At 47.3% G+C, this 54,237-nt stretch overlaps 1 protein-coding gene across 1 annotated transcript; it reads right to left on the bottom strand.

Annotated features, from left to right (window-relative positions):
- Window positions 1–20,553: 20,553 nt before the first annotated feature.
- Window positions 20,554–38,933, bottom strand: IFITM10 (interferon induced transmembrane protein 10). The gene is made up of 3 exons (XM_006134929.4): window positions 38,553–38,933; window positions 37,718–38,141; window positions 20,554–21,591 (listed from the first exon to the last, which is right to left on the bottom strand). The coding sequence occupies exons 1-3, from the start codon at window positions 38,573–38,575 to the stop codon at window positions 21,442–21,444; spliced, it is 597 nt and encodes a 198-aa protein (XP_006134991.1). The 5' UTR covers window positions 38,576–38,933; the 3' UTR covers window positions 20,554–21,441.
- Window positions 38,934–54,237: the final 15,304 nt, after the last annotated feature.

Here is a 54,237-nt window from a genome sequence, read left to right as displayed (position 1 = left end):
TGATGATGGGCATCTCCAGCTGAGAGTCCACAACAATAGGGGACTAATAGGGGACGTAGAGGTGGGTGACAACCTGGGAAGCAGTGATCATGAGATGGTAGATTTCAGGATCCTGACCAAAGGAAGGAAAGAGAGTAGTAAAATACACACCTTGGACTTCAAAAAAGCAGATTTTGACTCCCTCAGAGATCTGATGGAGAGAATCCCCTGGGATGTTAACATGAAGGGGAAAGGAGTCCAGGACAGCTGGCAGTATTTTAAAGAAGCCTTACTGAAGGCACAGAAAGAAACCATCCCGACGCGTAGCAAGAGAGGCAAACCTGGTAGAAGACCGGATTGGCTTACAGGGGAAATCCTTGGTGTACTTAAGCACAAAAAGGAAGCTTACAGAAAGTGGAAACTTGGACAAATGACTAGGGAGGAGTTTAAATGTATAGTTCGAGAATGCCGGGGGGTTATCAGGAAGGCGAAAGGGCAAATGGAGTTGCGACTGGCTAAGGATGTGAAGGATAACAAGAAAGGTTTCTACAGGCATGTCAACAAGAGGAAGGTGATCAGAGAGGGTGTGCAGTCCCTAATGGATGAAGGAGGTAACTTAGTGACAGAGGATGTGGGGAAAGCTGAAGTACTCAATGCTTTCTTTGCCTCTGTATTCACGGACAAGGTCGGCTCCTGGACTTCTGTGCTAAGCGACGCAAGACGGGAAGAAGATGGACAGCCCTTGGTGGGTAAAGAACAGGTTAGGAACTATTTAGAAAAACTAAACGTACACAAATCCATGGGTCCAGACTTAATGCACCCAAGGGTACTGAAGGAGTTGGCAAATGTCATTGAGGAGCCTTTGGCCATTATCTTTGAAAAGTCGTGGAGATCGGGAGAAATCCCGGATGATTGGAAAAAGGCAAATGTAGTGCCCATCTTCAAAAAAGGGAAGAAGGACGATCCAGGGAACTATAGGCCGGTCAGTCTTACCTCGGTTCCTGGAAAAATCATGGAAGGGATCCTAAAGGAATCCATTATGAGACACTTGAATGAGAGGAAAGTGATCAGGAATAGTCAGCATGGATTCACAAAGGCAAGTCGTGCTTGACCAATCTGATTAGCTTCTATGATGAGGTAACTGGCTCAGTGGACATGGGAAAGTCAGTGGATGTTATATACCTTGACTTTAGCAATGCTTTTGATACGGTCTCCCACAATATTCTTGCCTGCAAGTTAAGGGAATGCGGATTGGATAAATGGACGGTAAGATGGATAGAAAGATGGCTAGAAGGCCGGGCCCAGCGGGTAGTGATCAACGGTTCGATGTCAGGATGGCGGTCGGTTTCTAGTGGAGTGCCCCAAGGTTCGGTTCTAGGACCGGTTTTGTTCAATATCTTTATTAATGACCTGGATGAGGGGATAGATTGCACCCTCAGCAAGTTTGCAGATGACACTAAGCTAGGGGGAGAGGTAGATACGCTTAAGGGCAGAGATAGGGTCCAGAGTGACTTAGACAAATTGGAGGATTGGGCCACTAGAAATGTCATGAGATTCAACAAAGACAAGTGTAGAGTCCTGCACTTGGGACGGAAGAATCCCAAGCATAGTTACAGGCTGGGGACCAACCAGTTAAGTAGTAGTTCTGCAGAAAAGGACCTGGGGGTTACAGTGGATGAGAAGCTAGATATGAGTCAACAGTGTGCCCTTGTAGCCAAGAAGGCTAATGGCATATTAGGATGCATTAAGAGGAGCATTGCCAGCAGATCCAGAGACGTCATTATTCCCCTTTATTTGGCTTTGGTGAGGCCACATCTGGAGTATTGTGTCCAGTTCTGGGCCCCCCACTACAAAAAGGATGCGGACGCATTGGAGAGGGTCCAGCAGAGGGCAACCAAAATGATTAGGGGTCTGGAGCATATGACCTACGAGGAGAGGCTGAGGGACTTGGGTCTGTTTAGTCTGCAGAAGCGAAGAGTGAGGGGGGACTTGATAGCAGCCTTCAACTTCCTGAAGGGAGGTTCCAAAGAGGATGGAGAGAGGCTGTTCTCAGTAGTGACAGATGGCAGAACAAGGAGCAATGGTCTCAAGTTGTGGTGGGAGAGGTCCAGATTGGATATTAGGAAAAACTATTTTACTAGGAGGGTAGTGAAGCATTGGAATGGGTTACCTAGGGAAGTAGTGGAGTCTCCATCCCTAGAGGTGTTTAAGTCTCGGCTTGACAAAGCCCTGGCCGGGTTGATTTAGATGGGATTGGTCCTGCCTAGAGCGGGGGGCTGGACTTGACGACCTTCTGAGGTCTCTTCCAGTTCTATGATTCTATGATAAGGGGATGGTTGGATGAAATAACATGATCTTGGTAACTAATTGACCATTCATTATCAGTTGGAAATAGGTCAATGGAGGGATGATCGGAGTTGCTATAGGGAACTTTCTGGGTGTCTGGCTGGTGAGTCTTGCCCACATGCTCAGGGTTTAGCTGATCGCCATATTTGGGGTCAGGAAGAAATTTTCCTCCAGGGTAGATTGGCAGAGGCCCTGGAGGTTTTTCGCCTTCCTCTGTGGCATTGGGCACAGATCACAGCTGAAGGACTCTGCATGTTGGGGCCTTCAAAGTATTTGAAGGCTTCAATATCTGAGACATAGGTGAGAGGATTATTCTAAGAGGGGTGGGCGAGATTCTGTGGCCTGCACTGTGCGGGGGATCAGACTAGATGATCATAATGGTCCCTTCTGATCTTAAAGTCTATGAGTCTATGAGTATGAGTCTATGAACAAGGGCAGGGGGGAGGGACTGACCCACTTCCCAGGATGTGGTGGAGCTGGTCAAAGTAGTGACAGGTCTAGGGTGCCACCCCTAAGCAGGAGCTGTGCTCCCTGACCTTGGAACAGGCCTGCCTCTCCTTGACTTTCATGTGCACCTGCTCCTGGGTGCACATGTGTCCCCTCTGGCCCAGGCTGTTGCCTTCCAGCCATAGATGTCGGTGTTTCTGCATCTGGTGCGGAGATCCTGGAGGTTTTCCTCATCTCCCCAGATCTCAATGAGATCTAGGATCTCTGCACCAGACCAGGATGGGACCCTCCTCTTCCCTGCCCTCCAGGCAGGGGCTTGGGAGCTGCCTGCAGCTGTGCTGGCAGCTGTGGGGGCCTCAGGTAGTGTGCTGGGTCTGCCATGACAGCAGGAAAGTCAGAGCTGGGTGCTGCTGTCTGGCACGGTGCTGGTAGGGCTCGCATCATGCCACAAACTTTTTCCCCTGAGGCTGCAGCTTTAAGGGCTGCAGGAGAAGGGGAACTATAGAGTTCTGATGAGTGTGGACAAAGCGGCCACCAAGGCAGCTGTGAGAATCCCTGGAGGCCACTTATTTCCAAATTACTCCAGCTGCCCCGTCTACACCCTATTTCGACATAGGCATTACTGTATTCCTCGTCAAATGAGGGTTATAGAATTGGGAATAAGACGCCCGTTATATTGAAATTATTTCAAAATAACACTGCTGTGTAGACGTGCCTGAAGGTGCCACAGGACTCTTCATTGTTTTTGCAGATACAGATTAACATGGCTACCTCCCTGGTGCGTATGCGTGTGATCCTTTTCTTCAAACGATTGCATAAATTGTATCAATTTCGTATCAATTCAAATGCATAATTTGAAATGTGGACCACCTGTTCTTTTTACATGTAATACAAATCTCAACCTGATCATTTGGCAAGTGAGGGGAAAAAAGCTGGTTTGCCAGCAATTCCTCATCCATGTAAAGGAATTACTCTCCACCAGATCGTGGTGACCCTGAACTATGGAGGATGGGCCCCCGTTGCAGCCAGCTGTATAGCTACATCAGAATCAGGGCTTAAAGTTGTCAGGCAGAGCTGCAGTCTACATCAGCTTGAAACCAGATCAATTTGGGGCTAATAGCACCTTGCTTGTGTCAGTGCAGCTATCTTAGGGGTGAAATCAGGGTAAACAAAGTGAAAGAAAGCACCATTGGTTCCACTGAAGTAGTTCTTTAGTCTTCTCTGTGCTCGGAGCCTACAAAATAAGGGCCAGTTCAGAAAAAAGACAAAGAGAAAGAAAAGGGGGAGGGGGGAGAAAAAAAAAGACAAAGAAAAAAAAACTAAAAGAAAAAAGAGAGAAAGAAAAGAAATGAAGGAAGATAAAAGGAACCAAAAAGAAATAAAGACAGAAAGAGAAAGAAAAACAAACAATACTGAAAAAACAGGCATAGAAACAAAGACCCTAACCCATTGGCCTGTATGGATATAATTCAGAACCCGAGAAGTCCAGGCCAGCATGAGGAGGCATCTTTGTAAGCTGTACTCTGGCTCTCTATTACTGTAGCCCAGTGAATGCTAGCTCATATGACAGATGAGCCAGGAACAGCCCCACAGGAGTGCAGTTCCCTTTAGGGCTGGCTGGCAAGCTTTAAGGGCCCAAATTAAAGCTCATCGAAGCCAGGGGAAAGACCTGCAAGCCCTAGAAAAGCCAGCTCTCCCCTGTTAACTGACCCTTTGTTGACCTGGAGAGTTCAGTGTACTTCCGTCTATAGAAACATGGGGCTAACTCTGTTCCAGCTTAGCAGCAGGCCTGGGAATGCAATCACATAAGAGCTTCACCATGTGGCAAGCCATCCATCCCCACTGCAAGTAGGGTTGCCAGATAGTTTCAGAAAAAATACTGAACCAAAAAAAAAAAAAAAAAAGCGTGGCCCCTTTAAGAAATGTGTGCTCAGGCTTTTTGGCCTTAATAGGCTGCTGGCGGCCACCCACCATCTTGCCTCCCTGAACGGGACTGGAAAGCTCCCCTGCGGAATCCAGTAAGCACTAGGGTTGCCAGGTTGCCTCTGTATTGAGCCAGACAGCCTGGGATTTTTGCCTCCTGTCTGGGAAAAAATCAGAAAGTACTGGATATTTTAGGTGTCCGGTATTTTCTGAATTATTTTACTGGACAGGAGGCGAAAATACCGAACTGTCTGGTTCAATACTGGACACCTGGCAACCCTAGCTGCAAGCCATCCATTCCCACTGTAGCCCCACTGCAAGCCATCCATGCCCATTGCAAAACAACTTTCACTTTGAAAGAGAATCTGCCACGCAGCTGATCTGTAGAACATCAGTCAGAAACCTTTGTATTCAACACAGAGGCATCACTCTAACCCAATGGCAGTAATTAGCTTGTTAGAGTGTCCATGCTCTCTTCATCTTTTAAAGGTATCTAGCCCTAGCTTACGGGCCAGTTGTCACTTCACTTGAGAAAGTTGGGGATCAGAGGAGTAATTTATTTTCCCTGTAAATAGAGATCATCTGGGAATATTTTATTTTTAATTTGGGGAAGGGTATGCGTCTTAATATATGATTCTCCATGCTGAGAGCAAAGTTAATCCTCTCCCCCTCCAATTCTCAAGGGGCCTGCTCATATACAAGTTGGGGTTAGGGAAGCTTGTTTCTCACCCTCAAAACTGAGCAATCGGACATGAACCGAGATCGCCTTTAGGGCTTCCGAACCCATTCTCCCGCTCTGACCAGCTCCAGGATTGTCAGTACTCTCTCCCCGCCCCTCCACCCAGGGACCTAGAGCTGGAGGGCCAGACTCATAGACTGTGTCAACTGACACCAGCCATGCTCCACCAGTTTGTAGGAACTGAGAGATATTGGCTCAGGGTCAGAAGCTGGCTTGACAGTGCTTGCAGCACTGAGCAGCTGGGGGAAGAGGAAGGCAGAGAGCCAGCCAAGAAGTGGCCAAGCCAAGCAATGCACAACATCAGTATGTGTCTTTGTGCACATGCCCCTTGCTCTAGTTGGCCTTGGAGATGGCAATCCCCACCTCAGCACAGAGGGGGTTACTATGTAACTCCACATACAGTGCTAGCGGGTGCATGAATCAGAGAATCATAGAATCTTAGGGCTGAAAGAGACCTCGGGAGTCGTTGTGTCCACCCCCTGCCCAAGGCAGGACCAATCCCAACTAAATCACCCCAGCCAGGGCTTTGTCAAGTCGAGACTTAAAAACCTCTAGGGATGGAGATTCTACCACCTCCCTAAGTAACCCATTCCAGTGCTTCACCACCCTCCTAGTGACATAGTTTTACCTAATATCCAACCTAGACCTCCCGCACTGTAACTTGAGATCATTGCTCCTTGTTCTGCCATCCATCACTACTGTGAACAGCCTTTCTCCATCCTGTTTGGAACCTCCCTTCAGGAAGTTGAAGGCTGCTGTCAAATCCCTCCTCACTCTTCTTTTCTGCAGACTAAATCCCTCAGCCTCTCCTCATAGGTCATGTGCTCCAGCCCCCTAATCATTTTGGTTGCCCTCCGCTGGACTCTCTCCAATGTGTCCACATCCTTTCTATAGTGGGGGGGGGGGGGGGGGGGGCCAGAACTAGACACAATACTCCAGATGTAGCTTCACCAGTGCCGAATAAAGGGGAATGATCACTTCTCTAGATCTGCTGGCAACGCTCCTCTGAATGCACCCTAATATGTCATTAGCCTTCTTGGCTACAAGGGCACACTGTTGACTCATATCCAGCTTCTCATCCACTGTAATCCCCAGGTCCTTTTCTGTCAAACTGCTACTTAGCCAGTCGGTCCCCAGCCTGTAACAATGCTTGGGATTCTTCCATCCCAAGTGCAGGACTCTACACTTCTCCTTGTTGAACCTCATCAAATTTCTTTTGTCCCAATCCTCTAATCTGTGTAGGTCACTCTGGACCTTAACCCTGCCCTCCTATGTATCTACCACTCCCCCTAACTTAGTGTCATCGCAAACTTGCTGAGGGTACAATCCATCCCCTCATCCAGGTCATTAATAAAGATGTTGAACAAAACCAGCCCTAGAACTGATCCTTGGGGCATTCCGCTAGAAACCGACCGTCAACCTGACATCAAGCCGTTGATCACTACCCATTGGGACGATCTAGCCAGCTTTCTATCCATCTTGCACTCCATTTATCCAATCAATACTTCCTTAACTTGCTGGCTTCCTTAACTTGATGTCATCAAGACATACATGTATGTGTTCAGTACAAACATGTGAAGTTAATGCCTTTGGAAGGGGCTATTAGCTAACTCCTGGAGGTTTGCACAACACGAGAACTGCTCCATTCCAATAGCTGCAGTTATACAAGCCTTTTGCTCAGCCAGCCTGCTTTCCCTGTTCTCTGGTTCAGGGCATGTGCTTTCCCTGCAGGGGTGCCAGCACTGGGGGAGGAATCACTTGTGAAGAGTGCAAAGGAGTAACGTAACCGTGATGTTAAATGCTGGCGACTGGGGCTGTACCTTGAGTCTGTGCCAGGTCAGCAAAAATATTTGTCTCACATTCTTCCCTGACCCCCCGCAAGACTGGCAGCCTTTTGAGGCGTGCGCAGAAGCTGGGAGCACGTTTTTCTTTCTTGTGCAGACATCGAATGGGCCGAGGGGGCCCTCTATCTGTTCGACAGAGAACTAGAGATGTAAAATCCCATTTAAAATGTTAATTGGTTCAACTATGTTTAACTGGCCTGCTGTCTTGCAGCACAGGCAGGGGCTGCTCCAGCCCAGCTGGGCAGGTTAACCGATTGCTGGTAAGCATTGCCCAGTAAGAGTGATGCTTACTGGGTAACTGGTTACATCCCCACAGGGAACAGCTGTCTCTTGGTGCTTTTCCCACACTGGAGTTCTAACCTCAACTCCCGCCCCAAGACAGTATCTGCAAGTCAGTCTGTGGCACCACACAACCTGTGAGAGTGGAGGCGGGAGAGAGAGCGGGAAGGTTCAAACAGGAATTCAGTGGAAGTTAGCTGACAGTAGAGCCCTGCCCTCACTCTCCACTGAAAGCAGGAACTGAACATCATTTTCACTGGTGGAATTTCTCAGCCAAAGGGCCTCTGCCTGCCTCAGCTTCCAGGTAATTTCAAAACAACATAAGAATATAGGACTGGCCATACTGGGTCAGACCAAAGGTCCATCCAGCCTAGTACCTTGTCTGCCGACAGTGGCCAATGCCAGGTGTCCCAGAGGGAGTGAATCGAACAGGTAATGATCAAGTGATCTCTCTCCTGCCATCCATCTCCACCCTCTGACAAACAGAGGCTAGGGGTGTCCTTTCTAGTGTACAGGAAACGGTGTACTGGTAATGGAAACTGGTCATGGTATGGTGTCCTTACCAGTGTACAGGAAAACCAAAAGGCTTTCAAAGTTTTGAAATCCTGGGTTACTCTCTTCCTAGTATTTGTGCCACTGAATGCAACAGAAGCCATGTATTCACTGCCAGATAAGGCAGGTTTTTACAGCAGGATCACAAACTTGAGTCAGCTCCTACCTTGATGCAGGTAGTCGATACAAACGCCAGGTGGAGGTAGTGTACTGTTGTTGACCTTGGGCAGCTGCCTCAAGGTAAGAGCTATTTGTGCCTTGTCTCATCTAAGATTTGAGAGCAAGATAGTTACCTTTCATTATCTAGCTTGCTGTCAAGACACACACCTTTTTGGTAGTGCAGATATAGCCAGAGTGGACTTGTCTTCACTAGGGGGAAAACCTGTGGCTGTGTCTACATTGGCAAGATTTTGCACAAAAGCAGATGCTTTTGTGCAAAATCTTGCCACCTGTCTACACTGGCCATGAGTACTTGCACAAGAACACTGATGTTCTAATGTAGGAAATCAGTGCGTCTTGTGCAAATACTCTGATGCTCCCACTCAGGGTTAAGCCCTCTTGCGCAACTGTTCTTGCGCAAGAGGCCAGTGTAGACAGGCAACGTTAATTTCTTGTGCAAGATAGCCCGATGGCTAAAATGGCCATTGGAGCTTTCTTGCGCAAGACACCGTCTACACTGGCACAGATGGTTTTGCGCAAAAGCACATATCTTGTGCAAAGGCACATGCCAGTGTAGACACTCTCTTGCGCAAATACTTTAATGCAAAAACTCTTGCGTTAAAAGTATTTGCGCAAAATCATGCCAGTGTAGATGTAGCCCGTATGTTTAACTCAAATTACAATCCTAGCAAGGACAAAGCATTTTGTAGCTTTTACAGATCTGTGTAGCTATTATAGCTTATAGCTGTAGTAATCTGTATTCTAGCCATATAGTTCATATGTAGTCAATATATTAGGGTAAAAAATGGGTGAGGGAAAATCTTTTATTGGACCACTTCTGCTAGTGAGAGAGAAGTTTTTGAGCCACACAGAGCTCTTCTTCAGTTCTGTGGTCTATGTAGCTCAAAGTTTGTCTCATCAACAGAAGCTGGTGCGATAAAATATTTTGCCTAAGCCACCTTGTTTTGGATGGATGTTTAATTCCAGTTAGCTAATTTGTGTTAAGACCGCACCTTTATTTCCTAGTGAAGACACAGCCAATGAATGAGTCCAGGGGCCCCACTTTTGGAGAAAGCATTGAAAAGTTTCCAGTGGCAAAAGGAAAAAGTGAAAAATAAAAACTCCACAGACCCAGTCCTTGGAATTATTCTCTTGCATTCGGGGAGGGAGGGGGAGGAAGGAAGGGGAGGGAAAAACAGTCCTAAAATTTTAAAACATATTGTGCAAACGGAAGTTGAGAAGAGATTTTTGTAGTGAAAAAAAAAAGGAATTTTCAATCTGCTCAATAACTGGGTAGCAATTTTCATCTGTACAAAACAAATTATCAGACCTATTTATATTATTTATAAGGGTAGCACCTTGAGGCTTAAGCAGACATCACACACCCCTGTGCTGGGCACTGTGTAAACACAGAGACAGTCCTTTCCCCCAAAGAAGTTACTAGTCAACCTGATAAAGGGGGAAAGCATCATAAAAAGGAGAAGTGACTTGCCCATTCACATAGTAGGTTAATGGCAGGACCAGGAATAGAACCCAGTACTCTTGGTCAGTGCTCCCTCTATTTCTATCCGGGTGCAGAATAAATTTTGTTATGTGCACCACACATGCTGCCGGCTGTGGGTGCTTTGCTAATCAGCTGGGTGGCACTTACATCTCTCCTGGGTCCCTGCTCTTGGTCCAAAGCCCTGTCTATGAGACCACACTGCCTTTTAAGCACGAGGGCTTGAACAGACTGACTTTCAGACACTGCCTCCCACTGCTGTGGTTCTTGGTACTTTGACACAATTTAAGATACAGTGGTCTCATAGTTCCACTTGTTGACACACCAGACATAATGGGACTTCCCTGCAGCTGGCCTGCTAGGAGAGGGAGCAAATCTGGGAAGGTTAGGATATCTAGGCTCCAGCAGACCCAGGGAGGAGGAGGTAGAAGCACAATCTAAAGGCAAATTGGCTTCACTGAGAATACCCTGCTAGCAGGCCTCATTTAAATGGAAGGGAACCAGCTAGAACACCTCCCCCCACCCCACACTTAGCACACTGATGAAGCCCCATAAACAGCTCAGGGGAGCAATCTCCCTTCTGTATGTCTCTTGACAGCCGGGAGTGCTGCCAGGTTAAGGAGTGTGGCCTTAATTTAGGGTCCCTTAAAACAGGGACATGGGGTTCATGCAAAACCCATGAACTCTGCAACGAGGAGTTCTTTGCATTTACAGCACACCGCTCTTCCCACTGAAGACATGGGACCAGTGAGCGGAGCTACCAGAATCTACAAGGGACACATGCATGTTCCAGACAGCTGGAGAGGGAGGAGGGAGACTTCTCATGCTGTTCTCACCCCTCAGCAAAATCTCTTAGCTCCTATTGGCCAGTCTCTCAGTTTCCAGGCAATAGGAGCTGAGAATTTTTGCTGGGAACAGGGGCAGTGTAGGAAGCCTTCTCCATTCCTCATCGACCCCCTCCCCCCTCCCTCACATGCCTGGAGCAGAGTTACATGGAGCAGCCTACTGCGGTCAGTCTGCCTCGGGTTTCTGCTGGTAAGCACCTCCCAGACAGAGCCTGCCTTTGGCATCCCAGCCCCTCCCTCCCCAACCCTTTGCCCCCCCCCCCACTTAACCAAACCCTCTGCCCCCTCTTGCAGCCATACCTACTCCCAGATCTGGCATCCCAGTCTCCTACCCCAGATCACACAATCCCCTCTTCCTCTAGGTCATATCCCAAAATCCTGCATCCCAGTCCCCTGCCCTAGGTCACAACTGGCTCTGTGTAGAACTGGAAGGTATTGGGTACAGCACCAGAGTGGTAGTTACCCTCCCACACCTTGTGATAGGTATTTCACAGCTTCTTCACTTGGACCCTGCACTGCATCCTGGTCATGTCCCCTATGAGAACTGCCCATGTGTATCATCATTCCTACAGTTGGGGCTTCACAGCTTCTTCTCCCCAAACACTGGTGAGGTCCAACACCTTCGAATGGCTCCAGGTAGGGGATTGCCTGGTACATGGAGCAGACATGGTCACCTGGAAAAATGCACTGAGATTACACCATGTGCCCCTGAGCCAACAGGAAGAGGACTTCCAACATTCCAAAGGAATGCAAATGCCGGGTGTGAGGGTTGGTCACCTGAGAGCGGGGCAGTAGAGTTCAAACTGATGACCAGAGAGGTGAGAACAGACATTGTGGGACAGCTACTGGAGGCCTGGCACAGGGCTGTAGTACACCATGGTGTCCAGACTGGGACCCCAGGGCCGGATCCAGAGCACCGCAAGTGCTATACTTCTCAGTGAGGAGGTTTTCCTAGAGCGCAGTCACTGAAGCACTAGTGTGCACTAAGGGCCTTGGCAGTGTGGACGCCTCAAGGATTACACTGCTGGGAGCTGATTGACTGCACTGTAACTTGTCAGTGCAGACCTGGCCTTCTGCGTGTGAGAGGGGCAAGCTTTGGAGTGACACGGAGCTCTTCCTCAGCTCTGGAGAGGGGGCACTTCCCTCAGGGCTCAGGTCATTAACTCAAACACAAAACTTCTGTCTTCCAGAGGATGCTGGCCTGGCTGGAGCCTGGACCTCAGGTCTGAGCAAGGCTGGCAAATCCTAGGGGAGGGTGGTGCTATGAACCAATAAATCTGATGACTACAGTTTTTGCATAGAGAAAAAAAAGACATGAAGCTGGTTCAATATTCCCAGCTCACGACATCCAGTGTCTTTCAGATGAGAATATCCTAGAAAGCTGAGGATAAGTCATTTGCTAAAGGTAAGGAAAAAGCTTGGTCTGGGTTAATGCCAATGCTGTGTCAGCACTGATGAGATCTGAAGTGTTTCATTCATTCCCAATGCAAAGTCTGCCTGCCACCAGTGCTTAAAGCCCAGACCTAAAGAGGAAGACAGCCATGAAGGTAGCACAATACCAGCCTGCATTTACAGCCTGCAATACAATATCATTTCTGAATGGCAAGGATCCTGCAGCACACACTGCAGCACTACAAATCATAACAATGCATATTGGCTCCTAGTGCTCTTCTCAACCATCCCTCCTTTCATTTGATCCCACAGTTACCCACATTCCAGACCAATGCTGTGTCCCCTCACTTTTGCTGTCGCAAATGGATTACATCCGAAATGCAGAACCCCGAAAATGCAGAATGTTTTATATTAAAGAAAGGGATTCATACAGGACACAGCTATCAGTCATTGATGCCCCTCATTTTGGATCTTTGTGACACGCTGTGTACTCTCTTTGGGGAGAGGGGTATGACTTATGGGAGATAGTTCTGCCCTGACGGGGTACAGAATGTTAGGTTAAAAGAATCTTGACACCAGCTGAGCAGAGCTTGGTGCAAGACTGCAGGAGGAAAGAAAAGGTAATGTCCCTCCACCTCTCTGCGCCCTTGATCCTAGGACAGATGAACCCACTTCATACCTTGGCTTAAGCGGCAACACCTTCAGTGCTGCTTTAGTTTGCACTGGCTGATAACAATCCACTGGATTGCAGCCCAGAATAGCTGGAGTGCAAATCACACTCTAGCCACCCTCCCAGCTGATCCCTGTTATGCCCTCTAAATGCTCCCTGCTCCAAGGATGCCAGAAACAGGTCTGACTACTTTAGACAGGATAAAAAGGATCAAGGCTATAAACCCTCAGGCTATGAGCCAACTGGGAAATGACAGAGGTTAGGAAACATCACCCCTGGGCAGATTGTTCCATAACTGTTCACTACAGGGATTCTTACACCTTCCTCTGAGGTACCTTATGCTGCCAGCTGTCAAGAGATCAGAACTGTGTGAAAAGGGGCTTGTCTATTTGTGACAGAGGCACAGCTGAACTGATATAGTACTTCAGTATAGATGCTTCCTATGTCTACAGGAGAAGTACTTCCCCCCAGTGTAGGAATCCCCCACCCTGAGGGGAGGTAGCTAGCCTTGTCCACACAAGGGTTAGTTCACTTAGCTATGCTCAGGAGTGTGGATTTCTAGTGTATACCAGGCCTAGCTCACTTTTTGGTTTTGATGATATTTTGAATAATTCTTTTAAAAAGCATTTTGGGTTGACCGGAAACGAGACAGTTCTTTGACAAACCAAAAAGTTGAACACAAAAACTATGGGGTCCAATGAAACAGTTTTGGATTGATTGTTCCAAAGCAATAGATCTTGTTTTTGAGCTTTTAAAAATGATTTAAAATAAAAGAAAATTGAAATTGATTTTGGCACAAAAAGCCATTTCAAATAGAAGGGAAAAAAATCAAATAGTTTAGAAAATGTTGAAGTGAGCCATGGTTCAGATTTATTTATTTATTTAGGTACCTGTGGTCTGATCCAGTACTAGCAGTTCCCCCCTCCTCCTGTCAAGCAAGAAGGTAGAGGGCTCAGGGTACTTACTGGACTTCCATCCGTAGGTCACCCATTCAAATGCTTTCCAAGCTGGACTTGGGGCATATGGGCAGAGCCTTAGATGTTAAAAGAGCTGAGCTGTAACTTGACTCTTTTCCAGTTTGGCCAATCTGATGCCTTTCAGAGTGATACAATCACTTTAGACCTGGACCTGTTACACTGAATTGTCTGAGAGGAAGCTGCATGAAAGGGTTTCTGATGTGATCATTAATGCAAAGGCTATTGCAGGCCTGTATGCAGGAATTCTGAGTGGCGGGGGGAGGGGGGACTGTGAGCTGTGGGTGGGGCTGGTGGCTCCCCCGAAGTCCAGCCCTATGTCCAGCCTCCTAGAACATAAGAATGGCCTTACTGGGTCAGACCAAAGGTCCATCCAGCCCAGTAGCCTGTCTGCTGACAGGGGCCAATGCCAGCTGCCCCAGAGGGAGTGAACTGAACAGGTAATGATCAAACGATCTCTCTCCTGCCATCCATCTCCACCCTCTGACAAACAGAGTCTAGGGACACCATTCCTTACCCATACTGGCTAATAGCCATTAATGGACTTAACCTCCATTAATTTATCTAGTTCTCTTTGAAACCTTGTTATAGTCCTAGCCTTCACAGCCCCCTCAGGCAAGGAGTTCCACAGATTGACTATGTGCTGTATGAAGAACTTCCTTTTATTTATTTTAAACCTGCTGCCCATTAATTTCATTTGGTGGCCCCTAGTTCTTATATTATGGGAACAAGTAAATAACTTTTCCTTATTCACTTTCTCCACACCACTCAAGATTTTATAGACCTCTATCATATCCCACCCAGTCTCCTCTTTTCCAAGCTGAAAAGTCCCAGTCTCTTTAATCTCTCCTCATATGGGATACATTCCAAACCTTTAATCATTTTAGTTGCCTTTCTCTGAACCTTTTCTAATGCCAGTATATCTTTTTTGAGATGAGGAGACCACATCTGTATGCAGTATTCAAGATGTGGGCGTACCATGGATTTATATAAGGGCAATAAGATATTCTCCATCTTATTCTCTTCCCTTTTTTTATGATTCCTAACATCCTGTTTGCTTTTTTGACTGCCGCTGCACTCTGTCTTCAGAGAACTATCCATGATGACGCCAAGATCTCTTTCCTGATTAGTTGTAGCTAAAGTAGCCCCATCATATTACATATAAAGTTGGAGTTATTTTTTCCAATGTGCATTACTTTACATTTATCCACATTAAATTTCATTTGCTATTTTGTTGTCCAATCACTTAATTTTATGAGATTGTTTTGAAGTTCTTCATAGTCTGCTTTAGTCTTAACTATTTCAAGCAGTTTAGTATCATCTGCAAACTTTGCCACCTCCCTGTTTACCCCTTTCTCTAGATCATTTATGAATACGTTGAATAGAATTGGTCCTAGGACTGACCCTTTGAGGAATACCACTAGTTACCCCTCTCCATTCTGAACATTTACCATTTATTCCTACCCTTTGTTTCCAGTCATTTAACCAGTTCTCAGTCCATGAAACGAGCTTCCCTCTTATCCCATGATAACTTAATTTACGTAAGAGCCTTTGGTGAGGGACCTTGTCAAAGGCTTTCTGGAAATCTAAGTACACTATATCTACTGGATCCCCCTTGTCCACATGTTTGTTGACCCTTTCAAAGAACTCTAATAGATTAGTAAGATATGATTTCCCTTTACAGAAACCATGTTGACTTTTGCCCAACAAATTATGCTATTCTATGTGTCTGACAATTTTGTTTTTTACTATTGTTTCAACTAATTTGCCCGGTACTGATGTTAGACTTACTGGTCTGTAATTGCTGAGATCGCTTCTAGAGCCCTTTTTAAATATTGGCGTTCATTAGCTATTGTCCAGTCACTGGGTACAGAGGCTGATTTAAAGGATAGGTTACAAACCATAGTTAATAGTTCCGCAATTTCACATTTGTGTTCTTTCAGAACTCCTGGGTGAATGCCATTTGGTCCCGGTGATTTGTTACTGTTAAGTTTATCAATTAATTCCAAAACCTCCTCTAATGACACTTCAATCTGTGACAAGTCCTCAGATTTGTCACCTACAAAGGACGGGCAGGGTTGGGAATCCTTAGCCGTGAAGACTGAAGCAAAGAATTCACTTAGTTTCTCCGCAATGACTTTATTGTCTTTAAGTGCTCCTTTTGTATCTCGATCGTCCAGGAGCCCCACTGGTTGTTTAGCAGGCTTCCTGCTTCTGATGTACTTAAAAAACATTTTGTTATTACCTTTTGAGTTTTTGGCTAGCTGGTCTTCAAACTCCTTTTTGGCTTTTCTTATTACATTTTTACACTTAATTTGGCAGTGTTTATACTCCTTTCTATTTACCTCACTAGGATTTTATTTCCACTTTTTAAAAGATGTCTTTTTACCTCTTGCAGCTTTTTTTACATGGTTGTTAAGCCCTGGTAGCTCTTTTTTGGTTCTTCTGCTATGTTTTTTACTTTGGGGTATACATTTAAGTTGGGCCTCCATTATGGTGTCTTTGAAAAGTGTCCATGCAAATTGCAGGGATTTTACTTTAGTCATTCTACCTTTTAATTTCTGTATAACTAACCTCCTCAGTTTTGCATAGTCCCCCTTTTTGAAATTAAATGCCAAAAAAAACAGTGTTGGGCTGCTGAGGTGTTCTTCCCACCACAGGAATGTTAAATATTGTTATATCATGGTCACTATTTCCAAGCGGTCCTGTTATAGTTACCTCTTGGACCAGATCTTGTGCACCACTCAGGACTAAATCAAGAATTGCCTCTCCCCTTGTGGGTTCCTGTACCAGCTTCTCCAAGAAGCAGTCATTTAAGGTATCAAGAAATTTTGTGTCTGCATCTTTGTGTCTGCAGAGGGTTGTTGTTAACGGTTCTAAATCCTGCTGGAAAGGGATAACAAGTGGAGTTCCTCAAGGGTCTGTTTTGGGACCCGTACTGTTCAATATCTTCATCAATGATGTAGATATTGGGATAGAGAGTACGCTTATTAAGTTTGCGGATGATACCAAACTGGGTGGGGTTGCGACTTCTTTGGAGGATAGGGACATAATTCAAAATGACCTTAGCAAGTTAGAGAAATGGTCAGAGGTAAACAGGATGAGGTTTAATAAAGAGAAATGCAAAGTGCTCCACTTAGGAAGGAACAATCAGTTCCATACATACAAGATGGGAAGCGACTGTCTAGGAAGGAGCATGGCAGAAAGGGATCTAGGGGTCATAGTGGACCACAAGTTGAATATGAGTCAACAGTGTGATGCTGTTGCCAAAAAAGCAAATATGATTCTAGGTTGTATCAACAGGTGTGTTGTAAGCAAAACTCGTGAAGTCATTCTGCCGCTCTACTCTGCACTAGTTAGGCCTCAGCTGGAGTACTGTGTCCAGTTCTGGGCGCCACATTTCAAGAAAGATGTGGAGAAATTGGAAAGGGTACAGAGAAGAGCGACAAGAATGATTAAAGGTCTAGAGAACATGACCTATGAAGCCAGGCTTCATGAACTGGGCTTGTTTAGTTTGGAAAAAAGAAGATTAAGGGGGGACATGATAGCGGTTTTCAAATATCTAAAAGGGTGTCACAAGGAGGAAGGAGAAAATTTGTTCCTCTTGGTTTCTGAGGACAGGACAAGGAGTAATGGGCTTAAAGTGCAGCAGGGGAGGTTTAGATTGGACATTAGGAAAAAATTCCTAACTGTCAGGGTGGTCAAATATTGGAATAAATTGCCAAGGGAGGTGGTGGAATCTCCCTCTCTGGAGATATTTAAGAACAGGTTAGATAGACATCTGTCAGGGATGGTGTAGGTGGAGCTTGGTCCTGCCTTGAGGGCGGGGGGCTGGACTCGATGACCTCTTGAGGTCCCTTCCAGTCCTATTATTCTATGATTCTATGATCTTGTCCTGAGGTGATATGTACCCAGTCAATATGGAGATAGTTAAATCCCCCACTATTATTGAGTTCTTTATTTTGATAGCTTCCCTAATCCCCCTTAGCATTTCATAGTCACTATTACTGTCCTGGTCAGGTGGTCGATAATAGATCCCTACTGTTATATTCTTCTTAGAGCAGGGAATTAGTATCCATAGCAATTCTATGGAACAGGTTGATTCATTTAAGATTTTTACTTCATTTGATTCTAAATTTTCTCTCACATATAGTGCCACTCCCCCACCTACACAACCTGTTCTGTCCTTCTGATATATTTTGTACCCTCCTACGGAGGAAAGGGGGGAAAAATCAGCCTCAAACTTCCCCTAGGGGGCTGAGCATTGGAGAGGGAGACTGGGCCAACACAGCCTCACGTTTACTTTGCACCCCCCTTGCGTGCGGGTCTGTACTGGATTCTACCAGAATGCATTTGAGAGCAATTACACACAACACTGTTATTAGCACAACCAAGCACTTTTGCAGAGGAAAACTAATGAAGGTGCAAGTCTAATTAAGTTTTCAGAGAAGTACCTTTTCATGGTCTATTGGTTTGGCCATTTAGGTTTTAATAGCACAGGGTCGGCATGGTGCTGATGTTACTGAACAATTAGCAGAAAAAGATTCATCCTGGTAGGGGCTTGAGCACCTAGCATGTATGCGTGAATTCATGTTGTACCTTGATTTCCTGCTCCTGGCCGTGTGTGTCTACCCAGAGGCTCATGGGGTCCTTCAGATTCCTGCTTGAATCATCAGTGTGTATGTATGGACAGGGGGCTGAATTTGCACTGGTAAAGTGTACAGTGGCTAGAATCAGAGGGGTAGCCGAGTGTACTCCGGTCATCTGAAGAAGTGGGTTGCGCCCACAAAAGCTCACAGTACCAGCTACATGTTTTGTTAGTCTCTAAGATGCTACTGGTCTATTTGTTGTTTTTAAGTGGCTAGAATGTTAAGGCTGGCTCTGCTTGTGGAAACATTCGTCTCTCTCCCGTGGACACAGCCACATGGCTGTGACCGCTGCTGGTAAGGAATGCCCCGGCTCCTGCATCGTCCACCCCGTGCAAGAGGCTCTCTCATGTGGCTCCCCTCCAGCAGCCAGTGCATGAGACAGAGACAACAGGACTGAGCCCTGGCTGCACTGAGTGGGAGCCCTGAAGGCTGCCTCCCCCGAGCCGCGCATGACCCCAGTCTGACATTCAAAGAGCTGGTACTGCAAGGCAGCCTGGCACCAGGAACGCCTGTACTGAGTCCCCCACAAGAACCCTGGGGAAACCCACATGGAACGGGTTTGTGACTCACCACTGCAGCGCCTCCTGCTGGTCACCTTGGGAATTAGCACTTCAGCCTCAGAGCACCTCTAGTATTCATCCCCGAGTTATTGCAGGCCCACATCCCTCCCAACTCGGGGTGCCATTCCCTTGCAGTACTGCTCTGTGGTAGTGTCTCTACACTCTGGGGACCCCCTCCCAGGGAACCCCAGGCCTCTGTATCCACTTTGCTTCAGTGGCCAACTAGTCAGCAGCTAGCTCCTACCTCAGGGGTAAACTGCAGTCTGAAATGGTCACTCATCATAAGCAAGGGGTGTGGACCTGCTGCCTCCCTAGTAGCCTCAGGCCTTGGAGTTTGCCTGGTCCTGTCTCCACAGCTCTGCCTGCCCTTCCCCAACCCTTCTCTGTGTCAGGGACCCTCTCTAGTCTGCCAGGTGGCTCCTGCTCCATAGCTAGAGCAATAGTGTGCTCTGCACCACTCCAGGAGCCCTTATTCAGACCACCCCAACTGGGTCTTAATTGGCTACTACCTGTCACAGCTGCTGGCTTCACAATTTCAGCCCTCTCCCAGAGCTGGGTTTAACCCACGTTAGGCCAGTGCAGAGCAGCCCCTCTGTCACGCCATGCCAATTCCACCCTGACGAGGGGAGACTGGCTGCAAGCAGGGGAAACATACAGGCGTTTCTGTATTGGATCAGCCCTAAAGTCCATCTAGTCCAATATCCAGGCTCAGACAGGGGGAGGTACCAGATACTTCAGAGGAAGGAGGAAGAGCTCTGCAGTAGGCAGGTGTGGGCTAATCTCTCTGCCTCACCCCAATTTTAAGTCTTAGTTCAGGGATCTCATAGTTCTCAGCAACCAAAGAGGACCCAATTCCCACCCAAGGAACTCACTGTCCACTCACCCAATCAGTGCAGGTTCACAGGATTATTCACCTGCCATCTCAACTGCCAGCAGAGGCAGAAAGACACTGGTTTGCCTCTGCTGCTGCTGGGTGGAACAGCTGCTAGACAGAGGTGCCACTCAATGGAGCTTCCATGACACATGCACGTGTGTGCGTGAAGAACTGATGGTTTTGGAGGGGTGGATGATTTTCAATGGAAAGCACATTTTATCCAGGGACTGTAACACTTCCATCAGAGCAAGGTGGAATGTTCTTAATGGAGCTCATTTGTTAAACTCTCAGCAGACCATCACCGTCACTGGTACAACAATGCATTCCCAACCGTGTACTCCAGTGCAGCATGGCCTCACTGGAATGGTGATGAACATCACACGTGCCTGGTCAGGGGATTTAGTTACCAGATTTCCCCTAACTCCTGTCACCTTCCCCCTCCCTCCAGCTCCAGTCCCTATATTTTGCTAATATACAAGGTGGTAATTCTTGTCCCAGCTGGTTCTCATTTCTGTCTCTGCCACTGTGGTTCTGCTTGTGTATCAGTCCCCTATTCCACTGTCTGCGGAACTGCTTCCTGCTTGTTAGTTAACTTTTCTTAACTTTGTTATGAGGCTGCTCATTAACACCGTCCCGTCCAGGGAGATAGCAAAGGTAGGGAATTATGGCTGTAAAGTCAGATAATAGTGTCCAATAGGAGTTTTAATTCTTTTCTGTACCCCTCATTGGATTAATATGGGACCAAAGCCAGGGGGAAAGAAGGGAGAACCCCTCATCCATAGCAAGGTGTGAAATTAAGCACAAAAGCATTGGATGGTCAGAGGTATCTTTATTGACATGTTACAGAAATACAACAGGAGTCGATATACAGGATATATGCAAGTGCTCCACAGGTTGCCTACATTCTCTGCATTTGTAGGAGATTCCACAAAGGGTTTTGTTTTGTTTTGTTTTAATTCTTTGGAGTTTATCTGGAGGCGTCAGAATTCTCTACTATCCACTCTCTAAGATTCAGCACTCTGAAGGCAGAGTGATAAGCTAACGTGGCCTTCATATGAAATTCAGTGACTAATTGTATAAAACGAGGGACGGAACAAAATATACAGAGGAGTGGGGGGGGGTGAGAAAAGAGAGGGGAGACATGATAGCAGCCTGAACTCAACTGATATGTCCTGAATCTGCTCTAATCTAACTCCTCAGTTTTCTCTCACAGTAATAGGCATTTTTTCCCCTCCCTCTCTCGAACTCTACATCCATGAGCATTCTTCCTAGTAGATCTGGAGCTCAACTCTCCCAACAGGGCTAGTGGCTGTTTTCCATCTTGACCACAGCTCAGTGCTTGGACTGCTGAATGTAATGTTAAACAGTAGATCAGCAATGTTACAGTGCTCTCTCCTCTGCCACCATTCTGGCTGCCGTATCTAGCGACACATCTATGGGCTAGTGGTTAGTTCTAAGTGTTGCATAATTGTCATCATCATACACGTTTGTTTATCATGAAAAATAAATATTTTTTTCTGTAAAAATGTAAAAGTAATGTCTTTTTCTACAGAAGTTCAAATACCAGTCAGGGGTGGGGGTGGGGCTGCTTGGCTGGGCTTATTTTTTATTTGTTTTTTTTTTTGCAGTAAGGATGGATAGTTGTTTCATGTCCTTGCTGAAGGAAGATTCGGCACTGAGGCATTTGGGCAGCTGCGCTGGCCTCGCTCTAGTAGTCAGTGAGCGGGTATCGCAGGAAGATGAAGACGAGGATGATGCAGAAAGTGGCGAGGGCCGAGCTGGTGATGTTAAAAAGCCGGGCTGTCTTGGCATCTTCAACCGCTCCATTCAGGTCATTGAGGAGTTTCTTATCCCGCACCTGAGACAAAAAGCATTTCGAGAGACATAAAAAATTACAAACTAACTTACCAGCTTAAAGTGATAGCAACAGGGGTTTAGAGCGTGTAGACACGCTGTACCTGTTTCTCCTGCATTCAGAGGTTAAGAGTGCAATTCCTGGTGCTATAGCACACTGCAGTGTGGATCCTGGCACTACGCATTGGTATGTAGCCATAGGTGTGGGAAGTAGATTTAAAAGGAGCCATTCTTTTACAAAGTAATTTCAGAAACAAACTGCAGAGAGAGACTGTAGAACTGGCCTTCATATGCAAGTTTGACACCATCACCCAGGCACTGAACAAAGCCATGAACTGGATGGGCCGTTATGTTCAACATGCAAATGACATCAAAAGCTAAGTATCAGACACTTACAGCTCACTCTATTATCCTCATTTAGCATGGGGTTTTTTTCCCTCCCCATCCCGCTTCTTTTTCTGCTTTAAATTTTGGGGTTTCTGTGACTTTTGCTCCACACATCTGAAGACGTGGGTGTGACGTAGTGGGGGTACTTGCTGGGCTGTGGTGACCTCTGCTGTCTGGAGCAAGACCCAGCAGGGAAAACCTTATTATGCAAAGGTGACTCCATACCGGTTGAACCAGCCAACCCCCCATGGGGAGAAACAAAGGGAGGTGGAATGCTGCCCTGGCTGGGGGCAGGGCTTTGAGAGGGGTAGTTAGTTCCTGGCTGGAAAGCAGGGGAGAAGAAACTGGGGAGGGGGCTGGGATTCCCCTATCTCAAGGGGGGCACTGAGGCCTCTTAGCCCCCAGTTCCTGTAACTAGATTACATCTGTGCTGTGCTGTATCATGGAGAAGCAATAAACCACATGTATTCTACTGGCTGGTGAAGTCTGTTCGTGCCATTCGGGGGCTGCAGGAGACTGGGGAACCCCAACGCGCCATCACAGTGGGTGTTGCCCACAAAAGCTCATGATACTTTATATATTTTTGTTAATCTCTAAGGTGCTACAGGACCATTCGTTTTTTACTTTTTTTTAGATACAGACTAACATGGTTACCCCTCTGAGATCTCTCTGCTGAGTCTGACAACAGTCCATGCAATGTCAGGCAGAAGCATTATCACACCACAACACCATCCTCACAACTGACACCCCTTAGAGCCTGGCCAGAAGTCTCAGCAAACAGGCGAGGGATGGGATGGGCCTGGAGATTTACCTCTTCACTCTCAGAGGTCGTCCTTGTGGCTCCTGTTCTGTGGGTGGAGGCTTTCAGCCTCCAGAGAGATGGTGCCTGCTGTTTCCTCCAGTCCCTAAATTTGCTTCCAGAAATATGAACACGTTTGCAGCACTCCTGTTTGAACACCAGATGTCACTGGCTAGCCACAAAACCTCCCCGAGCTGGTCCTCCGTCCTGCCTTGCAAGAAGCTAATGCTTTTATCCACCAAGGGTTTTTCAAAAAAACCAAACCAGCATTGATCCACGTCACTTTTCAGCGATTTGCTCTATGACCCTGGCAGCATTACACGCTCACACTCTCCTGGGAGCTTGACCTGACTCACTGGACACAAGATAGTAACGGCCGCCTCCGTCCCAGCAAATTGCTGTGTGACGCTTATCCTAGGCCTTAGAGTGACCCCACGGGCATTCTAATATGTGGATTCTTCCACTTGGTTGCCCTGAAGAGACGGGTCCTTTGTGAACACATTCCCTGCTTTTACAATGCTTCTCACTGGCTTCTGGGAAAGAGCCTTTCACTGGCATAAGAGTGAACCTACCAAGGCAGCTGGAAAATGGTACAGCCAGACCACTATCTCAGGGGAGTGCTCTCCCTACAGCGCAGAGAACGAAGAAGAAAAGCTCCTCCTTTTCTGTGTAAAAGCAGCTGTGTGGGACTTTGGGCAGACATGCCGTAGGGCCTGTGCACCTGAGGATTGGGGCAGGAGGAATTGGCGGGTTAAGGGTCCAGCCTTCAGTATCTTTGGCAGAAGGGAGTAGGTGTGAGATTGACACCCCAAAACACCATGTAGCAAGCGCCAGAGCCTGCCATAGACACAGACCTAATCCGTCAGCCAAGTTGCCAGCTGCCATCTTCCCAGTATCTGGCCCCCAGAAGGAAGGGAGCTGGGAAGACACATAGTCTGCACCCCACAGGGTCAGCCCCACTCACCGGAATGGAAATAATTCAGGGAAGGTCCCAGGCAGAAGGTCCTTAGGTCCTACACTCCTAAGAGGCTGAGGGGACACAGCTTGAAACAAACACAGCTTGTTCATTGCTTGAAACAAACTCCCCCAGGGACAGTTCTGCTCCTCCACCTGCCCCTGGCTTCTCTACCTCCCACCTACTGGCTCCCTCTCACAGTCTTCTCTATTTCTCTCCAGCCCTCTTTCTCCTTCCCCTTCTTCCTCACCTGTCTCTCACTAGCCTTTCCCCATTCCTGCGCTTCCCATTGGTTTCCCTCCCTTCCCTTTCCCCATTACCTCTTTCCTTGTTTTCTTCCTGTCTTATCCCTCCCCCTCCCTCCCTCTGCTTCTAACCTCTTTCCTTCTCTCTGCTCCCTTCTCTCCTCACATCTCTTAAGCTTGTGGGAAGTGGTTTGGTTGGCTGGAGTCCTAGCCCACTACCTAAAGACCTTGGAAGTCAGGTGGTGCCCCCTGATGAGTTCACAGAGGTGGCTGAAAGGAGTTCTCCATAAAGATCATCTTGAGGGAAGTTGCCTGTCGTGCCTGGCTCTGGAAGTGAGATTAGTGCAATGCGGGCACTTTTGGGGGCTGTGAGTCTCACTGAGGCAGTGAACACAGGAGGAATGGCTGTCTGAGTTGGGCATGAGCTCGCAACAAGTGTCGCATTTCTTGAAACCCTAGGATCCCATCATCTCAATGGAGTTTTTCTCATCTTCTACTTCTCCCCTCTTTCTTCTTTTTGGTTTGGCATTTCATGAGCCAAGGAAGAAGAGGAGCAACTATGCATAACTAACTAAGAACTAAGTAGGGGAGGCCAAACTAGGAGAAAACTGAGGAAAAACTTTTTTTTAAAAAATGATGGAAGATAGCAATAAATATAAAAATTTAAGGCAACAACCAGCTAACTAATTTTATTTTTTTATATATAGCATGAAGAGAAGAGTTCTGTGAACGGTAGACAAGGAACTGAGAAGAGTCAGACCATGCATGTGACACATTAAGATGTGAACACCAAGAGACACCGATGGCATGTGCATGGCCCAGCCAATGACTGCTGGAAAAAACTCAATTTGCGATGCAGGGATGACCCAACACCTACAAGAACTACAATGGAGCACCCACAGAGACATCACTCCAATAAGAACTGGTCTTTCTCGTGCCTAATTGCTCTTCTGATTTCGTCGATGGCTGCTTTGGCCTCCTCTTTCTGGGGATCTCATCCTCCCCACTCTCTCAGACTGTTGGATTCCTTCAAGATTCTGTCTTTGGTCCCCTTCTTCTCGCTCATCATTTTCCCATATGCTCCTGTACATCAGCTAGCCCCTTTATTCAAATGAGTCATTATTATTCATTATCATTGATATTATGATAAGCCTAAAGGCTCCAGCCAACAGTCAGGGCCCCACATGGACAAGCACTATCTATCTATCTATTTTAGAAATGTGCACCTGTCTGCCTGTCTGTGAGTCCATTTGTTCAAGAACTCCTTCTAAATAATAAGAGCTAGGGCCACCAAATGTGGAATGCAGCTTCCTCTTATTCTAATTTAAAGTAAGGTCAGGGTTTGGTTATGCCAGGACAATGGGATGTGCCTGGAATTTGATTCTTTCTCATAAAATGGAAAGGGAGGGGCCTGGTAGGAGGAAAAGTTATACTGTGGAATGACCACAGTGCACAACAAGTGCCTCAGTGAGAAGCATCTGCTGGGCAGCACCCGACACCCCAGCCTGCCCCAGAGAAATGCTGCCAGCTGCTGCATGCCCACCACCCAGAGGCTCCCCCTGTTCCTGGGCCGGCCTGTGTGACCCCCCCCCCCTCCACCGGGTCTGGGGAGTGCTGGCAGGTGGCCTCCTTGGCCCTTCCCCGTCCCCAGGCTGGCCTAAGGGTGAAGTCAGCAGCCAGCCCCAGGAAGAAACCGGAGCCTGGGGTACACAGTCCCCCTCCCCCTCTGGGCCAACCCAGGGAGAAGCTGGCATCCAGAGATCACTGTCCAAACCCTGGCCTGGACCGGACTCGGGGAATGCCAAGTAAGTCTTCTAGCATTCACATATAATGAAAAGACAGTCTCTGCCCCAAATTGTTAACAGTCTGATTAAGCTTTACAACTTTCCGCCCTGGCCTCTTTTCTCTCTGGTCTCGCATCACTAATGTCCACTCGGCCATCGCTCCTGGCAGCATGTCAAACTCAGTCTCTCTAAGAGTAAATGGACATTTCCTCCCCTGCTCTGTCTCTGTCATTGAGGAGTGGCCCATCTTCGTGTATTCCAGCCTCTCTACTGTCTATTGCAGTACTCACAGGGCTATTACTATGCTCCACAAACCTTAAGGAGTGTGTCTTCTCAACCCCCCTGGAAGGCAAGAAAATAGCATCTCCCTTTCCCTCAGGGGAACTGGCGGCACATAGATACCAAATGACTTGCCCCAGACCACATGGGAAGGCGTGGGCAGAGATAAGAATTAAATTCTGAGCTCTTTAGTCCCAGTCCGGGTCCTTAACCACAAGTCCATCCCTTCTCTGTGCCACTTTCCCTCTTCTCTTGTGCGTGATAACAGCAGTTCTAGAAGGGATTACACCACAGGCTTTAAACCAATGACTAATTATTGGCGATTTTGATGAGCGCTAATGTAGGGGGCAGATTATCTAACATATACCTGCAGTGAGGTCCCTGTTCCATCCTTTGAAGCACCTGGTGGCTAGCACTTTTAGAGATGGGTTACTGCACTAGATGGGCCCTGGATCTGCTCGAATATGGTAATTCCTAGGTTTCTCTCTCCTTCCACCCCTCTACAGCCAGCCTTTTGTTTAATCCAGTCGTGCACTTTAACCTCAGCAGATCCTAGCTCTCCTCTCCAGCACCACTAATAGAACTTGTCCGTGCCTTGGCCAACTTCTCCCCCCTGAAAGTTGCCACCAACTTCCCAGGCAGCTGCTCACCTCTCTCCCTTCAACATGTCCAGAAAGCCAGCACTAAAGTCACCTTCCTTTCCTGATGTTCTGACCACATCACCCTCTGTCTCCTTCCACTCCTGTGACTGGCTTCCTGGCTCATAGTTCATTAGCACCAAGATCCAAGACCTTTGATCTCATTTTCTCCTGCTGCCCCATGCACCTCCCAATCCTCCCTCCTCACCTCTCCCCTCTTTCTTGCACACCTTCATGTATTCTGGACTTGGAAGTTTCTTATCTACTTGTTTGCTCGGCGCCCACTATTATCTCCTTTCAATCCTGCCTTTCTCCCAAGCATCTTGCCTACCTTGGTGTCCTCAGCAATGCCACAAACTCCTTTCCTTGCTTTTAGGGCAGGCCTTGCCCCCCTCAGTTCACCAGGAGCAGGGGACAGGTCACACTGTAGGGCTGTCAATGCACCGTGCAGACACACATGCATTTTAATAATAATAATTCTGATATGACAGTATCTAATGCTGCATGAGCTTTGTTGCCCAACCTACTGCTGGTTGCCTGTAAGCTGTATACACGGGCTGAGGCGGAGGGAGGGGCTGTAGAGTCCCGTCTTCTCCACATAGGACACCAATTTCTGCTTCCCTGCACACAAATAACTTTCCATGTAGTAAACGAGTGGAGAGTCTTCGATTGCTCTACAAATTGCTGGTGAGCACCTCTGGTATAGACTCTCCTCACTGATTAACACTAGGGTCTGGTCTCACTGACTTGCTCTGTTACTGTACTGTTTGGGAAGCATCTGGATTTAATTCCTGAAAACTGTTGGTCTCCTAAGACAGTGTTTCTCAATGTCCATTCCCTAAAACTTTTAGGACTGTGGCTGGTCCCTGAGATTTCCCTGACACAGTATAGGAAGGAAACTGGTCCCTGGGATTAAAATGGTTGGGAAACATTGTTCAAAGAGAAAAGCCTGAGAGGCTGATGTATTTTTTCATGGCGTCATTACTGCCAAACACCTGCCTGAGAACTCAGAAGATGTAATCTCCCTCATTCCACAGAATCACAGAGCTAGACTTCTTTGCCTATTCGAATCCTTTTCCCTCAGGTACAAAGACAACGTTCCCACACTCGTCCTCCTCGGCTTACACTCTAAATAGATAAAACTGACAAAAAAGTGGAAGGGGACACAGAGAAGGGAGGAGCCCAAAATCACACCTCTCTTGCAGAGCCAGGAATAAGACCTAGGTTCCCTTGTTCCCTGCTTTGTACCTCCATGTCACTGCCTTCCTATAGTTAGACGGTGCCCTGAAACCTGATCTCCACCGGAAAGGAAAAAGGCAGGCATTTCATTTCAGATTTTGTTGGGGAGGGGAGCCACTGTCCATGCTGTGATGGGGGGAGTAGAGCAAGAGCATGGTGGAGCAGACTGAGGACAGTGGCTTCTGCAGTGTTACTGAGCCGGCTCAATACAAGTCAAGCAGTAAATCGGAGTGGGGTGCCATCTACCTTACCCCCCCTACAAACATCACTTCTTTTCAGGAGCTACTAAGGCACTGGAACACTCAAGGTTTTTTATCAGACCACAGCAGTTAGCTGACAGGAGCACTGTATCTAATTCATATATAAAAGAAAAAAATAAATAAACATTAGTCTCAGCTCTGATACTAACATATTCTGAGATCTTGTGGCAAGTCACTTAAAGGACACTGGTTTATCCTTAAAATGTTAATATATAGTCTGACTTTGTTACTAACTCTGTGGGGAGAGAGGGAAGGAGGACCCCTGGGCTCTATCTTAGCTCTAGAAGGGGAGTGGGATCTAGTGGGTTACAGCCTGGGACAGATCCATTTGGGCTCTATATAAGAACATCAGAATGGCCAGACTGGGTCAGACTAATGGTCCATCTAGCCCAGTATCCTGTCTTCCCACAGTGGTCAATGCCAGATGCTTCAAAAGGCACAAACGGAACAGGCAACCATCAAGTGATCCATCCCTTGTTGCCTGTTCTCAGATTCTGGCAAATAGAAGCTCAGGACACCACCCCTCCGCCCATTCTGGATAGTAGCCATTGATGGACCTATCCTCGTTGAACTTATTTTGGTCTTATTGGAACCCTGTTATAGTTTGGGCCTTTTCACCATCCCCTGGCAAAGAGCTGTGCATGAAGAAATAATTTCTTTTGTTAGTTTTAAATCTGCTGCCTATAAATGTCATTAAGTGAGCTTCTTGTGTTATGTTAGTGAAGGAGTAAGTAATATTTCCTTATTCTATTTTTCTACACCATTCATGATTTTCTAGACCTGTAACATATCCCCCCCCCCACCCTATAGTCATTTCTTTTCCAAGTTGAAAAGTCCCAGTCTTTTTATCTCTCTTCACATTGAAGCTGCTCCATACCCCTCATCATTTTTGTTGCCCTTTCTGTGCTTTTTCCAAATCCAGATAGGGCAACCAGATATGCATGAGGTATTCGAGATGTAAGCGTACCATGAATTTACATAGAGACAATAGTACATTGTCTGTCTTATCTATTCCTTTCCTAATGATTCCCAATATTCTGTTAGCTTTTTAGATTGCCACTGCACATTATGCAGATGTTTTCCGGGAGCTATCCACAATGATCCCAAGATTCCTTTTTTGAGTGGCAACATCTATCTCAGAGCCCATCATATTTGACTGTATAGGTGGGATAATACCTTTCCATGTGCATTACTTTGCATTTCTCAACAACGAATTCTGTCTGCCATTGTGTTCCCCAATCACCCTGTTCTGAGAGATCCATTTGAAATTCTTTGCAGTCAGCTTTGGAGGTAAATATTTTGAGTCATTTTATATCATCTGCAAATTTTACCATCTCACTGTTTACCCCTTTTCCAGGACCTTTTGGCTGTGTCTACATTGGCCCCTATTCCGTAATAGGGATGCAAATGTAGCACTTTGGAATAGGCAAATCCTCGGGGGGATTTAAATATCCCCCGCGGCATTTGCATTAACACTGCTGCCACTTTTTTCCGGCTTGTAGATAAGCCGGAGAAAAGCGCCAGTCTGGACGCGATCCTCTGGAAAATAAGCTCTTTTCCGGAGGATCTCTTATTCCTATTTGAAAGTAGGAATAAGAGATCCTCCGGAAAAGAGCTTATTTTCTGGAGGATCGCATCCAGACTGGTGCTTTTCTCCGGCTTATCTACAAGCCGGAAAAAAGCGGCAGCCATGTTAATGCAAATGCCGCGGGGGATATTTAAATCCCCCGCGGATTTGCCTATTCCAAAGTGCTACATTTGCATCCCTATTATGGAATAGGGGCCAATGTAGACACAGCCTTTATGAATAAGTTGAACAGCAGTGGTCCGTGCAGACCTCTAGCGCACACCATTATTTTTTCCTACTCCGTTTTTTAAGTGGAGTACCCTGCAATGTCTTCATGATCACCTAACAATCTTTCAATTACTTGAATGACAAGCTCTTTATTATCTTCATCATCCTGCCTCCCTCTGTTTATAAACAAACTCCCTGTCCCAAAGGCAAAGCTGGGAGCAGCATAAACTCTGTTACAGTTAAGAACTGCCTCTGGAGCTAGGCCCTGTTTGTTAAGTAGACCTCAAGTATGAAATCCAGGGGTTCAGTCTTTAGGGAGGGCTGCAGACCTCTCTAGTTACCCATAAATGATGCCCATGGAAAGAGGCTCCACAAAATAAGCTCTTTGTCAGATAGGTAGTGCATTACTGTTGTTCTATTAATTTCCCTCTCCTCTTTAAACTGCCATTGGCAGAGGAGTCAAAGGTACAATCAATATGGCTCCAGCACATACATTACGAACATGCAGAATTTATGTTCATTTAAAATGGAAAACAGGCTCTATAAATGCAAGGCTCTCAGAGACCCTGTGGTTCTCACACACTCGGTGTGATGCATCTATCAGAGGTGGGATAGGATCACCTGATGGGACTAACACATGGGAAGATATCAGTAAAACTCTGGACACAAAAAGGAGTCTACATTCTTCATTTCCCTTATGTCCAGAGATGCAGCCTGAAATTAGACTTCCAGAATAAAAAATTGACTGTGATCCCAGCCTCTCTGATCTACTGCCTTTTTGTGTAATTGGTGCATTGAAGGATTTGGCTTTCCCCAAAGGTCTCCTGTGATAAAAGTGCTGGTGATTGAAGTATGATCTCTTAACGGTAAGTGCTGATGCATCATTTATTAGTGCTTAGAGCTGGGAAATAATGGGTGGGGGGGAGGGGAAAGGAAGCTGAATATCCTGTGCAAAAGTCAAGGCCATAACATTTGCTTCTGGAAAAAAATATCATCTCCGGATCCAGGTTTATCAGGTGGTGTTGGTATCTGTGCTGTATTGTACCGATGCTGGTGCTGACATGGGTTTTCAAATTTCTCTACACTCACATCTAATCATTGCCTCTGCCCCCACATCCCAAAACACCCATCCATTCAGAAACAGGCACCCTGCTTCCTTTCCATCTGGCTGACCCTGGAGACCAAAGAATGCTGGGCCAAACCATCAGCTGATGTAAACAGGTGCGGCTTCAGAGCAGTCAATAAAGTGATACCAATTCACACCAGCTGAGGATCCTGCCCACTGTGAGGGGGTATAAGTAAAGACAAGGTGTGAAGATACAAAACTTATATCAGTCTTTGGCTTGTATGTTGTAACCTGAGCCCCATCCTCCCCAGGTATGTTTCTCTGAGGCTACGTCTAGATTGCACTCTTAAATCAGAAAAAGATACGCAATTTGCGCTATGCAAATTGTGTATATTTTTTTATTTAATTTCGAAAGAGGCTACACAGCGCCAAATTTTGAAATAAATCTACACAGCACCAAATTTTGAAATAAAGCGCTCTTTCAAGCCACCCCTTATCCCTCGCAGAATGAGGTTTACAGGGACGGCAAAAGAGGACGTCTGGTATTTCGAAAATTTTTTCAAAATAGCAGATGCATTCCTTGGATGTGGTATTTCTATTTTGGGATACTTCCGGTACCCTGAGTGATAATGTCACTTCTTTGGTACAGGGGCTATGGCATTTGACACATTTTGGGGTTACTGCAGTCTCCACACAGCAAGAGAGCTATAGACCTGTCTATCCACACACAACCAGGCAGGCATGAAGACAAAGGCAGAACAGAAAGGGGAGTGTTTATTTCATTACTGTACATCACAAGGGTATGAAATGTTTTTAAAGCAACAGTAAAGCACACTAACGGGCCAATTTAGCAAGGTATTTAAACATGTGCTTAGCTCAGCACAAGGGGTCCTAATGAAGTCAATGGGTGCACTTTTGTGATGTAAACAATGTGTCTTAAGTTTTCTTTACATTATTTAATGCAAGTTTAAAGAACAAACTGCAGGGACCCTAAAGCTTTCGGTGCATTGGCTACACCAGGAAAACACACAACTGTGGGCCCCAATAAAGAAACACCTCAGTTGTATTCAGAATAACAGCCCTGGACCTGCAGCCTCATGGACTCCACTGAGTCTCCACCCAGCATGGTGCTTCTTGAAGGACTGGGATCTAAATCTGCACTTCAAAACTTTGCATCAGGGGACAAAAAGGAAGTCGAATAGGACATTTACTTCAGTATATTTTCCTCATTCTAGCCTTTTCTTACCTTATGGGAAAGCCCTGCAAATTGTAACAGAGATAGAGATACATGCAATAAGGTTGTGTAGAAAAGAGCCTAAAATAATATAGCAACTAATAAAGAGTGAAGTCTTTTATGCATCCATCCACACATACGCACACGCTCTCTCTCATCCAAAATAATTCTACAGCAGGTGTATCATTCTCTATTCAACTATAGAAGGGCTAAGACTACAGAAATGAACACATTTTCTCTTACATTCTAAAGGCCTTTCCCAGGGGAGTTCTTTGCTACATCCAGATGGTCTCCCATTCTCTCTCTTACGCTGCCCTCCCCATCATGGCCTGAAATATTTGTCGTCACTGTCTCCTTCCCCTTCCGTGACTCTGTCCTGTACCTCTGAGGAATGTTACATTTGCAGTTTTTATTCTGCCAAAGAACTGAAACTACTCCAGTGCTGCTCAATGACTGGTCCTTGGACCAATGTTCCCGCTAATCTTTTCCATCCACATGTGGATTTTTTCCATCCAGGTGTGGAATAAATTTTAGGTACACCGAGGCATGTGCGAATGTGTACTACCAGTAGAAATAAATGTGTACTACCAGTAGCGAATGTGTACTACCAGTAGCTGTGGGCACTCTGCTAATCTGCTGGGCAGCTTTGAATATCTCCTGAGTGGCTGCATGAGTGCACAGCTTACAGGGAACCCTGCTGTGGCCTGTTGCTAGTTCCCAGGATCTCCCTGACGCAATTTGGGAAGTCAGCAAGCTGGGCCTGGGTATCAAAAAGGTTGAGAAACTCTGGTCTAGTTGATCCCCTGCCAGAGCAGGACTGTGCACCATGGTCTGGTTCAGTGTAGTTGTGTGTATTATCTCAAGTGAGAGGGGATTACGTCACTTCCAACAGGAGGCCATCCCACAGACTGACAGACCACTGATTCCAATAGAACATGCGGTCTCCTGATTTTCAGTGTATATTTTCCTTTTCCTCAGTTCAGCCTAATTCTCCTAGCCATCCACCCCCTCCCCTGACCGCCACATCAAGTCTGTTCTCACACTGGGGCTTTATATCTTCACACAGGCTGTGTCTACACTGGGCCACTTATTCCAGAAAATCAGCCGCTTTTCCGGAATAAGCTGCGAGCTGTCTACACTGGCCCTTGAATTTCCGGAAAAGCAACGATGCTCTACTGTACAAAATCAGCTGCTATTCTGGAAAAACTGTTCTGCTCCCGCTCGGGCATAAGTCCTTATTCTGGAACACTGTTCCAGAAAAGGGCCAGTGTAGACAGCCCAGTAGTCTTTTCCGGAAAAAAGCCCCGAGCGCAAAAATGGCGATTGGGGCTCTTTTCCGGAAAAGCTCTTTTCCGGCCACACTCGCTTTTCTGGAGAAAGGGCTTTTCCGGAAAAGCAGCCTGCCAATGTAGACGCTCCTTTTCCGGAAAAACTGAAAACGGAATAGTATTCCGTTTTAAGCTGTTCCGGAAATTCATGCCAGTGTAGACATAGCCACATTGAGGCTGGCCTGAATCTGTGAAATGCTGAGTCCCCTCCATTGGCCCTGGGGCCAAGATCAGGCAGGACATCACCACTGCCTGATATTGGTGTAGAAGGAGTGACTTGGCCACTTTTCTTCCTTATCAGCGAGCATTTCCTCTTGGGGTAACTAGAGGGCATTTACAAACCTTGCAAAAAAAGCAGAGAAAGCCCCGTTTCACTCCATGTGCCTGCTAAGGCTTCAGTCTCCTGCTCCAATCTGGGCTATATTTGTTTTTTAATCAACGGTTGGTGTAGGGATAGAACTATCTGGTTTCATTCCCTTCCCCCCAACATGAAATCTTGTCTCAACCTTCTGTTGTTACGGTTGCTTGGTGGGGGGAGAAGCATCCGTGTTATTAAAGCAAATTTAAGCTAATGAACACCAGCGGGGTGCAGGAGAGAGAGGAAGAACCAATTAATTGGCATGTGTGTGTCCATCCCAAGAAGTGTTCTGTGGGAAGCGAGACTTCCATGCCACCCTTGTTTGATGTTGGCAGTGGCCCTGAATTGTCCTTGGGACAGCTGTGGCAAAGGAAATGCTCAGCACTTATATAGTCCTTTACATTCAATGCACTTTACAAACAGCAGTGTGTTAAGCCTCCTCACATCCCCCGCAAGGAAGGCGACTGAGCATTCTCATCTCTAGTTTGTGGATGGGGAAACTGAGGCACAGAGCAGGTAAGGGATTTCCCAAGGTCACCTGGTGAATGGTATTCAAAGTATCAGTGGTCTAGGCCACACTGGCTACCCAGCAGTGTTATTTCGGAATAGCGTAGTGTGCATCTATACAGCAAGCCCGTTATTTCGAAATAAATTCAAAATAACGGGCTTCTTACTCCAACTTCTGTAAACCTCATTTCACGAGGTGTAAGGGAAGTCAGGGAAAGAGTGCTCTATTTTGACATAACTGTCGTGTGGGCAGCACCAAAAGTTGAAATAAGCTATTTCGACTTAAGCTAGGCAATGAGTGTAGCTCAGGTTGTGCAGCTTATTTCAAGTTTAGTCCTGCAGTGTAGCTGAGCCCACTGTCTCTGCGGTAACAGAGCCCCCCAGGGCCTGGCTGGTTCAGAAAGAGTCTCCCCTAGCATTCCTGTGGAAGTCACAGTCAGTGGCATTAGATGGGGTTAATTGATCTGTTTCTGTGATGAAATCCCTCTGTAGGCTGGCCTGGTAAAAGCTGCCTGCCTAAACACATCCACTAGATTCTTGTTCCCGAGGCTATCCAAATGATGACACAGTCAGGGCCACCCAGGAGCCTGGTGCTTGGTCTCATTTGCATATGCATTTATCTAATTGCTTTTATGGGGAAAAATACCCTCCTAGCCCTCAGACTCTCTCTTTCTTGACAGATGATTAGAAACTGCTTACTGAGTCAAAATACAGGACTATGTAGCACTTGAAAGACTAACAAGATGGTTTATTAGATGATGAGCTTTCGTGGGCCAGATCCACTTCCTCAGATCAAATAGTGGAAGAAAATAGTCACAACCATACATACCAAAGGATACAATTAAAATTCTTCGCCAAAGAATCAATGCCCACAAAACAGACATTAGACAGGATCACAAAGAAAAAACAGTTTCTTGCCATTTCAACCAGAAAGGACACTGTCTCAATGACCTAATCACATGCATCCTACTTCAGAAGACATTCAAATCTGCACTTGAAAGGGAATCCTCTGAACTGGCATTCATGCTAAAATTCGACACTCTCCGCAGGGGGCTGAACAAAGACCCCAACTACCTTACCCATTACAAAGATAGCTTCCCCAATTATCACCTCTAATACCATTAACTCACAGACATCTCCCCTTCCCCACCTCTAATATCATTAACTCACAGGCATTTACCTTCCTCCCCCCCTCCCCCCGCATTCCCCCTCTGTTCTGTAATGTGATTTGTCCTTTTCATATGTGTTCATTTTTTTTAATTGTATCCTTTGGTGTATATGGTTGTGACTATTTTCTTCCACTATTTGATCTGAGGAAGTGGGTCTGGCCCACGAAAGCTCATCATCTAATAAACCATCTTGTTAGTCTTTAAAGTGCTACATAGTCCTGTATTTTGTTTCAGCTACACCAGACTAACACGGCTACATTTCTATCACTGCTTACTGAGTGACTTCCTCAGCAATGAAACCCTGCAGCCCAAGCTGGGAAGAGTCCCAGAAGGTTTGTGGACATGCAGGATCCTGTTACCTTCTGACAGTGTTACCTTACAGACAGGAAGAAGTCTGGAGCCCTCAGAGAAGAGCAGCAGGCTGGGCAAGTAGCCTCTTAGAATCAGACTCTGACTCCATTTCTAGGATGATCCAGCAAAGCAGAGAGCAGGACACAGGCTGCAGGCTACAGGCTAGACATCCCTGAACTACTGCACTCTGTACGCTGCCTCCCAGTTTGTGCATCTAATTCCATTCCTCCCGTTTGATGGTTTTCCATCATTGTAGTGAGCAGACCTTGTGTTCACATTCCTGGCTGCTCTCCAAGGCTGCCCTTATGAGTTAGCTGAAGCAAAATGCAGGACAATGTAGCACTTTAAAGACTAACAAGATGGTTTATTAGATGATGAGCTTTCGTGGGCCAGACCCACTTCCTCAGATCAAATAGTGGAAGAAAATAGTCACAACCATATATACCAAAGGATACAATTTAAAAAAATGAACACATATGAAAAGGACAAATCACATTCAAATCACATTATGAGTTAGGGAACCCCAGGCAGAATCAGGCCAGGAGCTGCTTTCACAATATCAAGGGAAGGAAACAAGTGGTTTCATGCCTTGCTGGTCCCACTGCTAGAGGAGAAGGCGAGGCCGAGTGGCAGAACTCGCAGAGATTGGGATGAGGGGACAAAAGAGCTGGGGCACAAGTGGCTGGCTGGTGTGTTTGAGCTTAAAGCCAGTCCCACAGGTCTCTCTGTTCCTCCAGTTTGCACTGGTGCTATGTGATTCCTTCTCTTTGGAGCTCTCCCCATCCCCATCCTCCAGACATCACGCTAAGGACCAAATCCTGCTGAATACAATGGAAGGACTCCCACTGAATTCTGATTTAATCTCACACACACGTTCTTAAAAGACTGACTTCCTTTTCCACTATTGGGCCAGATCTTTGACTTAGCATAAATCACCAGTGCTCTCCTGCATTCAGTGGAGTCACTGATTTACACCACTGGAGGCTCTAGCCCATGCCTTTAGCTAAGTTCCCTTATGTACAACCACAGGGTGCTGTGTTGTACTGACCTGGGAGGCATTAGCACACTGAACACAGGAATGCCAGCCAGGATTCTGTTCCTAGCTCTCACATGGACTCCTTTTGGGACCAGCCCCAAGTCACCTCAGCCTCAGTGTTTCTGTCTGCAAGCTGGGGATAATACAACCCCCCCCCCCCCCCCCAGCAGCAATATTGCCAGGCTGAATTAAGTTAGATTTGCAAAGTGCTGGGAGGCTGCGAAGTACCTCTTAATATCATCATACACCCTTGCCCGCGGCAGCCTATCTGCAGTAAGGATTCCCCAGCGCCTCGAAGCCCTCTCCTACAGCGATGGGTGTTGCCCCACACAGATCTCCAGATGCTGAGAGATTCTGGCTACCCAGGGAGGAAGTTATTGGTCCTTCTACTAGAAAATCCAACCGTGTTAGTTATCAGAACTAAGGACACTATCACCAAGCCCACAGCCTGAGTGAGAACTGTAAACCTCCCATCACTGCTTATCCCCCTGGCCAGATTCTTCTGTGGTGCCCATCCCCTTGGTATCAGAGCGCCATGGATACCCACCCCATGCACAAAACTTTTCCATTCCACAGATCTTCGCCTCCCTGGGTATGATTAACGCCACAGCGGGTAAACGGGGGTTGCTCTGCTGACTTCAACAGCCTAACGCCGCTTTGCATCAGCTGTGGCTCGACTCCCCATGCAATCTGTACTTACTTTCAAAGAATAGGCCAAGGCGATGAAGCCGAGGCAGCAGAAGTTGAGGTATACGAAGTTGAAGATGGACCAGAGATAGTAATCGTTCACCTCGGTGGTGTCCGGGTAGATCTCAATCACGGTGGTGGGGTTAGTCATTGTCTTCTTCTCCACGGAGTGTTTGCACTGGACAGCTGGCCGCAGGCTGTCCCCTTTGCAGCTCTTGCTCTCCATGAAGCAAGCAGCAGAGGCGGGAGCGAGGGCGGGCGACGCCGGCTGGATGGCAGGGGGCTTGGGAAAGCAGGCAAAGCCCCCCTCCGGGGGGGGTCTCTGGACCCAGAACGCTCCGTCAAAAGGACACGGCGGGCCCAAGGGGGGGTCCTGTGTTCTCTCCGTGGTGGCTGGGGCCAAGTGGCAAAGCGGTATCCTGGCGAAGTGAAGTCCCCTGTGGAAGATGGGGGGGTGGGGGGGAAGGAACCCGACGGGGATGGCAAGCAGGGGAGGGGAGTGAGGAGGCAGAAGGGGCAAACCCGGAGCGGGAGAGGCGCGACAGGAGAGACAGAGGGGCAGAGGCGAGATGGGGGAGAGGAGAGAGGGAGCCGGTGGCGGGGAGGGGGCGGAGACAGAGAAGAGTGTTTACACTCCTGGGCCACAAAGGAGCATTCTCCCGCACACTGAGCGCTCTGTTGTGCGCAGCGGGGGCTCCGCGCTGCTCGCCATGCAGCTGGGCGCCCCGGCCCCCTGCAGCCTGCTCCGCCCCCCGGACCGGCCGGAGAGTTCGAGGCGCTGCTGACATGCCCCCCGCCGCCTTCGCCCCTCTCCCCGCCTTTGCGGTAGCCCCCCAGCAGTCACCTACGTGGCTCTTCCCTCCTGGGGCATCTCGCCCCCCGCCGGATCGGGGGAGAGCGGCCGCTCTGGCTTCTTGGAAAGCCAGAAAGAGGAGGCAAGAAAGAACAGGGGAGGGGGAGGGCAGGCGGCGGAGAGAGTTTCCAAACAGACTCCGGGCCCGCGTTACCCTCCCCCACCCCGTCCGCCTGTCCGTCCAGCCATCCATCCATCCATCCATCCATCAGGGCCCCGCTGCTCTCCGGCCCATCCCTGGATCGAAGCTGCTCGCTGGGGGGAGGAGACATGAGTGTCAGTGCAGCCGGCCGTGCAGCCGCCGCAGAGCAGCCCTGGCTTCGCGCGCTCTCTCTGTTTTTCTATTTTTATTTATTTATTTTGCTGAGTCCTCCGCTCCCTGGGATTCCTGATGCAACTGATTTTCCCATTGCCTTTCACCTGTCAGCAGTTTTTCCTGCTTGGCCAGCCCCCAGGCGAGAGGAGGGTGAGGGGGGGACCTGGGAAGAGGCTGTCTCTTGCTCCCTTCCCCATCCCCTTAGCTGGGTAATTAAGAGGAACCATCTGTCTCTAGCCACCCTTATGTCCAGCCATCCGCCCCCTCAGAGAAGATGCCAGAGGAGAGGGTGAGGGATACTCACAGGGAGGAAGGCAGCCAGAGAGTTGCTGCATCTCCGGCTCAGCTCTGCCTCCGGCTCTTAATAACCAGAGTTGGCGGAGGAGGGGAAGCAGGGGTGGGGGCGTGAGTGGGAGAGGTAAGCTGGCATCCCCCTGAAACACACAGTGCCAGGTGCACATGCTCATGACAGGTTCTGGGCAGGCGAGCACCACTTCATCTCAGTCGCGGATGCCCCTTCCTCATGCCCCCCTAAGCCCAGAAGCACGACCTTCTGGTTCATGCTCCCTTGCACCTACCTGCCAGGAAAGCACATCTCCCAGGCGTGTAGCTCCAGGGCGCAGGCATGTGTGCACATGCCTGCCAGGAAGATCGCCGCACACAGATACCACCCGCAACCCCCACAGAGAGCTTTATGGAGAGATTTTGGTGCAGCCTGAAATATGGAATAACTGCTGCGGCCTCGTTCAAACATAGACACACCGTGTGGGGGCTGTCTGGTCAACCCAATGCTGGGAGCACAAGTCTCATGTGATGAGGATGTTCAGTGGAGACAGCAGCGTTCTGTGTGTGTGTGTGTGTGTGTGTGTGTGAGAGAGAGAGAGAGATCCCCAGGCCAACAGCAGCTGTAAAGCATGCAGGAAACAGTGGAGCGGAGATGTATGGACATACAAAGGATGGGAAAAAGTGGGAAGGAGATCTGGTTTTCTGTGTGTATCTCTTGTTGGCATGGCTTCAATTAAATGGTTCCCATCTGTGTTTTCTACCTGTCCTGAAAGCTACATTGAAACAACCTGGCTCACACAACTTCACAACTAATGACCGCATTATAGGGTGGCCAATGCAGCAAGGTAATGACTTCCAGATGATCCAGGAGAGGATAAAGCACAAAGGTGGTGCTTCAAGGCCACTACAAGAGGTCTGCGGAGGTGGATTAGACATGGCAAAGACATTGCATCCATTTCTCTTTGGCTGGGGGCTGCAATTTATGGCATTGAGTGGCACAAGGAAAGTAGTAAAAACGAGGGGATGCGCGTGTTGAAATGATCATTAAAAATAGAACCGTAAGGCCCATCAGTGGTAACGTTATGAGAGTGGTTCACCAGTGCAGCTTCTGAAGTAAAGTTCTCCTGAGAATAACACAGAACAGCTACCAAGGAGAAAACAAAGAGGAGAAATAAAGAGGTTATTAAAAATTAACAGCAGGAAGCCACTACGTTCCACATGAGGCTTAGTGCTTTCCATACAAGTATTGCCATTTATGATCTGGAAAAGGAAATGTGCAATAAGGTGGCAAAATAGTGCAGTGACATGCAAGTACTGAGGTAAGTCAAGACAAGAGAAGGTGGGATCTAACAGCCAGCTGAATGGGCAGATTCTGATTACTGTTGACCAATGCAATGTAATTTGCAGTGTTGTAGCTATGCCACATGATCGTTCGGCTCTGAAGAAGTGTGGCTCAGAGGGCTGGCCTCGTTTGCCGACAGAAGTTGTGCCAATAAAAGATATTCCCTCCGCCGCCTTGTGTCTCAGTGCAACGTTATGTACCTAGAAAGGAATCACCTGAAGAGCTCACGCACAGGACCGGGTTCTACATTAGCTTTATTTCTGGAAAAATACCTGAGGGTCATTGTGGACAGTTGACTCAAAACCTCTGCTTAACGTGGAAACAAAATGTTATGATCTTTAAGGAAAGGAGTGGAAAATAACATTGAAAGGTGCTAATGGCTGCCACCATGTGAGCCTATGGCTACGGTCTACACCACATTAGCATTTTTGTCCAGAAGGGGTGTAGGGAAATAAATCACATTCCCTACTGACAAGTTTCACCAACAAAAGCACGGCCGTGACAGTGATTTGTCAGCAGAACCCGCCCTCCCACCAATAGAGCTACAGCCGCTTGTTAGGGGTGGTTTAATTATGCTGGCCAGAGAGCTCTCTCTCTCTCCTTGGCATAGAGCAGCTGCACAGGAGCCCTCACAGCCACAGAAAGGCAGCTGCACTTCAGTAAGTTCCCTAGCCACAGCCTTAGATCCAAAGGCAATCACAGGACTCTGTAAAGCCATTCTCAACCCTCTCAATAGAAGGTGCAATATAGTTTCTTTATGGGCTTAAAAATAACTGCAAACTATTAGGTTGGAATTACCCAAGGCCAAGGTGAGACCTAAGCCATGTTCATTGGGGGTTGCTCCTACTGTATGCACGGGGAACAGGACTTTAGTGCACATTCTTTGTAAATAAACATGATTTCTTCTTCCATACCTGTGTTTTATAGTTAATTTCTCCCCCTCATAATACAAACTTTGAAAAGTCCCAAGTACTGGACCAAAGGGCAACAATATTATTGTGCCATACCTATGAGTAGGATGTTCTCATTTTGAACACTGTGCTCAGCTCTGATCAATTAAAAAAAAGAAGAATAAATAGAAGGGGATAAAATACAGGCAAGGAAAATGATGTGACATGGGGAGACTTCAATAGGAGAAAATATTGGAAAGACTGGGATAGTTTAGAAGTACACAGAAAACAAAGGATATGCTATTTAATACTTTGTACAATTAACCTGTGAAACTCACTGCCACAAGGTATCATGGCAGCAGGATTCATAAAAGGATTAGTCATTACGTGGTGAATGAGAATATCTATAGACACCCTTAGATAGGGAAAAATTATAAGGGATAAATTGGTGGGAATTACAAATTGCCCTTTATAGCATTATTTGCACCTTGCTCTGAAGCAGCTGGTACTTGCAACTATTGGAGACAGGATACTAGACTAGATGGACCACTGCTCTGAGCTGGTGATGTAGTCCTTATGTTTCTATATGGATCAGGCCATCAGCTCACCAGCATTTGGAGTGCAACCCTCCAAAAATTACTCTGTCACTCACTCCTGTGAAACCTAGAACTTGTTCTGAGGAAAAACAAAGAAGGAGGTGAGGAGAGAAAACTGAAGAGAAATGATGGCACTGTGGAAGGGGGACTGGTGGAGAGACAGGACTAACAAGACTGCTGTGGAAGTCAAGAGGAGAGAATTAAAGGAGTGGGGGCTGAAGGAGAGGCTGGCTCAGCGAATGGCTGAGAGAAAAAAACCCTCCGAAGGTGAAAGATGGAGTAGGGAAGAAAGGCCAGTTCCAGACATGTTAGAAAGGGCACGAGAAAAAATAAGCAACTAACGGAACTGCAGGCAAAAACCTAAGCTGGAGAAGAAAACCTAATGACTAGGAAGAAGAGGAGAGAGCACAGCTAAGGAGACAACGGTTTTCTCTTTGCTAAATATCATGGTCCATTTGCTTTATACAATATTCTGGCCTAGTAGCTGGTTACTGTTAGAAGCTGAGGCTGGTTTCCCTCCAGCGAAGCGAGTCTGGCGTGACATGTGAGGTAAATTAGGGGAGCTGGGTTTTTTTCTGTGAGAAATCTAGATGGAGAAAGGGATGAGCTCTGAGAATCAAAGTGGGGAAATTTAGAGCCACCCAGCCATGAGGCCCAGCCTAAGGGCAAGGCAAGCAAGGGGGTTGCCTTGGGCCCCGTGCCGCACTGAGCCCAAATACAAGGGGCTGCAGATGGAGCTGGTGCTAGACAAGCTGGTCACCTGTGTCACTGTGGGGCTGCTGCTGCAGCTCATCTTGCTGGCCTTTGTGCAGGAGATTTCCTTAGGTAGCTACCCGGCCAGCCCCACAGCCTGACGCCCTGCCACTGCCGCAGCCAGGGTCCCCCTGTTTTCCCCGGTAGGCATCTGGGCTCCAGCCCGGCTACATTGGCAAGATGCTGGGAGGGAGGGAGAGGGGGGGCTGGCTAGGCTTACATGTTTGTTGGCAGCTCTAGGCTTGTTTGGTCCTAATGAGCTGGGATGCAGCCCTGAGCCACTCACCCTTCTCCCTGTCTGCCACAGATTGTGTTTGATCTGTATGGAGGGGAGAGTCACACAGCTCAGCAGAGAATCTGACCTGGCCAGTGTCTTGTGGAATATATCCAGTGGGTGACTTATGTTGCCCAGGTTGGATTCAGCTGGGTTTGACAAACTAGAGCATCCACCAGCTGGGCCCTGCTGTCAGCGTGCCACCTTGGGCCCTGCAAACTCTTTGGCTCGGCCTGCCAGCCATAGATACCTCCCTGTCACCAGACAGCCTGAACCCTTGGTGCTGCATGGCCTGTAGTGCATGACAACTCCTCCCTGCAGAGCTTCCCAAGCATTGCACCATCAGCTGGCCCCACTGTCATCACAGCTCGAGCGCTGGGGTCCCATGTGTTGGAGACAGCGTTCATACCGAGCAGGTGGTGATGAGGAAGGAGAATTCTAAGCACCAGCTTAGAGTTACCCTGGCTTGCCCCAGTGAGTGACCACAGCTTGTCCCCGGGTACACAGGTTATCCATGCTGGACTGATCCAGCTTGTAATTGGACAGTGAGCTATCAGACTCCCCCAGGCTCCAGTGGGTACAGGTGAGGGGGAGGAGGCTCAAGGGTAGCCTCCATTCCCCCTTGAATGCTTCTCCGCAGTGCTGCTGCTTTCTCCTGCCCCTGCTACCTGGGCAGGCACCTGGTCTTCCTGCTTGTGCCCATAGTGCCAGCCTCAACCAGCAGGGAGGAGTCTCAGCAGGGGAATCCCTAACCCCTGGTCAGAGTCCTGCCAGCCCTATGTGAGAGCTTGAGAAACCAGCTGCCGCAGGAATACATCCACAGACAGGGGCATCTGACAAAAACAACTCCCCAGGGAGCCATTTGCAGTTTTCTTCTTTTCCAGACTCTAACAAAAAAGAAAGGCAAGACATTCAAGTCCCACCAGTGGGATGCAGGCCTGAGAAAGCCTGCCTTAGGGGGTCATTAGGATAGGCTACATGGCACGGCTGTTTACTACCACCGCAAAAGAGACTGTTTACCCGGGTGTGGCTGGGGAGGTGTGATGGGGGTGAGTTGATACCTCCTGCCCAGATCTGACTCCATTCCTTTGCAGGGAGGTGTTCTTTTGTGTCAAGGTGACAGCTGAGCTGTGTGCTGAGATTGATGTGGAAAGCAGCACCTGGAGAAAGCAGCCAGCAGCAGCCAGGGCTGTATTTCCATTAGAAAGCAGGTGCAGATGCCATCACAAATTATGTGAGCAGAGCCCCAGAGCTGCAATCTCCTCTGCTGCAGCTCCCATTTCCACTTCTCACTAATATAAAGCCTACTGTGTTTCCCTCAGGAAGTCAGAGTTCCTCTAACAATCTAGCACAACTGCTATATGAGGGTGTGTTAACACGGCACCCGTAGCTCGAAATAAGCCACTCAATGTGATCTAGGCAAATTGCATAGCTTATTTTAAGTGTATTTCGAAGTAGCTTATTTCAAAATTTGGTGCTATCTACATAGTGCCAAATTTTGAAATAGAGCGCTGTTCTGAATCATCCCTTAGTCCTCGTGGAACGAGGTTTACAGGGACGTTGGAAGAGCGCGCCTGTTATTTCAAAAGCTATTTTGAAATAATGGGCGCACTGTCAAGATGCGGAAAACACTATTTCGGGGAACTGGAAGTATCCCAAAATAGTGCCGCAGTGTAGACATACCCTAACTGAGCATTTACATTTTACAAGAGTCCATAATGTGCCATCGGGCCAGAAGATGCTTAAAATGCCAAAGGCTGTCTGGTACCACAAGTTCAACTCCCAGCATTGACTCGTGCCTTCCTCCCTCCTATAGAACCCATAGGTCTGATTCTCAGTTACCACTGTCCCTGTGCTTAGTGCAGGTCTGGAGGAGAAGGGAGCTGGGCAGCTTTACACTGTATTCATACTCTGTCCTCCAGGGTTATTTCTGAGACCTACCTGGCCACCAGTGAAAGTTAGATCAGCCTCAGAGCTGCTGTGAGCTTCACCTCTGCTTCCCCTTGACCCCCTATGGTTCACAGGAAGTAAAGAATAGCCAGAGAGGGTACTGCACCTTTGCCATTCCCCTTCCCTCCGATCCACACAAAGAGCTGGGAGTGGGATAATAGCAAAACTCTGATGCCAGGCATGTCCTGGCTGGAGAAGCCCCTGTAAAGTGGGTAGTCTCAGAGGGCTCTTTCCATCCACTGTAAGGTCCCTTTATGCTGCCAGTGTGTACCTGAGAATTGGGGATGTAAAATCCAGATGAGTTAACTGGTTAAATGTTAAATTTAACTGGTTAACTGATTAAACAGGGACAAGTGGGGGGTGGGAGGGGTGTCATTCCAGACCACTGGGGCAGCCCCAGCCCACCACAACCAGGCTGGAAAGGCCCCTGCACCGTGGGCAGGGGCTGCTCCAGACCCAGAAAGCTGGGGCAACCCTCTGCACATGGCAGGCTGTGAGCTTGAGGGCTGCTCCTGGGTATCAGTTAACTGTTACCCAGTAGTGTAACAGTAAGGGTGATTCTTACTGGGTAACCAGTTAACTAGTTACCTGTTCATATGCCAACTGAGACTGGAGTCCAATATGTTCCATGGAGCTTACTACATATATGTGGCTCTTTTAGATGAGACTTTAAAAACCAGAACCCTGTCTGCTCCGCCTTGGTGCCATAGCACCACATAAATGTGCTTATTGACCCTATATTCCATGGCTAAATAGTCACCGCTGTATAGTACACAGGCACCAGTCCGGAGGTGGGAGCTTTTGAGAAATGTTGCATGTCCTGTAAACAAGGCCTGAGCCAAAGTTCACTGCAGCCAATGCGACTCTTTCATTGGGTGTCTTCCAGTGGGTGTCAGATCGGCCCCGTAGTTCGCAGGACACGTTGGGATCTCTTCCTAATTATTATTAATTCATAATCTTCAAGATGGCAAGTACTGTATAATCTATCACTCAGGATATCATCATTGCCTGGGTCCTCTTATTATTGCACATAATGTTACATACTTGACATTGCCAAGCATTAAAAAGTCATGAGTTAAGCTGAAAAAATTATGAAATTAGCTTAAAAATCATAAGGGTTTTCTTTCAATTCCATTTGCCTCCTGGTTTCTGGGGTCACATTTTCAAGCTTTTCTCTACAACTTCTTCAAGGGCTAACGATCTACTTTTTTACAAATGTAAACTGATATTATTTATATTTGTAATGCCTAGGAGCCCTGGACGTAGACTGAGACCCCAGAGTGCTAAGCACTGCACAAACACAAGACTAAAAGAAGATCCTTCCCCACATTCTCCTGTCATTGCTTGATATGGGGGGAAGACTTTTAAATGATTAAATATTGTGAGACTCATGACAGAATCAGGAGAGGTGGCAATGCTGTTAAACATTAGACTTCCCTTTCTAGAACCAAAATAGCAAACTGGGAGAAAACCAGCCATACCAGGTCAGACCATAGTTCTGTCTCGTCCAGTATTCTGTCTTCTGACAATGGTCAGTGCCGGGTGCCCTAGAGCAGTGTTTCTCCACCTTTTTTTATAAAGTAGCCCCTTTAAAAATATATATATAATTACACCCAGTACCTACAGTATTCAGAGACACAATTTTTTTTTTCTACCATTGCAACACATTTGTTTAAACAACTTAATCGTAGCCAGGCGGGCGATGACATTTTTGGGTGTAAAAAGTACAAAAATAATAAAGTGCTGTAAAACTTAAAACAAAAATTCAGTTGTCTTGAGAGAAGTCTGACAGGTACGTCAAGTACCCCTAAGGGTACTCAGACCACTGGTTGAAAAACACTGCCCTAGAGCAGTGATTCCCAACCTTTTTTATACCAAGGACTGGCAAAACTGTTCACAGACTTTGGAGTACCAATAACATTGAATTTGCATATTCATCATGCAAATAATGAATATGCAAATAAAATGTTATCAGTTCACCTATGTACCCCATCTCTGTCCCCCTGAGCCGCCACACAGCATCTGGCTTCAGCCCCAGCAGCTGCCGCAGCCCAGCAGCCAGCAGTTTATGGCCCAACATCAGTCTGTGGATCGATGGTTGGGAACTACTGCCCAAGGGGGAATGAACAGAACAGATACAGGAGGCCCCCAACTTGCAACACGATTGGTTCCGGAGGACACGTCGCAAGTTGGGAGGATCGTAACTCAAACCTGCATTTACGGTAGGTGCCGTTGTAAATGCAGGCCGAGGTTGTAAGTCGGGGCTTTCCAGCCCCTTCCGCACTTACAAAAATGGTTGTAAGTGTGGGGGGGTCACATCTCAGGGACCTCCTGTAATTGTCAGGTGATCCATCCTCTGTCACCTATTCCCAGCTTCTGGCAAACAGAGGCCAGGAGTACCATCCCTGCCCTACCCAAGAGAGTTAGATAGACTGAATTGCTCAATTTTTCACGGGTGGAAACACAGTAGCAATACTATGGTGTCCCTTTCCTCCCACTATTTGAAATTCTCTCTTCTGAATTCTGAGCCTGCTACACACAAATATTGTTTGACGTTTGGAAGGGCAAAGCCTCCTCTCTCCAATGCTTTCTCTCTCCTGTCCTCCAACTTTTAAGTTGCATTCTACTTCTCTTCCCCTCCCAAAGGAGCCTAAAAATAAAAAGAATCAAAGAGGGAAAAGAAAACACCAACCCCATGACAAAAGTGTTCTATCATTTGTTTTTAGTAAATGTAACCTTTCTGCCAGGTAGCACCAGCAGCAGCCAGGGCTGGGTTCAATATCTAGGGGTTCCTCTCCACCCATCCAGCACAGAACTGGTTTGAGTCACACCCAGTAACTTGAAAAATTCACACAATACCCCTGGGCACCTCTAGGAGGCAATGCTTCCCCACTCGCCAGCACAGAGTCTGTGCATAGAAAAGAAAATGTTAATAAAAGGGAGGGAAGTAACTTGACATTATTTGGGGAAACACCACAGAGTTCATAAACTAAAACCACAAATAAAAGTCCTACATCAGATAGGTTAGGCCGTGTCCTTTTCCTCTTAGGTTCTTAAGCCCAGCAACCTGAATGTCCTCTTTACATGCCCAACCCTTCTCTGCACCCCACTCAGAATCATTGCCCTTGGTCAGGGCAGACCCAGAATTCAGAGGTACATCCACAAAGTTCACCTCCCATCCTGACTGGGGGGAGATAAAGCGGCATCTTACTCCACTGGTCACTCCCCATCTGCCTGCTCACTGCTCTCTGCCACCACCCTGCGGGTCATTCGTCTCACCTCTCTGCTGCTATCCTGCTGGCCGCTCATTATGTTCCTCCATTGTCACCCTGCTAGCCACCTGTCTTACCACCACAGCTCCACTGACTACTCCTTGCCTCTCTCCCCCGCCACTCTCCTGCCCGCTCATCACATTTCTCCAGGACCGCCCTGCAGCTCATCACTCTCAAGTGATTTCAGTTCCCACTGATTTCAACTTTTAGCAAGCCGGATAGAAGAAACACAACTCCAACATCATTAACATAAGAAAGAGGCACCTAATGATGCCTATTTAGAAGCTTCAGGGGGTAGCTGAGCTAGTCTGTACATGTACAGGATAAACTTAAGAAACAACAAATGGTCTGGTAGCACTTTATAGACTAACAAAACATGTAGATGTATCATGAGCTTTCATCTGCACAGTCCACTTTTTCAGATGACCAGAGTTTTGAGTTTAGGATTTGCGGACCCAAAATAAATAGGAGAGAAGGGGGGGAAGGAAAAAAAAAGGAAGAGATGGGAAACAAGTAGCAGAGGGTATGAAAATATCAAAGGGAAAAACAAGTAGGCAGAACTGATGATACCATCTACATGTATTGTTAGTCTATTAAGTGCTACCAGACGATTTTTTGTTTTTTAAGTTGATGCCTATTTAATTTGTTCTCTGAACAGTGCAGGAGATTGGGGGAAGGAAGGAGAGGGGAGGGGAAACAGGTCAAACCTGTCCAGGCAGGGTAGACATATAGCAGTGGTTGGCAACCTGTGGTCCGAGGACTACATGCGGCCCACTGGGGTTGTGTGTGTGGCCCAGGAGACATTTTTTTTTACTATTGTCCCCACACAGGGTTGTCAGATTCTGCTGGTGTTTGTCTGCGTAGTTTTTTCCTACTGATATTACAAAAGTGACCTGAATGCAAGGATATGGGATTGCACACGACATTGACTGTAAGAGCCGTGCGCTCCCTCTGCATCCAAAGTGCTGCTACGGTTCAATCAACACCTCCCGTAAATTCTAGGTACGCAAGTGCAGTTAGCAAAATTGCCCTATCCCGAGATACAAGCTTGTGGCCCATTGAGGTGAAGGAGGGCCATTCATTTGGCCCACTTATTAACCTAGCTTGCCCCTTACTGACATATAGCCTCCTGACCAGAATAAGAATAGCCAAACTGGGTCAGACCAAAGATCCATCTAGCCCAGTATCCTGTCTGGCGACAGTGACCAATACCAGATGCCCCAGAGGAAGGGATCACAACAGGTAATCCTCACGTGATCCCTCCTCCTCTATCACCCACCTCCAGAGAAACAGAGGCTTGGGACACCATTCCTACCCATCCTGGCTAATAGCCATTGATGGACTTAATCTCTGTGAATCTATCTAGCTTTTTTTGGAACCCTGTTAAAGTTCTAGCCTTCACTGCATCCTCTGGCAAGGAGTTCCGCAGGTTGACTGTGCTCTGGGTAAAGAAAAACTTCCTTTTGTTTGCTTTAAACCTGCTGCCTATTAATTTCATTGGGTGACCCCTAGTTCTTATATTTTGGGAATAAGTAAATAACTTTTCCTTATTCATGTTTTCCATACCAGCCAGGATTGTATAGACCTCTATCATATCCCCCCTTAGTATCCTTTTTTCTAAGTGAAAAGTCCCAGTCTTTTTAATCTCTTCATATGGGACCCATTCCAAACCCCTAATCATTTTTGTTGCCTCTTTCTGAACCTTTTCCAATGCCAATATAACCTTCCTTCACCCCTCGCCCCTCATAGAAAGTCCAGCCCTGCTTAGCAAGGCTCTCTCTGCTAACTGTGAGCACTTTCCTTTGGAAGAGATTTAGCACAGTCCTGCTTTTCTGAGTTACCACAACATTACAAACATTGGTAACGTACTTCAACTATCCCTACATTTAATACAAACATAGCTAGTTCTGGGTCACAGACTAAGTTGATTACAATGAGCAGAATACCACTCCATCTGCTGAATATCTAACAAATCTAAGCAAAGCAAGAGCAAACTGTATTTTCATAGATACACCCAGGGTCTCTCCCCACTTCCCGCTAGCGGAAAGGGGCATATTCTCCTGCTTACATAAAACTAGTTTCCAAAAGCAACAGTCAGACACTCAGGGGCAATATCTAGAAGATGGAGAGTGTCTCCATGAATATGAGGCCAGATCTTCCATTCATTTACAAGAGTTCTACCCTAGGGTAACTGCATTTACTTCAGCTGATTCATTGCTCAGTATTTAGTAGTTCACAGCTTTGCAGCAGGGACACCAAGGGGTGAATTGGACTCTTGGATCTTGGGTAACATATTGGCTGTTCCGTGCATCCTGTATCCTCTGTGTTAGTGGAAAACTTTCATGCAGCTGAAGTTATCAACCAAGTCAAATGAATTTAGTTCTGGAGAGACAATGCTGCGAGGATGATGGCAGGCGAAGGGCAAATCAATGAGACTGTTTGTGTTAAACAATTCATGAAATAATGTTGCCATGCAGGACACAGGTGGTGCGTGACTAGTGTTGGGCACTGAGGCACCTGGCCAGCAGGGGGAAGAGAATCCTGTCCCAGGTGTGAGTGAGGCCCCTGGAAGCAGCATATTGGGGGATCAGGTCTTGGGTATGCATTCTGGAGCATTTCAGGGTGTTTTGACACAAGTATGGGAATGATCAGAGCCTCACAGTGATGCAGCTGTTACAGGCTGGCTCCTCTACAAGACCAAAATTGCACTAACCACCCCACCCCCTCTTGGTGCTGTGGGCCAATTCAATATGTCTTGCCTTGGGGTTCAGTCACAATGCAAGTTACACACACATTTTAAAGCATGAGTGTAGTAGCATGCCACCGGCACAACAAGTGTACATCTGGGAACACCGCAATGGGGCGAGGAAGCATCCAAAAACTCTCTTGGGGGAGAGGGAGGGAGCACCTGGTTACACAAACTTCCCTTCCCTCCCTCAGCGGGCTCCATCTCTTTCTTACCTTGTCTCCTGAGGACAGGCTGGAGTGCAAGCACGGGAGAGCCAGCAGGACTCTGCCCCCTTCTAAGGTGATCTGAGGTCAGGTCTGTTCTCTCCCCAGCTTTGGGAACCTCCCCCCCCCCACACACTTTCCCCTTCTTGTCACTTTAACAGTCTGATTTTCAGAGGTGCTGAAAATGAGAACTCAGTGTAGGGTTGTCAATCATCCAGGATTGTTCTGGAGTCTCCAGCAATTAAGCGTGACCTTTAATTAAAGATTTGATCATGTGATGACATCTCCAGGAATATATCCATCCAAAACTGGCAACTTTACCTCTGTGGAAGATCAGCAGCACCTTTGAAAATCAGACCATTGTTGTGACCAGCCCTTTGCTCTCCCCTCAGTCAGCTGTGGTCCCCCTCTTCCTTTCCCATCTTGGGCCTCTCTTCTCCTTCGTTCTCAGTTCTTTCCCACTTCCTGGAAGGGAGTTGGAAACACTGTGGCTGCTGCAGGTGGAGAAAGCATTCAGCGCAGAACCCACAGCAAGGGAACAGCCGCCTCTGGTGGCCATAGCATCTTGGAGGGACAATACAAACAAACCTGTTTTCAGTCCCAGCTGCTTGGAATAAAAAGCGTGACCAGAGGACCCATGGAAAAAACCCCAGTGGCCACGAAAGGTAGACCGCTAGACTGTATCTATCCACTGTGGCGACCAGGGCAGCAGTGGGCAATTGGCAGCCTACTGGTGTTCTACAAGTGGCCCGTGAGACATTTTGTTTACCATGGCCCATGTGCAAGGTTACCAGATTCCACTGGTTTCTAGCTACGTAGTTTTCCCCCTACCCGTGTTACTAAAGTGACACGCATGGGAAGCAAGGGGATGTGAAGCGCGGTGTGTGCTGGTTGTACACAACACTGACTGTGAGAGCCAGGCGCTCCCTCGACAGCCAATCAAAGCGCTGCTATGGCTCACCTGGCACTAGTCACAAATTTGAGGTACGCAAGTGCAGTGAGCAAAACTCCAGGGAGATCAGCTTGGTTACGACAACCTTGCAGCCCAGAGATGAAGGAGGGCTACTCATGCAGGGGGTCTGACAGAACTGCTGGGCCCCCAGGCAAGGTGGGGGGTGGGCACTGGCTCTGGGCTGCTGGAAGGGGCAGGGCTGGGCTAGCCTCCCCTCACTAGCCCATCAGCACCAGGCTCTGGTAAGGATTTAAAGGACCTGTGGCTCCAGCTGCCACCCGTTGCTACAGTATTAGCAATGGCGGCAGACCAGCCTGGGCCCTGTGTCCCCTCCCCTGGTTGGTGGGCCTGCACTCATGCGGCCCGCTCTCAAGCCTAGGTTGCCCATCGCCAGTGTCAGGACAAAGATGAGCTGGGTAGGGAAAGGAGGCACTATGGTGCTCGGCCAGGTTGTCTTTTACTGGCTCATCTTATTAAAAATCAATTACTGTTATTTGTCTAGGACCAGGACCGCCTCGGGCTAGGTGCTGTACAGGCAGTCTCTGCCTCAAAGCATTTACAATCCCTTTTGTATCGAAGGGCTCTGCCATCTTGACAATCCCATTTCAAAAGTCACACATCACTCCCTTTGTCGCTAATTACACCAGAAATAATTATTAAAACCAAGCCAAACAAATGAACCCCCCTAAAATATAATAAACCTAATTCTCCATTTCCTTCACGGTGCGTTTATATTTTTGCATTTCTCTCCACTTAGGCTCTGAAATGAATATTAGCCCAGATTCTGCACTGCAACTGGATCCACACGAGCAGGCTGCAGTGCCAGTACTAATGTCCAAAGGACCAGGGCTTTAGTCAGTTCTAACCTGGCTTATAGCCAGTTTTGTAATGTAGTTGGTCATGCACTAGCCCAATGCAGCAAAATTTGGGTTGCAAACACCGCAGAGAATGTCTGAAACCTAACAAGCAATCAAGTAAATCAAAAGTAAATCAGGAAACCATTCAATTTTGTTTAAGGGTTTTTTTTTTTTAAGCCTAAATGATGGGCCTGTTTCTCAGGTACTTGCAATACAGTCCCCCTTTAGGTGAGTTATTTTCTTCAGCAAGGCCTACCAATCCTAGCTCTCCTTCAATGTTAAATAAAGGTGACCAGCAGAAGAAAGATCAAACTAAAACCACAGATGCAATAAGGCATGTTAACATCACTTCTCTGTCACTTGCTTCTATCTTTCTTCCAAAATGTAACTGGATTGGCCCCACTTTTGCAATGAGTTCTGTAGTGATTCATCTGACAAGCTCTTTGCAGGATTGGGCCTTTAAAAGTTCTTTGAGGGAGATACCCTGTCCTCATACTGATAGTAATAAACAATCTGACATCTTGTTTCCCGGGCTGAGTATTGGGTATTCAGCAGGTATTTATGGGGACTCTATTCAGCCCATAAATGTTAAAGGAAAAAGTTCATTTTGGGATTAAGGCATACAGCCTTCCTGGGTGACCGGCGCCAAGTCACTTAGGGTGTGTCTACACTGCACTGTTATTCTGGAATAACGGCTGTTATTCTGGAAAAACAATACTAGCATCCATACAGCAACTGCATCATTTCAAAAGAAAATCGAAATAACGGAGTGCTTTTTCCAACATTGGTAAACCTCATCCCTCGAGGAATAACACCTCTTCCAAAAAAGCTTGTGTGGACGCTCTACTGCTGCTATGTCGAAATAACCCCTCACCAGGGCCATTCTAAAGTTATTCCTCCCCCATGCCTTCTGGGGCTCTAAATGGAGGTAGCACATCCACATTAGGGGAGCCTGCCTCAGAGTAAATTTGAGGCTTCCCTGTAGTGTGGGCACTATTTCAAAATAAACTATTCTGGAAGATTTTTTTTCAAAATAAAGTTGCAGCATAGATGTACCCTTAATCTCTTTGTATCTCAATTCCTCATCTGTAAAATGGGGCTATTGCTTTCCTTTGTCATGACTGTTTAGTTAATAAACGCTTCAGAGCAGAGACTGAGTCTTATTGTACAGCACCTAGCCAGGCGGGGGGGCATTTTTGCAATTTTATTTGGGGTTTCTACATACCACCCTAATACAAAAA

The sequence above is a fragment of the Pelodiscus sinensis genome, chromosome 4, assembly GCF_049634645.1.
Source record: "Pelodiscus sinensis isolate JC-2024 chromosome 4, ASM4963464v1, whole genome shotgun sequence".
Lineage (NCBI taxonomy): Eukaryota > Metazoa > Chordata > Testudines > Trionychidae > Pelodiscus > Pelodiscus sinensis.
This window is presented reverse-complemented; position numbering and strand designations above follow the sequence as displayed.

What these genes read in the sequence shown, in the direction of transcription:
- IFITM10 (XM_006134929.4), bottom strand. Translation starts at nt 38,575, where the DNA reads ATGCCCCAGGAGGGAAGAGCCAC. An exon ending in CCCCAGGAGGGAAGAGCCAC is followed by an intron (nt 38,142 to 38,552) that starts GTAGGTGACTGC and finishes CATCTTCCACAG; the next exon opens with GGGACTTCACTTCGCCAGGA. An exon ending in CCTTGGCCTATTCTTTGAAA is followed by an intron (nt 21,592 to 37,717) that starts GTAAGTACAGAT and finishes TTTTTGTCTCAG; the next exon opens with GTGCGGGATAAGAAACTCCT.